The 72089-nt window shown below is 43.8% G+C and overlaps 1 protein-coding gene across 1 annotated transcript; it reads right to left on the bottom strand.

Annotated features, from left to right (window-relative positions):
• Nucleotides 1–36359: 36359 nt before the first annotated feature.
• nenf (neudesin neurotrophic factor) lies at nt 36360–70421 on the bottom strand. Its single transcript, XM_068044988.1, has 4 exons — nt 70172–70421; nt 66416–66476; nt 61139–61242; nt 36360–39008 (listed from the first exon to the last, which is right to left on the bottom strand). The coding sequence occupies exons 1-4, from the start codon at nt 70331–70333 to the stop codon at nt 38832–38834; spliced, it is 504 nt and encodes a 167-aa protein (XP_067901089.1). The 5' UTR covers nt 70334–70421; the 3' UTR covers nt 36360–38831.
• Between the last annotated feature and the right edge of the window lie 1668 nt (nt 70422–72089).

Raw genomic sequence — 72089 nt, 5'->3', positions numbered from 1 at the left:
ATGAGAAAAGAGAAGATAGTGGGACAGTTGGATAGCTCTCTCAAAGATCCAGCACACACACATTGGGCCAAATGCTTCCTTCTGTGCGGGTGTTTTTATGAATCTATGATAACTTGATTTAAATAAAAAAAACACAGGTAAGTTGAATTTTGAAAGCAAAAAGGGTTTCTTTGAAGCAAATTGATAGGAAAAGAGGGTAGGATGGGAGAAGAGAAACAGGTCTGTGGTGAGGTGCTCATTGTAAATAGTGACAGTGAGGGGGAATGAATGGAGGATTAAAAGTGAAGGGAGTGACAGTGGATTGAGGGAGAAAGGAATATAAAAAGAGTTTAAATAGTTCAAAGGGGAAGAAGTAGGGATAACAATATAAGTCAACAAGGAGAGTGAAGGGTAGATTAGAGGTGAAGTTGATAGTGAAGGGATATGATGAGAGTGATGGAATTAGGGAAGTATAAGTGATGGGGCAGGATATTGAAAACAGAAATGCTGAGGACCATATTTTGCCCCCAATCTTCACTAGAAATTACAGGCAGCAGCTGTTGCCAACTCCTTTCCCCACGATGCCACACTACTGCAGCAACCCATCTCCTATCCGAAAGGAAAGAAGGAAAAGAGAGAGAACAAAAGTGAAAGATGAGTGAGGGAGACAGAAGCACAAGAGGTGAGACAGCAACAGGAAAGCAACAAAGACAGGTGAGATGCCATATTCTGGAACTTAGCATGAGCAATGACATAGGAATTCTACTCGTTAGAAAGATATTTTGACATTTCCTCTAATCCCTTGGGGGCAAACAGGGTTGAGGACAAATGTCATATTTTATCATCTTGGAAATTTTACTATGGCTTATTTACTTCATTTTGGAGATTAACCCATGTATGAATTGTTTGTAGATTGTTGAAAGATGCAAGCTTGATGGACCAAATAACTTTTTATTTTGTTACATTTTGTTTTTTTATGATAATATAGGCAACTTGCTTTGTAAATATTGGTGACATTATGATAATAGCACTGATTGTATGCTGTCAGCAGAATATGACACGTAAAAGCGTGTTGTAAGTGCCTTGGATGTTTTATTAAGTTAAAGGTGTTATTAGTACAAATTGTAGTTGTAGCTGTAACATGAAAATATTTGCCAGAATTGCAATAGAGTCACCTGACAGTGAGGAATAAGGTGCACATTATTTACTCCAATTTCCCTTGATTGCGCCATCCATGGCCCGAGGGACAGACAGCCAGGTACAAGAGGGAGCAGTCAGTATTATCAGTTGCAAACAGCCATTCGGTACTACGCCATGATGAATTGATTTAATGCAATAGCAATATCGACAGCTGTGAGAAAAGCCATCCCTCTGTACAAGTGTCTGCAGGCCATGAGGACATGGCTCAGCCATGGCACAGCCTCCCTTCTGAAGCAGAGGTGCCAAAGACAGGCTTCCTCTGAAATACCCAGGAAGAACTGTCAGACCTAATAAATTTAGGTTTGAAGTAAGGAAATGTGTTTACATAGCTGGTGCAGTATAGTTGACCCTGTCTTTCTTGTGTTTCAGTTATTTGTGTCAGTCGTGGCTCAGTGGCATAACTCTTGCCTCTAAGTCAGTAGATTGTAGTTTCAAATCCTACTTTATAGACTTGAGCACATAATCTAGGCTAACACTGCAATGCTGTAATGAGGTAGTAATGCACTATCTGAGGTGCCATCCTTCAAATGAGACGTTAAACAAAGGTTCCCTACCTGTCCTCTCAGGTGGATGCAAAAGATCCAATGGTACTATTTGAAAAAAAGCAAAGGAGTCATCCCGGTGTCATAGACAATATTTATCCCTCAATCAATATCACTAAAAAAATTGATAATTTCTCTCTTTGGTGTTTGTGGGAGCTTGCTGTGTGCAAATTGGCAGCTGCGTTCCCTATGTAACAACAGTGACTACACTTTGAAAGTACTTCAATGACTGTAAAGTGCTTTGGGATGTTCTAAGATTATGAAAGGAACGATATAAATGCAAGTCATTCTTTTCTTCAAAAACTGCTCTTGCGCCTTCACATCTAGCTGTGCTGGCCATCTTGCTCTCTTTGCTTACTGTCACTGAACAAGCAGCTGGAAGCAAGTCAGTTGTAAGACAAGGAATTATAAACAAAAGTCTTACAATGCTAAAAATCAGGTTTAAACAGTCACAAAAAGTAATGAACAAATGAAAGTGCAAATAAAGGAATATATAAGGTAAACAAAAAGATCTAACTTTTCACCAACACATTACTGACCTTTATGAAGTCAATTCTTACAGGTCACGCCTTCCAGACAATGTTCTGCCCATTTCATACAGGTTGAGGTGAGCTCGTGGCAAGGAGGGAGCACAAAAATCACTGCAACATTAAATCTAGTATGGGATACACGCGAAGGAATTGAAGGCTTAATGAGGTGCCTGCTGGTTGGCTCTTCACTATACAGGCTTGTGAAATCACATTTTATGTGTTCAAGTCATATATTTATTCGCTTTAAAGAAGAACTGAACAAGTCCCAGGAAATTGAAACGAAAGTTAATATGAAGACCCAAATACAGGCACATATATATCAATTATCTATTTTTAAGATTCCTATGAAATTTTCAGTTTTGAGACGAGTACATCAAATCCAGCAAGAAAAATATTGTTGTCTGATAGACAATCACATCATCAATTCTAGACTCCACTCTTTCCCTCTAGCACAAGCTTCTTCATCAACAGTCTTTATCAATACACTACAGTGCTATTCTACACACTTTTCCTTCTCCCTATCTGCTCACTCTGTTGAAATTAACTCATTGCATAGGCTCCTAATCTAACTTATTTTTCCAAGACTTCAAAACTGTGGACTTGTAGCTTTTACTTCTTACAATCTTCAGTTTGTTATAATCCACATTTTGCAATTCCTAATTGATATGTTTTGATTCACCTCGACTTCTCTTTTACTCTTTTTTGTGTTGGTTGTGTTGCGCACTATGGGCCTTGGTCCTTCATATTGAGGTCTCAAACAAAAATAAGCTTAAAAAATAGATCTAGATAAAATTCTTGTGTCCAAAATCAAAGCCAATCTTCCTAAACGGAAATAAGTTTTTTTTTCTATAATAAAAGCAGAAAGTGCTGGAAATACCTAGGTCAGGCAGCATCTGTGGAGAGAGAAGCAGAATTAACATTTCAGGTCTGTGACCTTTCATCATGTTAGCTGATCTCCTATAGTATTGTATGGTGGTCAGGAGTGTGGGTTTGATGTTTAGTTGCGCAGGTGGAGCTGTGTTTAACCTAGCCTTCCTCCTTAAAAGCACTGCTGAGCTACTCCTTGTGAGGAAGTTGTTTAAATTGGCACATACCAAGGTCATTTAGAGGCTAATTGTTGTTGCTGCGAATAGTTTGTCTTGTTTGGCAGCAGCTTGTAAATCTCCAGCTCTTTTTTGGGGGAGAATGATCAAGGTCAGGAGAACAAGTAGAAAATGGTGGCTTTCTTTTTTCAAGGTTATTCAGTTGTGATCTGTTGCTATCTTAGGAATATTACTTTTGAGCCAATTAGCTGCAAAAGAGACACATATTTCGCATGAATGTCAAAGTGTGATGTACACATATTGCATGCAAGACTTTTACATACATAACTACGGTTTGTAATGTAATAATTATGAACTGAGGGATTGTACACCATTTATAAACAAATACAACTGCAGTGATGTTCTCCATCAGAAACAATGGCCAGAATTTTACATTGGAGTGGAGGACCCCGCTCCCAATGGCCAAAACGTCAGGGGCGAGCTCGCCTCCACTGGGCCTGGAAGCCACTCCGTGATTTTACGTGGCCCAGGCCCTTATTGGTCTTGGACGAGACTTCCACCCCGCCGAGGCTGGAAGTCCCACCTCCAAGAGCTGCTGGCCAATCAGTGGGCCAGCAGCTCTTCGGTCCCAGCAGCACCACCGGGAGTGGTGGCCACTGCTGGGACTGCACCCAGTGAGAGAAGCAGCAATGGAGGAGGCCCCGGAATTGAGGTAAGTGTGTGGGGCCTCGCCCGGGACAATCAGCTGGGTACTGGCGAGGCAGAGGGGCAGTCGAGAGGGCAGAGAGTGGGGGAGGTGCTCCAGCAGGGGTGGCTTGTGCCGCTGGGGGTGCCCACCCTGGGGCATAGGCCGCCCAATCAGGAGGGCTCCCATCCCCCCAGTCTTGCAAGGAGGCTGGCTGATATTACTGGGCAGCCTCCTCAGGTGCTGAAATCCCCAGCGGGAGGTGGCCTTTAAGTGGCAAGTAATTGGCCACTTCAGGGCTTTAACTGCCCTGGGGCAGGCAGGCTGTCACCTCCACCACCACTCGTAAAATTGCAACTCCCGCCTCCCATTTCTTTTCTCCAAAAATATACTTTATTCATAAAAGTCTGTAGAAAAAATACATTACACAACAGTTCCAAGTTGACATTCCAGAAAGTGCAAAAGAAATCAGTTTCCTTCAATACAGAATGTGAGTTGCCTCACAACCCTTCCATTCCGTTTTACATGCAATACACATTTGCATTACACAGCAAAACCATATTTTGGTGCATGCAGCTCAAGGGATTTTACATGGGTTCAAGTCCCTGGGTATACTATGGTGGGAGGACCTTACACAGTGGCCTTTCCCCATTGAGCCTCTGCGGCGGCTACCCCAAGCTTTAGTGCGTCCCTCAGCACGTAATCCTGGACCTTGGAATCGGCCAGTCTGCAACACTCAGTCATGGACAACTCTTTGCACTGGAAGACCAGCAAGTTTCGGGCAGACCAAAGAGCATCTTTCACCAAGTTGATGGTCCTCCAGCAGCAGTTGATGTTTATCTCAGTTTACATCCCTGGAAACAGACCGTAGAGCACAGATTCTTGTGTTACATAGCTGCTCGGGATGAACCTCGACAAAAACCACTGCATCTCTTTCCACACTTGCTTTGTAAAGGCACATTCCAGAAGGAGGTGGGCAGCAGTCTCTTCTCTACCACAGCCACCTCGAGGGCAGCATGCAGAGGCAGTGAGATTCTGGGTGTGCCGGAAGGACCTGAGGGGATGGCTCTTCTCACCACCAGCCAAGCTACGTCTTGGTGCTTGTTTGAAAGTTCTGGTGATGAGGCATTCTGCCAAATGACTTTGGCAGTCTGCTCAGGGAACCATCCGACAGGATCCACCATCTCCTTTTCTTGTAGGGCCTTGAGGACGTTCCGTGCAGACCACTGCTTGATGGATTGGTAGTCAAAAGTGTTTTTCTGCACAAACTTTTCCACGAAGGATAGGTGGTACAGCACGGTCCAACTGGATGGAGCGTTCCGCGGCGATGTGGCTAGACCCATCCTTCGCAACACCGGGGGCAGATAGAACCTCACAACGTAGTGACACTTGGTGTTTACGTACTGGGGTTCTACGCACAACTTGATGCAGCCGCACACAAAGGTGGCCATCAGGATGAGGACGACGTTGAGTCCTTTTTCTCCCCCCTTTATCTAGAGATTTGAACATCGTGACCCTCCGGACATGGTCCATTTTGGATCTCCAGATAAAGCGGAAGATAGCTCGGGTGGGGTATGGGCCAGATGTGCGCCACATACAGCAACAATGTGAGTGCCTGTGACCAGGTTCTTATCCGCAACTGAGAGAGAACGCTGCTTCCAATTGCTCAGTTTATGGTGTACCATGGCTACTCGCTTCTTCCAGGTTTTGGCACATGCCCGGCCCCTCCGAACCATATCCCCAGCACCTTCATGTAGTCTGACCAGAAGGGTAAAGGAGACAAAGGATCGGTCAGTCCAGTTCCCATTGAACATGGCCTCAGTCTTGCCGTGATTTACTTTGGCTCCCAAGACTAGTTTGAACTGATTGCAGATGCTCATCAGCCTATGAATGGTTGGCGGATCTGAGCAGAAGACGGCGACGTTGTCCATGTACAGGGAGGTTTTTACCTGAGTGCTTCCACTGCCTGGGATTGTCACTCCTCTTATGCCCACATCCTTCCTAATGGACTCAGCAAAAGGTTCGATACAGCAAACAAACAAGACAGGGGAAAGAGGACAGACCTGTCGGACTCCAGATTGGATCGGGAAACTTTCTGATTCCCACCCATTGATTGAGACTGCGCTACTGATGTTTGTGTAAAGCAATTTGATCCAATTGCGGATTCCCTCCTCAAACCTCATTTTGGAGTTGCATGTACGTGTGCAATGTTCTGTCAAAAGCCTTCTCCTTCCAAGTTGATGAGGCAGGTGTCCACTCTCCTGTCCCGTACATAGGCGATCGTATCCCTGAGTAGCGCGAGACTATCAGAGATCTTCCTGCCGGGTACAGTACAGGTCTGATCAGGGTGAATCACATCACCAACTCCTGAGCAGATCTGACCCGACTCGCGATGACTTTGGATAGAATCTTGTAGTCTACGTTAAGCAGTGAGATGGGCCGCCAATTTTTGATTTCCGCCCCCTCCTCCTTCCGCTTGTAGATGAGGGTGATGATGTCTTTCTACATGGATTCAGACATGCTGCCGGTCAGAAACATACTCTTGTACATTTACAGCAGTTTTGGGCTGATCCAGTCCCAAAGATTCGAATACAACTCAACCGGTAAGCCGTCGCTTCCAGGAGTTCTACTAGCCTCAAAGGACCTGACGGCATTTGTCAGCTCATCCAGAGTTAGTGGCTTGTCCAGTCTTTCCCTCATGCTGTCATCTAAGACCTGCGTGATAAATGACAGGAAGGACTGGGAGGCCGTGCTGTTTGTGAGCTTCACGTTGTACAGCCCAGCATAAAAGAATTTGCTAATCCTTAGTATGTCAGACTGCAATGATGTTACCAAGCCGTCCTCTTCCTTCAGGCTGCTGATCACAGAGCTCTCTCTGTGTGCCTTTTGGAAGAAGCAAACGCGAGCTCATCTCATCCTGATTGACGAAGCGGACTCTAGCCCGGAAGATGATCTTGGAGGCCTCCATGGGAAAGAGCGCGGCCTGCTGGCTCTTCACCTCTTGGTGTTCCTCCTTGACCAAGATCCCCATCGACTGCAGCCGGAGCAGATTCTGCATTCTTTTCTGGAGTCGGGACATTTCCCTCTGTCTCTCTCTCACCTTCTGAACACCTTTGAGGATAAAGAACCTCTTGATGTTCGCCTTGATCGCTTCCCACCGGTGCACCGGAGACTGAAAGAGGGATTTCACGGTTCTCCAATGTTTGTAATCTCTTTTGAGTTCTTCAATGTTCTCTGGGGTCAGCTGTGTTACACTCAGCTTCCATGTCCCCCTGCCAAACCGCTCCCCACTCAATTTTACATCCCTCCCGTCTCCAGCCCACACCTGGAGCGGGGGGGGTGGTGGGGGGTGGGCATAAAATTCCAGCCAATAGCCCTACTTTACACCCCCACATTTGGGAGGAAATAGGATAGTAACAACTTCAAAATCAGAGTGCAAAACTTATTCCCCATTGTTTCTGCATCTTTCCACCCATTGCAATTTTGATTTCTGATTTCAGAGAGATGCCCAAGTCCTCTACCAGAAACAGACAGTGGCCTCATTATATAATGCAAATTGGAGTCCAATGACATCAAAAGGATTCCGATGCCGTTTTCGAATATCAATGGATGAGTGTGCGCTGCATGTGCTCTGCCCATTGGTAGTGGATGTTCAGCAACCTATCCAGTGGTCCCCAAAGGGAGTGCTGCAGGCTCCATTATGTTTTTCAGTTGAGCAATGCAAATGGAGAGGGAAAATTTGCTTCATTTGTTCTACAGGAACAGAGCAGCACAAGCTGGGAACAAATGTCAAGAAAATTGAGCATGCAGGATGGTGTTTGTTAGAAAGGCTGTCCTGACTTTCCATCTATTTAAATGAATAGACTGGAAATCAAGTGGGCTGTGGATTGACTGAACCTCTATGCCAACATTCCGATATGTGCTCTCATTGTGCAGTGCAGTGCCAGAATCACAAAAGTGAAAAATGAATCTAATACATTTCTTGGAAGAATTCACCATGACTTCTGGTGTTCATATTTGTGTGAAAATATAAAAGATTTGCATCAAATTTGTTCAATTTTCATTAAGAAACTTTAAATAGTCTAAAGAGAAGTGTATTGGAGACTCAGAGCTTAATTTTACGCCGCCCCAGCAGGTTGGGATGGTGGCGTGGGGGCAGTGTAAAATTAAGCAGGAGACTCCGGGAAGCCTTCCTGCGCTGCTCCCGCCTCCGGCCAACTTTGTGATGGTCAGGCGGGGGGGGGGGGGGGTGGGGGGAGGGGGGGTGTGGGAGGCAACTCCCTTAATGGCCACTTAAGGACCCTCACCCGCCTCCGCCGGTATTTTACCCGTGGCAAGTGGGCTTGCTGGGGATGTGAAATGCCAGAGGGTGCCATGGGAGTCGGGCACAGGGTACCCGATTGAACGCTGCCCCCACCTCCCAACCCACCCCGGGACCTAAGACACCCCGCCCTTCACCCAAACGACTACCCTTGCCTCACCGGCACGACCGATCACCCCGCCCACCCCCCCCCCCCAACCCGGCGAGGCAAGCCCAACATACCTTCAGTCCTAGCTCCATGGCATCCTCCTCGATCGGCTGGGCTGCAGTCCCAGCAGTGGCCACTGCTCCCGGTGGTGCTGCTGGGACTAAGAGCTGCCGGCCCACTGATTGGCTGGCAGCTCACTGAGGCAGGACCTCCTCCCTCAAGCGGGTGGAGGTCCCGCCTCGGGACGAAGCCCGGCGACCCATAAAATGTGGGTCGGATCCCCAGGCTAGGCGGAAGCAGGTTTGCCACCAACTTTTACATCGGTGGCAAAGTCCCGTCTGCCTACGGTAAAATCCAGCCCTCAGATTCAGGTCGATTGTTTGCACACTGCAGCTTGGTGCTGTTTTTCTATAACATGCCAGCTGCTGAATTGATTTCTTGTTGAAATGGACTCCAATCTCCATTATCAAACTGATGAGGTAAATTTTACCCTACCTAACGAGTGGAAACCAAGTGGCTGGGCAGCTAAGTATGCACAGACTATTTAACCACTCAGAACTTTAACTTATCCTGCCATCTCATACATTAGCCTGTAAGGTTCTGCAGACAGATGAGATTCTCACCTAAAGCAGGTGGGAACTTCATGAATTTCTGCAAATTGGTGTCCTAATACATCAATAGGACCCCAATGTGATTTTAACTGTGGCGGCTTTCACACCAGGCTGAAGCAGATTGACAGCTGGTGGGAAGGATGACAAGGATGGCCCTCCAGGTCCCATAAGGACAGCCTCCCCCTGACCTTTCACCCATGAAATATGCCTGCCCTTAAAACGTCCACACTACTCACCTGGAAGCTAAAGGGTAGCCCCCGGCCACCAGACATTCCCCTCCTGGCAGCCACTCTTCTCATCTGTTCAAGCTGAAGTAAACAAATGGAGTTTAAATGAGCAGCTAAATGTACTGAGGTCTTCTGAGGTTTCCAGTGGGCGGGGAATGAATTCAGAACCGTTTCCCGCCAGAATCCCATTCTCAGTAAAAATCCACCCCTTTGTTTTAAAACAGTTGAATAATAACCAATATAAACACCGCTTGTGACGGGTTAAATGTGAAGGAAGAAGGAAAATAATCCTCAAGATCAGCTTTTTATGCAGTCCCTTCAGATTTTGCTCCAAATTTGTTGTGTGCATTCGTTTCTTCCTCCATGTCATGTGATTTCTATCTGGTTTCATCTCAAGACAAATAAACCAAAATGACGAGACCTTTCACCTTCTTTTGAGAAAAAAAAGCCTTTCAGCATCTGTTTTCCAGACTATTCCTGGGTGTGCACACTTTGCCCAAAAGCAGTGTCTGTGTGATGACAGTCTGACTCTGCAGAGTGCAGCTGCTTTCTATTCCATTGCTCTAATTGTCTCTCTGTCTTTAACAGCAGTGCAAGTTTGGTCCAATGTTTCAAGCCAAAAACACAAATCTTGATGCTTTAAGCAGACAAAGTAACAAGAAGAAGATGGCAATGTGTGATTAATGCCCCAAGTGATCTCAGAAAGCAGTCAGCAATCATGTGTTGGGGATTTCCCAACTTTACCAGACCTGACCAGTAACACCACAATCCACAGAGTTAGCTCATTAGTCATGTGATGGTAATTGCAGATTTCTTGCAAAAACACGACAGTACTTGGCTCTTATTCTCTCACTGCAGGAAAGAAACAAGACATAGACACACCAAAACATAATGTTCCCAGATGAATCTTAAATCAGTTTCTGAGCACATCCTAACCCTATGAGTATCTTGGTACAATTACTGATATGATTTTTTAAGAAACTACAATAAAGCTATCTGAATATTAATATAGATTGAATGATAACAAAACAAAAATATATTTCAAAAAAGTGCAGACAGTGAAGATGAAGATTAATTTTCTTTTTGCTTCAGTTGGCAATGTTGTTGCCCTATTTGTTCGTACCATCCCTGCCTGCAGAGGGTTAGGGGGTAACGTAAGGCAGGAAGCCCATTCTGGATTCAAGTGTTAGATATCTCCAAGAAGATTCCAGGGTGGGTGAATTCCTCTCATCTCTTGGGAGAATGACACAGTCTCTCTTTGAAACCATGGCCGTGTGGTATATGGATCTGTGTCCCGCCAGCTTTCAATACAAAGTCCTCAATCCCTGGGCTGAATTTTATGCTCCTCTGTAAGGTGAGATTTTAGTGGGGCGGGGGGGGGGGTGGAAACGCCACAGAACCCGACACTGTAATGTTGCGTTCCGATTCTGTCGGAGGCGGTGAAGTGCCCCACCGCGACAGCATTGGTATTTACAAATGTTAAACATTCTTTAGCATACATCTGAATCAAATTAATAGCAACTTTACCAGGCGCTCGCAATCTTGTGTTGGGTGTGCGGCACTCCCGTGCCTTCAGATTTGCGTCTTTAAAAAGCTGGCGGCATCGAGGAGAGAGTCTTCGGTGACTCGAAAGAGTAATTTACATTACTGCTGTTATCTGGGGGAAGTGATTGGTGGAAGAACTCAGCAACTGCATTGTCTGTGAGGGGGGATTGGAAGAATTCTGCAAGTGGTTTGGCTGTGAGGGGTGGCGGTGATTGGGAGAACTCCCAGTCATGAGCAGCAGCAGCTGACAACGCAACAAAGAGCACAGATACAGCAATGAGTATACAGAACTCGTCTGACATACCTGCAGATGTCTGTGCGGAACTGCCAGAGAAGACTGCGGCTGTCCAGAGAGGCAGTCACAGATCTCTGCGCACTGTTCAATGACGATTTGCGACCAATGGATTTTGGTGGTCACCCTATGCCTGTGGTCCTGAATATTACTGTGGCCTTAAACTGTTATGCCTCTGGATCATTCCAAGGATCCATGGGGGACATGTGTGGGGCCTCTCAGCGCACCACTGCATCAAGGAAGTGACCAATGTTCTGTTCAGGAGGGATGGCGACTATGTGCTCTACAGGACAGACCCTGAGAGTCAGGCCGAGAGGGCCATTGGATCTGAGGACATTGCGGAATTCCACAGGTCCAAGGTGTGATCGACTGCACACGTGGCCCTCAAGGCTCCCATGGACCAACCAGCCGCCTTCATCAACAGGAAAGGTTATCATTCCATTAATATACAACTTGTTTGCAGCCACAGAAGGTGCTTCCTACAAGTGTGTGACAATTCCCGGGAAGCTGCCATGACACATTCATATTTCGGCAGTCCAGGTGCCACATCTTTTCACTCCCCCGCTCACCTTCAAGGGTGGATTCTCGGGCATACCCATTGAGGACATGGCTTCTGACACCTGTAAGGAACCCCAGCAATGGTGCGGAAGAGCGTTACAATGCCTGTCACGGCTCCACCAGAGTGACCATCAAGCAGGCTATTGATATGCTGAAGATGCAGTTCCGTTGCCTCAATAGATCTGGCGGAGCCCTTCAGTATTCCCTACAGAAGGTTGAGCACATCGTTGTGTTCTGCTACATTCTACATAATATAGCACTACAGAGGGGGAAGGCCTTCCAAGTGGAAGCCATGTGGGAGTATGAGAGTTCCTCTGACAAACAGGTCAAAGAGGGCATACAAGGCCAAGCAGCCATGGAAGATCCTAGCATAGCGATGGAGGGCAGACATTTTGAGCAGTGCGCAAGGGAGGCAAAGCACAGCCTTATAATGGAGTGTTTCCACAATCCATGACTTGCAATAAAACGATTTATGACCAAAACTCACCCTCATGCATATGGTGTCATGTTTTCTGCCTCTGTACTATCTTGCCCTCCAGCATGAATGGCAACTAAAGCTTGGCATAAATGTTTTCGTGATGTCAGTCTCAACAGGGTTTGCTGAATGCTAGGGCTCAGCGGTGATATTCACTTCTTTAATATTTTACTTGCAGCCTTGGTAGTTTTCACAGCAGATTCCTTCTTAGTAACTGACTTGATCACACCTACAGCCACAGTTTGTCTCATGTCACGGACAGCAAAACGTCCAAGAGGTGGGTATTCTGAAAAGCTCTCCACACACCTGGGCTTGGTTGGAACCATCTCTACAATGGCTGCATCTCCAGACTTCAGAGCTTTGGGGCAATCTTCCAACTTCTTGCCAGAACAATCTTCTCTTTCAACTCCCTAAACTACATGTGTCTGGTTTGGGTCCAGTCAGGTCTATATTCGGTATCCAGCATTCGGGCTCACATCGGGTCGGGTTTGGGTTGCCTGTGGTCAGGTTTTGTTTTGTATTGTTTTCTTTTTAATCTACGTTGTGACGCAATTTTATTTTTCTGTATTAATTACATGTTTGATATTTTCGGGTCTGGTCAGGCATGAAAAAAATTGAAGGACTCGGGCCCAGATCGGGTTCAGGTTGGCTGTGGTCTGGTCGGGCATGGGTCGGGTTTTAATTTTATACCTGAACCAGGCTTTAATGGCAACATCCAATTCAGCCAGTGCCCATGTGACATCATTCGAGTATTGAAACAATCATGTTCATTGGCATGTTAATGATGTCAGTGGTCACTTTGCCAATGTAGTAAGGCATTTGAGGGGATTGCAGTAATTACAGTGACTCCACGGTGGAATGCAGTTTTCCATCAATGAAGACTGAGGACTTGCACCAATGATCTTTTAATTACATTAAACATGCAATCTCTGTTTCACCCGTGAATACCCATGGCATCAAGGCATCTTTTTTATAAGTTTGTGTGTGCTCCTGCGTGGTACATCCCCTGCAACAGCAGCTGGATTGGAGGCAGGCTGCTGATCATGATGGCCCTTGGCTTGGGATGACTTTGACGGGCGTCCTCTGGGTTCCTGAGGCCTGGAGGGCCCCGGCTGCCTGAAGGCTTCCTGCACTGGTCCAGGAGTGCACTCAGGCATCGCAGCTGCTGGAGTTTGGCTCACTGGCGGAGGAGATGAGGAGCCGGTGTGCATACTCGAATCGCCCTGAGGGGAGTCCCGAGATGTGGAGTGCATCCTCGGCTCCCCGTCTCAAGGCTCCTTGGAGCCTCCGTGCTCACCGGAGAAGGGCAAGGAGTTGGAACATTCTCCAGCCTCCTGGTCCTTCTCTCGCCCTGCCACTGCTGAGTGGACCTCATGGGCAAGGCAAGGGCTTGCAGGTCATGGCGCATCTGTGGAATGTGGCTCTCCAAGAGGGTTGGCAACCTCTTGATGGATGAAGCCATGCGCTCATATGCCTGTGACATGGCAGCAGTCATGACATGGATGGACACCCCACCGTCCGCTCAAGGCTACGCATGCCCTCTGGCACCTCTGCCAGATGTCGCTTTACCTCTCCCTGCAACTCCAGCATGTCCTGTGCTGCCGAAACCAGAGGCTCATCATCAGCCGGGGGCTCATCTTGGGCCTGGCCACGCAGTCCTCCGACTATTAGAGGCCTCTGCTGTCTCAGCCTCTGTCAGCTACTCGGGCGCGTGTATTGCGCTCTCACCAGATCGTGACCTTGATTGTAAAGCCAAATGGATTCCCACTGAGGTGAGCGTATCTGCGTTGGTGGAACGTGCAGAAGAGTCATGGGACACTGCATCTTCTGAGGGCTTCTTGTCCTCAGAGGTTGTCGTCAGTCTCTCGGGGTCTGTGCTCTTCTGTGAACATACAAACATACTTGGAGCAGGAGTAGGCTTTTTGGCCCTTCAAGCCTGCTCCACCATTCTATAAGATCATGGCTGATCTGTTTGTGGACTCAACTCCACTTTCTCGCCTATCCCTGATAGCCTTTGACTCCCTTGTTTGTCAAGAATCTGTCTACCTCTGCCTTAAAAACATCCAATGACCCTGCCTCCATCGCTCTCCGGGGACGAAAGTTCCACAGGCTCACAACCCTCTGAGAGAAAAAATTTCTCCTCATCTCTGTCTTAAATAGGAGACCCCTTATTTTTAAACTGTGCCCCCCCCACCCTAGTTTTAGTCGCCCACAAGGGGAAATATCCTTTCAACATCCATCCTGTCAAGTCCCCTCAGGATCTTATATGTTTCAATAAGATCACATCTCATCCTTCTAAACGCCAATGAATACAGATCCAACCTGTCCAACCTTTCTTTATAAGATAACCCTCTCATCCCAGGAATCAGTCGAGTGAACCTTCTCTGAACTGCTTCCAATGCAATTATATCCTTTCCAAAGTAAGGAGACCAAAACTGTCCACAATACTCTAGTACCTGTAAGATACAATGCAAACAACGTATGTGTGGGTTAAGCTACACATATCCCATTAAGGACAATATGCCAGAGCTATTTCACCATTTCCATTGCATTTTTATCTGATCGGCTTTAATCATTCTCTTGCACTGGGACCCCGAGTTCCACGTCTGAGATGGCGTGTCATCTTTGGCTCCTGGCTAGTTCCAGTGGCTCCTCTTTGGCTTGACTGCAAGAACACAGGTCGGGCGCTCCACCACTGGTCCTGGCTGTCTCCCTCCTGTCATGGGCCCTCTTCTCCTTAAAGAACAAAGATGCAGATATTGAATATTGCCAAACATCAACATCATGATTCTACTAACATGGGTGCTTCATCAACACCTAGGGTTGCTTTGTCTGGCATACTGATTCAACTTGTCATGGGTCTAACTTGCTCTGAGGTATTAACGAGGGAGACTTGCTTCACATATGCAGCCAGTCATCTGCCAGCAATCTGCTGTGACCTCTCCATCTCTGCAGTGGTACCCATGTGGCATACCGTGTAGTGACAACCAGATCACACCAAGCAATTTTGGAACGTGCCACTTCCCTTTTCTGAATGCAAGAGGGCATTAACCTCTTCCTACACTGAACCCAGTTTTGTCAGGTGATCCCATGGCTACTAACCTCCTCTGTGATCTCTGTCCAGGCTTGCTTGGTTAGGCGGGAGGAGTTCTTCTTGCCATCGCTGGGGAAAAGGACCTCCCGCCTTTGCCGTCCAGCCTGGAGGAGAGTCAGCAGGGAGACATCACTGAACCGTGGGGCCAACCTTGCTCGGACCTCTGACATGATCAGAATGATGCTCAGTGAGGCAGCTTGCTGAGTTTTAACTTTTTGGAACAGCACAGAAGTGCTGCTTCAGTGAGATTCTATAGAATGCAGGGAGATAGGGAAGGCGGGGCTGGCAGGCTTTTAAAGATGGCGCCAGCACCTGCTCCTACATCAGGTGATGCCGTGAACGCCATCTCCATTTCCGCCCCCGCCATGTGACTGGCCTTCGTTATGCAAAATGGCCCCCCATAGCGTAATAGCAGCGGCACGCTCAATCAAGGGACAAGGAGGCGCCGCCATTTTGCGTACCCGCTGCTGCTCCTGACAGCATGATCAGAAAATTCAGCCCCTTAACTGTCCTGAGGTAATGTAATTTTAAAAATATAGAATTTTTACTCAGCAACCTATTACCTGACATCTCAGAAAAGCAAATATATTATACTGATATCAGACAGAGGGATTCTACTGTATGTAAGCTGGCACTGAGTATTGCCTGCGTAAGAAATCAGTGGAATTCCTCTGCTTTGATAAAAAGGTGTGGAGTATAATACATAAATCCTTTATAAGGAAACTATTTTCTCAGACAATCATCTACTCCTTTAATATTCATTTATAAATCCATTTATTTTATGCATGCAAGCATCAGTTTAGCTCAGTTAGTGGCTCTTTCGCCTCTCAGTCAAAATATTATGGGCTCAAATCCTACTTCACAATTTGAATGAATAGTCTAAGCTGTACAGTCTCACAGGAATGCTGCAGTGTCAGAGTTACTGTTCTCTGGATGAGACATTAAGCCAAGGACCTAGCTGCCTCTTCAGGTAGTCATTAATGATCCACTGCCACTATCTGAAGAGAAGAAAGAGTTCTCCCAATGTCCTACATCACTCCATAAAACAGTATCAAAAAACAGATTAACTAGTCAGTTATCCCATTGTCCTTTATACACAGGAAGTGCTCAGAAACACATGATAAGGTGCTATATACATTTTCTTTCATATCATTAACTCCTGTGCAAAACATGCATTAGTCTAAAGAAAAAACCCTTTCTATTGAGATGCTTTTCAGTATCACGTGACTTCCTTTAAAAATTCTATTTTGCACTATTCACCTTCATGCCCTCGGGGAATACCTTTTTTTAGAAACTACAGAAAATTCCAAGCTATTTGCTTTACTGCTTCCTGTAGAATTCTTGGATGCAGTCCATCATTTCCCATCAAACTTCTATTTCTAAAGCTTCTTCGTGACATTTCCTTCCTTGGCATCTACATTAATTATAGGTTCTGCGAATGGTTCAAGCCACTTAACAGGGCCTGAATTTCTGTCATTGAGGACTTCTCCAAATAAATTTCAACTTCCACAAGTCTTCCAGTACATTTTCAATGTTGTGTTTACTCGATCCACTTGAAGTTGCAACTTAGACAAAACTTGACAAGGTTGCCTCCCAAAATATAATTAGAAATAAACATGCAACACCCTCTGAATAAATCTATTCATAGGTGGAACTTGACAGGATTCATACAATCTGATCAGTGCATTATACAACCCATTTGTAAAGGTGCCAAACAACCTTTACCATTTCACATTAATCATTCAATTATGGATAAACTATTTTGAGATTTGAATTAAAACTTCCATTTTGATCTCTTGATCAGAATGCTTTAGATAATTAGATCCTGTCTGATGAGCAGCAAGTAATTTTTCTCTCATGTTTGGCCTTGTCTTCTTCTTCTTCAGCTTTTGCTACCTTCCTTCTGCAGCAAAAAACAAATTTCAGTACTTCCTTTATCCAACTAGACCAAAACTGACTCCACCAGTTACTAAGAGATGCAGCAATAACAACAACGCTTCAAGTAACTAACCAAAAGGAACTGGCTCCTCTATTTGTGACTGTTCATCATTCCCCCAGTGGAGAGGACCCCTCACTAAACTAAAATTGTAATTTAGAATATCAGGCTCCAAGCACATTAGGGTCCCATTGTAGATTTCAGTACTCCGCATCCAATAATAAACTGTGTTGGGCTGTTTGCCCTTGAGGGACTTCTTTTTTTTAGTATTGTAAGTAACAACATCCCCATTTCTATTATAAAAAACCCAGCCATATTTAGGGGTTCAAAATTTAGAATGATAAGAAATGGACTCCAGTCTACACTGGAACATGAGTGTCGGAGTTCACTCCAAGGAAGTATCAAGATATTGGAGCATTCTTCCCTTTTTAAATACATTTTTTATGTTTTTGCTTGGAAAAACCAACCACAGAGGCTGATGGCTGAACTCATGTTTCATTGTAAACTGCAGGCCGTTCTTATCAAACTAAGTTTTGAACCCCTAAATTACGATGAGACTTTTACAATAAGAAAGGGGATGGTGTTACTTACAGTACTAAAGAAACAAATTCCTCAAGTGCAAACAGCCCAATTGTGTTGCTTTAGTGATTCCACCACATACAATTTTATTGGTGTTGCTTCCTCTATAAATGCCCTTTGAGCTACTTTTCAACTCCTAAGTAGCTAACTTAATTGTGCTGTATGATTATACTAAGTATATGGATACATACAGCTGACAACATACAACAAAATACAACATATAAAAAAACTCTTCTCAAAGTCAGTGATTTTTCTCCTTTGTCTTCTTATTAACACTTAAACATAGATCGCCAAGTGATTTTCAAGTGTTTAACGTGCAAAAGGTTAACAAATCATATTGCCCCTATTATGCTGGTATGAACATTGCTCATCAGTAAAGTTATATTACTTGCAAAGCCGATAGTGAAAAATTATATTTGGCGTTGTGACCTATAGACAAGCAATGTAGCTTGCAGGGAGTACCACCAATTATAACCTGTCCATAAGGTTAAATAACAGGATCGAACAATTGCAACATTTATCAGCTGTTATTTTTACTCTTACCTGGGAGATTTCAAAACCACAGTATTTGATATTATTGTACTCAATGTCGCTGATCTGTGCACTATACCCCCGCACCCCACCCCCCCCATCTCCACTACCATCAACACACTAATGTCACAAACACGTGCTGCACCGAATGATGATCTTTTAAAATCAAATAAGAAATAAACCCTGTTGCAGTTAAACAAGGAGAGGGAAAAGAGGGGAACCTTTTGACCCCTCCTCACCTGATCGTAACAGAAATTTGGGGGTTCCTCTCCATGATCAACCCAAAGACGAATGAGAAATTGGAAGCAGGAAACCAAATTGATCCCTAGCAAATATTTAAAAACTTCAATACAAGTTTTCTTGTGATTTTCAGTGCCTGAGAACTAAAATGTCCACATTTGAGGCCAGTACCTTCCTACAACAGAGTGAAGTAACTTGAGACAGTTTAAAAGCCCTATCTGTTGAAGAGTTAAGGAATGTAGCTCAGCATTTAGAGATTACTATCTGTCCAAAAGCTAGGAAAACTGAAATCCTAAAACCTGTGGCCAACCATTTTGAAATTGAAACTGAAGAACCAGAGACAGGCATAGAATCTGAAACAGACAGAATAACATTAGCCAAGATACAGCTGGAACAGCGGACACGAGAGTTAGAATTCCAAGAAAATGAAAGAGCTTTCTAGAGGGAGAAGGAGGGAAGAGAGTTAAGGAAGCTTAAGCTAACTGGGGGAAGACCCAGTGTACCCAGTGAAGGCACTGCTAAACTACCTCTAGCTCAGGATCGAGTGCTGAGCTCTTAAGTTCTCCCAATTGTTACCGAAGTTCAATGAGGGGGATGTGGAAGCATTTTTCATCTCTTTTGAAAAGCTTTCAAAACAGTTGAAGTGGCCCGCAGAGGGCTAGACCCTGCTACTGTAAAGCAGATTGACAGGAAAAGCCCATGAAGATTATTCACTGTTGCCTGATGAGAGTTCATCAGACTATGAGATGACTAAAAATGCTATCCTGAATGCATATGAGCTCGTACTGGAGGCATACCGCCAAAAATTCCAAACCCTCCAAAAGCAGCCTGAACAAACTTACAATGAGTTCGAAAGAGTTAAGCAACACTCTTTTGACCAATGGATACAGGTGCTGAAGATAGAGCCCACATATGAAAGCCTCAGAGAAGTGATCCTTCTCAAGGAGTTCAAAAACTCACTTCCCTTTTCCATTATAACCCATGTGGAGAAACAAAAGGTTCCAAGAGCCAGGCAGACAGCAGTCCTGACTGATGAATATACGCTTGTCCAGAAGCACTTGCCCCAAGGGAACCCCTTCCCGAGTCACCTCCAAAAACCTAAAAAGGATAGAAGGTGGGAGGGTGACAGGCGCCTGAACAGCCATGGGTGAGAAAGGAAAGCTGGAAACACAGGGGGAAGGCCGAAAAGAAAGGTGCTGAGAGCAGGAATGACACCCAGAAGCCTGTATGTTTCCACTGTAACAAGGCAGGTCACCTACGAGCTGACTGTTGGAAGTTATGGGGAAAAGCTGTAGGTTTAGTCAGGGTACACCAGACCAGTGCAGGAAAAGGGGCCCTGATAAAAAGCACACCCGATCAGGCTGTGGCTTTAACTGAGGCAGTAAAACTCAGTAAACCTACCGTTGAGAGTGCAGGAGCACTTAACAAAATCCCTGAGAGTTACCAGGATTTTGTTTCTAGAGGAAAAGTGACCCCATACCCCTCGAGTGAGGCAAGTAAGCCCATAGTCATATTTAGGGATACAAGGGCCACTCAATCCATTCTGCTGGGAAAAGGCATGACCTTCTCCCCAGAGAGTGCATTGAATGCTAAGGTATTAGTAAATTGTATTGGGGGGAGGTATATGCCCATACCTTATATCAGGTGCACCTGGAGTGCGACTTCGTTTCAGGAACAGTAACCCTAGGGATTGTCCCTAGTTTACCTGTGGATGAGATTGACCTGCTCCTTGGTAAGGATCTGGTGGGGGTGAAGGTGGTAGCATCCCTAATGGTTTTAGAGAGACCAAAAGGTGTCAGGGAGACAGAGCAGTTACAGGAGAAGTTCCCCAGCATTTTCCCTGACTGTGCGGCCATCCGGTTCATGGCCAAACAAGCTCCATCAGAGGAGGCTGAACTGGCACTGCAGACAGATGACCCTGCAGTCTGGTTTTTTGGGAAGTTAGAGGATCCGAAGGATGTGTTAAACAGGTCTTCCTTGGTCGAGACTCAGCAAGGTGACTCAGGGTTAAAAACGTTAGCACAGACTGCCCAAACTGAAGCTGAAGCAAAGGGAGTTCCAGAGTTTTACTATTTAAAGAATGAGGTGTTGATGAGAAAGTGGAGATGTCCTCACAGACCAGCGGACAAAGAGTGGACATGGTCCACCAGATAGTGGTGCTGCCAAGGTACAGTAAGGAAATATTGAAAATATCCCACGAACTTCCAATGGCTGGACATGTCGGTATCAGAAAAACCCAAACCCACATAAGACAGCATTTTGACAGTTCACAACTCGGCAAGGATGTGGTGGAGTTCTTGCCACACGTGCCAGGTTGTGTGGGAAGCCCCAACCTGCAATAAAACCTGCACCCCTAATTCCCATATACCGACTTTTGGGGAACCATTCAGCAGAGTGCTGGTGGATTGTGCGGGACCCCTGCCATTCTCACTATTATGGATGTGGCTACCTGATTCCCAGAGGCCATCCCCCGAAGAACTATCTCTGCCAAGGTAGTGGTGGAGTGGATAACCCAATTCTTCACCCGAGATCCAAACAGATCAGAGCATTAATTTCATGTCTGGTATCTTTCAAAAGGCCTTGGGTAATCTGGGCATAACCCAGCTAAAGTCCTCAGCCTACCACCCACAGTCACAAGGGATTTTGGAACAGTTCCACCAGACCCCAAAGGTCATCAGGGCATACTGCTATGAATACCCCCATGACTGGGACAAAGGGCTGGGATTTCTTCTGTTTGCTACCAGGGACTCACCCAATGAGTCCACTGGCTTTAGTCCCTTTGAATTATTTTATGGACATGAGGTGAGAGGTCCTCGTAAACTAATCAAGGAGAGGTTTTTGGAGCACAGGGATGAACCTTCCATGTTAGACTACATCTCCACGTTCCGGGAGCGGCTCAGGAACACCTAAAAACCTCCCAGTCACCTATGAAAAGGCAGGCAGATAAACAAGCCAAGTCCAGAACATTTTGGGCCGGAGACCATGTGTTAGTACTGCTCCCAATACAGGATTAACCACTGAAAGCCCGCTTCAGTGGCCCATAGAGAGCAGTAAAGATAAATGGCAGGGTGAATTATTTAATTGACACCCCAGACCATAGGAAAAAGCACAGGCTGTGTCACATCAATATGTTAAAGCAGTATCACAGCAGGGAAGGGGATAATCAAGCACAGGTCTGTCAGGCAGTCAGGAGAGAGGAGGGTGAAAGGGACTGTGAGGATGAGTTAGAGGGAGGCCTGGAGCATTCCCAAATAGAACTCCCTATCGTCCGGTTAGCTAACACTGAAATGTTAGGGAAATTAGGCATCGTACTCTCCTATTTAAATGCAGAACAGAGAGGAGACCTAACAAGGCTGCTCACTGCATTTAAAGAGGTCTTCAGGGACAAACCAGGGTGCACAACCCTAACCCTTCATGATGTGGATGTAGGAGAGACCCTTCCCATAAAACTAAATCCCGATCACCTAGGTCCCAGGAAACTGACCCAGGTTCGGGAGAAAATTCAGTATATGCTGAGCACAAGCTGATTGAGCCCAGCCAGAACAACTGGAGTTCCCCAGTTGTGCTGTGCCCAAGCCTGATGGCTCAACAAGGCTCTGCATTGATTACAAAAAGGTTAATGCAGTGGCCAGAGCTGACTCCTACCCAATTCCCTGCCTGGAAGACTGTATTGATAGAGTAGGAAATGCCACCTACATAACCAAGGTAGACTTGTTAAAAGGATACTGGCAAGTTCCCTTAATACCCCGAGCTAAAGAGATCTAGACTTTTGTCACCCCAGACAGCTTATTCCAGTGCCGAGTGATGCCCTTTGGATTAAGAAATGCCCCAGTCACCTTCCAAAGGCTGATGTACCAGGTAGTGGCTGGCCTACCCAACTGTGTAGTGGACCTGGATGATCTGTTAGTGTACAGTGACACCTGGGAGGACCATCTAGACCTAGTTAGACACTCTCTTCCAAAGATTACAGTCAGCTGACCTCGTGGTAAATCTTTCAAAGAGCAAGTTCGTTAAATCTTAAGTAATATACCTAGGGCATGTTGTGGGTCAGGGGTGAGTGCTGTACAGGCACTGATGGCTTTTCCCATCCCCATGACCAAACAGGAAATAATGCAATTTTTATTTATTTAGAGATACAGCACTGAAACAGATCCTTTGGTCCACCAAGTCTGTGCCGACCAACAAGCACCCATTTATACTAATCCTACATTAACCCCATATTCCCTACCACCTACCTACACTAGGGGCAATTTACAATGGCCAATTTACCTATCAACCTGCAAGTCTTTTGCTGTGGGAGGAAACCGGAGCACCTAGCAGAAACCCACACAGTCACAGGGAGAACTTGCAAACTCCACATGGGCAGTACCCAGAACTGAACCCGGGTCACTGGAGCTGTGAGGCTGCAGTGCTAAGCACTGTGCCACTTTTGGGGATGTGTGGCTTTTACCAGAAGTTTGTCCCAAACTTCAGCACTATAGCCGCCCCACTGACAGACATAGTACAGAAAAGAGCAAAGGTAATGTGGTCAGAGAGGTGCCAAACAGCTTTCGAGAGGCTGAAAGCTATCTTAACCAATGAACCAGTACTGGCAGCTCCAAACTTTGATAAACCATTTAAAATGGCAGTTGATTCTAGTGACCAAGGGGTAGGTGCCGTCCTGCTCCAAGATGATGAATCAGGCATTGAAAGACCAGTTGGATACTTATCCAAAAAAATTAAACCAATACCAAAAGAGATACTCCACTGTGGAAAAGGAAACGTAGGGACTGTTGCTGGCTCTCATTCACTTTGAGGTCTATGTCCATAATGGATATAGGGAGACCATAATCTATACCAACTGCAATCCTTTAACATTTGTGAAGAAATTCAAAATACAGAATGCAAGGCTATTTTAATAGAGCCTGCTTTTGCAACTGTACCACTTAAAAATTACCACATTGCAGGAAAAAAAACGTGATAGCTAATGCTTTATCCAGAGTCTAACTCAATGCAGAATCATCCCAGATGAAAACTAAACCAGAGCATAGTTATGGCAGTGTGAGATTGATAAGTGAGTGCCTGAGGATGAATGTGTATGCACAGTTTTTTTTTTATTTACGACCTTATAATGAAATGCTCCTGTCATCACATTTCATTCCACTTGGTGTTGAGGTGTCACGAGCACGTGCTACACTGAATGATGGTTTTTATTTAATCCATCAGCTGGAAATCTGAATGAAATGTTAAAAAATGGTGACTTCTGGCAGCTAAAATAGCCACCGAATTTGCATGAAAATCCCTTGCGTTCCATTGCATTGAGAGGGAATCGAATTATCTGGCTAGTCCCCTCCAGACATTTGGAGTGCCTTACCTGGCCAGTCTCCATTAACAAGACATTAAAGGCAATCTTGGGACATCAAACTGGTGGAGATGGACCACTCAAAGGTAATCACTTGAACAATGGGACCCTAGTGGAGAGAAGGGAAGTCCTAGACATGATCTAATTAAGTTGCAAGAGAAAATACACATGGAGCCATCATGTGACAGGCCCACCATCTATGTATTTTAAGCTAGCTTTTTTTTCTCACTGCAGCAGACAAGCAACTGATACTGATCAGAAGAGACCTAAGTGGGGGTCCCTCTTTCTCTCCACAGCCCACCTGGCAAGTTTCGAACCCTGCCTGCTGGCCGTAACCACCTAAACATCACTGTGGCAGACAGAGAGCCCGTGAAGGAACTCATCCGCATTGCTGTTTTCCAGGAGGACTACCGAATCTGCTGGCCATATCTACAAGCTGGAAGCCTCAGGACCACCGAGTTCAGCCGGAGGACAACTGAGTCACCAAACTCCAAAGACTCCAAATACCTCTTTTTATTGCTCCAGACTCTAATCCAACAAATCTATCCTTCCCCACTCTGTAACCTATTTGTGCGTGTGTGTGTGTGAATGTTGGAGCGTAGTCTATTATTTTACTTAGATTGGTTTAGGTACGATAAAGCTAACCTCTTTCTTTGTTAAAATCAAGAAAACCTGTCTGATTGGTTCTTTTATGATCATAGCACGTAAATAGCGAAACACTCACTGAATTGGCAAGTACATTCACTTTTTAAAAATAAATAAACCTTATTGCGGTCAAACAAGGAGAGGGAAAAGAAGGGAGCCCTTCGACCCCCTCCTCACCTGATCGTAACACCGTTGCACAAAAGAATAGTTTTTACAAGGCATTGAACATTTCCCTGGAAGAGGACATTAGAATTTAAAGCTGGAATTTTACTTGGCAGGAGTTATTGTACTGTAATTGGAAAGAGGATTTTCTTGACAAAGAATAAAAGCATTTTGAAATAAAATGGATCTTGTATAAATCAGGGTCTCAAACTAATTTTGGTGAAGGGGCATGCACTCAAAATTTGTTGAAAAATATCAGGGATATAGAAACCAATTGGGTTAATTTTCCAACTTCATGCTGCTGGCAGGTAGCCCCACTCATCAGTAGCAGAGATCAGAAATCCAAGCCCACATTACATGCATTCTGCCAACCATTACTCTAAGTGGTTGAAAATCCTGTTCTGCACCCCGCAAAATCTCTGATATGTGCTACCGGTGGGTCAGACTCCTGTTGGTGGAGGGAAGCAGAAAATGTCCTCTGTTATTTACTTGTTTTTAAAGCTGGATTCTTTGTCCTCACCCATATGACCTCATGATTACTCACCATGTCCTTTCACACTCAGCTTTCCTGCTTCTCTCTTTCTCATATTACCCTGGGTTTTGCTGACTCATGCAGGACTGATTATCTTTCATTTGGTGCTGAGTCTCCTGTCCTGCATTTCCATTGTGATTTATTTTGTGAATTAATTTTTCCATAGATCAATCCTAATAATTCTTTAGGTTTTGGCAGCTTACTTCTGAATTCTACTCTCAACCAGCACATTTTCCCATCAGATCTGATTATACTGCAACGATCCTGATTCCCAATTAAAAACAACTTAAATGCAAGAGTATACCCTCCTTTCAAATTCTGTATCCTTTCACATTCCCTTTTGGTCTTCCCTGCTATTGAATGTTTCTGTTTCACATTCATCTTGACTTGATTTTGTTTTCGGATTTCTTTTTCAAACAACTTTATTTTGTAATCACTGAGTTATGCAAGAATTTGCACACTTTCTCAGGAAATAATAGAAAACTGAGCAACAGTGTATATGTTGCTTGTAGGTTGAACAAAACATGCAAATATACACACAGGGAGTTCTGTACAGATACACAAATCTTCACACCTAGACTGTTTTGCAACCATAGGCATGAAATTCTGTATTGGTTGGATACTCATCCATCATAACCAGTGGTAGCAACTGTGGAAAAGTCACACAAACAGCAATGACACCAATTTGCCAGAGTTTCCACAATTCTTCTGCTGAAGTTATGGTGGATGAGCAGGAACTCCTGTGGAAATTCACTTTCTCGTTCTTTACCAGAGATTTTAGGTAACATCAGGGTGTTAGGTCGTCTTGCTGAGTACCAGATCCAAATTGTTCTGAAGGTACTGCTGAGCTCTGATGAAAGGTCATCAACTTGAAATGTTGGGCAGGATTTTATTGCGGGCTATATGTCCCTGATGTCAAGATGAAATGGGGGCCCTGAGACTGCACTTGCTAGCAGTGGGACTGGCTCAGCAATATTAGCGGAGGTGACCTCCTAATTGGCCACCTCTGGGCTCATTGTCCAATTAAGGATGGTGGGTGGGCTCCCGATGCTGCCGGCCCTATCAGGGAGCTGGCAGCTCCAGAGCCTCAGCAGCCCTAGGGGAGAGGTGGGCACTATGGAGGCAGCTCAGGAATCAAGAGGGCAGAGAGGTAGAGGCCTGCCCCTCCGGGTGGCCCATTGGGGCCGCAAGTGCTACTTTCACTGCACATGGCTCCTTCTTTGGAGCATGGAGTCTCCAGCTCCAATGGCCCCTTAGACAACTGCAGAGAGGCTGCCACCATGAAGCTGGCAGCCTCCCCACAGTGTGGGGTGTTGGGGTGCCACTCTACTGCCAGTAAATCGCTAGCGGGCCCAAGGAATCGACCCTAGTAGGGTTCTAAAATATTTAAATTGGCTGCCCACCAAAAGGAGGTGGGCAGCCGCTCCCTCCCTGGTGGCAGGACTGCATTGGGGAGCCATCCCAATGTAGCTACCTGCTATTTTCCCAGCCACAATGCCTCCAAGCACCCCACTGTGCAATAAGTCATGGTTACTCCAAATTCACTAACACTTGCTGCTCCTCATTCATGTGCTGTGCTTCATAAGTGTCCCTTCCTGGAATTCACTGACTGACTCCCATGGATTGAATGTTGGTGCTTGCCATAGGAAACATGGGTAACAAAGGAGGTACTTTCTTGAAGCTGGATTTTTGAACTTAATAATCTTCCCCTCTTCTCATCACCTGAAATAATGTATTTTAAAACATTACCTGTGAAAATAGAGCTTACATAACAAGGCCTTGTACTTTGTTATGCTGCAGCACTGTAATATATATAGTCTATATGTGAGAAAGTGAAGAAGTGCGAAATGTGAGCTTGGAAGAGACTTCTGACCTCACCATTCCCTTGATTTCCCACAACTCCAGAATTTTGAAGACTTTCTCCTCTTTGGCAAAGGTCTTAGGTGTGCTGGAGCCCCTCTGGTTGTATAAGCCATTGCCTGAAATATGTGTCATATTCCAGAAAGCTAGTTGAAGGGTTGTACTGGAGCTATTCTTTATTCAGTCTAACATTTATTTTGAGAGTGAAACTTTACAAGCATACACCTCCTAACTCAATCACACCACAATTTCGGTAAGTGTCTTTTCATATGTGTTCATGAAACCCCAATTAAAACCCTCCACCTGCATATAATTAAACACAATTGATATACAATTAACAATACGTGGCTTTATTCTGCAAGTAAGGGACATATGTTGTAATGAGGAAGATGTTGCGCGAATGCTCTCTCCACAGACACTCTGCTGAAAATTTCCAGCATTTTCTGTTTTTATTTCAGACTTCTAGCATCTGTAGTACTTTGCTGTCGTAATTTGATCCTGTCTGCTGTAGTATGATTCAAGATATCTGCAATGTGTAATTTGATGCAGTCATTGTCAGGCAGGCTCCAGAGTTCAGAGCACTGCTGTGATTGTACAGTGTGACTGAGGAAGGTACAAATCATGTAAGAACAGTAATATGGTAGAAAGCATGGTGGAGCTGTGGTTACTTTTGTAAAGATCCTCTTTTATCTAGTGTTCTGCAATTGTAATTATAGTTGTCCTTGCCTGGTAAAATAAAATACTTTATACTTGAATTAGTGGATTAGTTACTTCTATGGAGTTTTATGGGTTTTTCCCAACCAGAAGTGATAAAAATTCTTTAAGTCAGAAGGAAGGGACCAAAGTCAAGGTTACAACATTACGGCAGAAGCATTCATTAAAATAGGAAATGGAAAACAAGAAGTGCAAACACTCAATGACCTCTGGATCTTGGTGCTGCTATAGCATGAAGCTAGGATTTGTCAGTCAATAATTGAGTACTTAAAAGGCATATCAGTCCTTCTGCACATGCTCACACGTATGGGAGAGCCTGAAGACCACATGGGAGCCTGAAAGCCATTTTGGGACTGCGCATACGCACTCGATTGGCCATGCCCCTGTATGGGCCTAGACGCGGAGAGTCCACTGGAGAGGAAACTGGAAGTGGCGTCCACTGAAGCACATTGACGTGCTGAACCTGGAGCTTGAAGCTGCTTTGCCTTACCTGGAGCTTGAAACGTGGGGAGGCTGAAGGTGTTTGCTGCCTGTCTGCCATGCCTGGGAGCCTGGAACATGTGGAGCCTGAAGGCACAAGGAAACCATTCCTCCCGCAACACCCTGGTGCACTTTCAATCATCCACAACACCCACTCCCTATCCCATGCACGTTTCCATGCAAAAGCAGGATATTCAAAACCTGCCCTTTAACCTCCTCCCTTCCCTTTAACCTCCTCCCTTCCCACTGTCCAGGGCCCCAAATATGTCTTCCAGGTGAAATGACACTTGTTCTTCTTTCAGTTTAGTATATTGTATTCACTTCTTATGATGCAGTCTCCTCTACACTGGGGAGATCAGACACAAATTGGGTGATCGCTTTGCAGAATATATCTGTTCAATCCACAAACATGACTCTGAGCTTCCGGTCGCCTGGCACTGTGGGCTGAGTTTTTCTAGCCCTTTAGGGACAGCCTGGGAGGCAGTGGTGGGCAGGGGGGGGGGGTGGGGGGGGAGACCATAAAATGGTGAGGGAAGGCAGGGGGTGGAGTGCCCCTCACCTACCCGACACCATGCAATTTTATCAGTGATAGGGTAGGTGGAGGACCTTAAGCAGCTCTTCCCACCGCCACTGGCATTTTACCAGCAGCTGGTGGGCCCCACACCACATGGGCAGACTGCTTAGTAAAACCTGGTGGCTTCCCTGGGGGCTGGGGGGGGGGCCTCCTGATTGGGCAGTCTGTGGAACATGGAGGGCATGTGTCCAAGCTTGACAGCGTGGACACATGCCCACCAGGCATCAGATTTTCTTCCAGAGGGTTGCAGATGTCTAACAGCAAGTGACATGACATCCTGAGCCTCCTGAGACATGACTGTTCAGACAAGTCAAGGAAACCGAGTTTCTGCCTGTAGACGCTTTTTATGGGAGTGCGTCCTCTAAGCTGCAGGTCTCTGCTGGTCACCTGTTGGCTGGTCCTCTCTCTTTGCTGGTTCCCTCTGCTATGGAGCTGCAGGTCTGTAAGCAGCAGGCTCTTGCAGGGGCTATTGCTGGTCACCTTGGTTCTCACCTGAGCTTCAATCTAAGGCAGCATTAGCGATGCCCATCGTCATGTGATTGAGCAAACATCCAAAGTGTAGAAAGTAACCTCTGAATTATACAAAGTAATTTCTTAGCTAAAGCACCGTGAACAATGCTTTTCCTAATAGCAGGTAAGAAAGCAATCCTGAGTATTTATTGGCATCTTTGCCTGAGATTGCTTCAGCCCCTCAACTGCTGATGTGTACTCACCTGGCTTTCACTGGTGAGCTTAGGGAAGCCCATGAACCTGGCCTTAGTGAAAACAGTGTGTCAATATCTTTCCAATTGAGCCATTAGCATTTGGAAATTGACACCTGCTTCTCCCGACGGGGATTGCGTGCATGCAGCCTATTGCTCTCCAATCAAATGTGGAATTTGACAGGTTGGAGCCTGCTTCTTAACGTGTTAACAAGGTGTCCGGTTTTAACCCCCACTGCATCCAAACCCACACGTTCTTCCATGTTAAACTTCTGCCCAATGATTAGACATCAGTTTTGATTCCAAAATGTTTAGTCCCTTTAATTTATGCTGTTAGGTTTTACAAATCCAGCATCGAACATCCCATATTTTGTTGTGGATGTAAAATTGATCCTAGATTTGGTTATTTGCCAATCAGGTGTACATCTCAGCTCATCAAGCTGCCCTATTTATTGCAGCAAAAGGATGTCAAATTCATTTAGTGAGTCAAATTTAATGTCCATTTGAAATAATAAACTTTCCAAAACTCAGCAACATGGCCCTGTCCCACCTTTGATCAGATGCCTGGTGAATCCTGATCATTATACACCATCTGGGATTCAGCCCCTGTCTGCATACATTTACTAACTCCAATAGAACCCTCCATCAGCTTTGAGAGCCAAAGGTGCTGAGAGACCATTTCATTTGTAATTTACTTGTGTAATTTATTTCTCTTGAATCAGAAGTATTTTAGTGACCAATGTTACAGACAGGTTAGCAAAGATAGGGGTGGTGTCCCTCCTCACCTCTCAACTGACTGAAGTCAGTGTGTTTTTATTAGAAATAAAAACAAGAAATGTTGAAAATACTCAGCAGGTCTGGCAGCATCTGTGGAGAGAGAAGCAGAGTTAACGTTTCAGGTCAGTGACCCTTCTTCAGAACTGGCAAATGTTAGAAATGTAAAAGGTTATAAGCAAGTAAAGCGGGAGTGGGGCAAGAGATAACAAAGGAGAAGGTGTAAATAGGACAAGGTCACAGAATAGCTGACCAGAAGGTCGTGGAGCATAGGCAAACAATATGTTAACGGTGTGTTGAAAGACAAAGCATTAGTACAGATAGGGTGTTAACGGACTGAAAATTGAACAGCCGCAAGAAAAAAAAAATGGGTAAGCAAACTGAGGAAACTATTTCTTGTTTTTATTTCAAATTTCCAGCATCTGCAGTATTTTGCTTTTATTTTAGTGTTTTATTAGAACTGTGTTTTAACCCTTGAGCATTTTAATAGTCAATAAACAGACAAAGAACAGGTTTTTCCAAAGGTTTAAACAAAAATGTTTATTAAACAATACCTGAAAATATTCCCAACTTCACCCGTTCACACACGCACACACAAGAATAGAGATTAAAAGATAGCATGCATTTAGGTCTGGTATTTCTCAAAATAATTCATTGTGAAACCTTGTTTTTTTTCCCGTGAGGAAAATTTATATAGTGCAGATTCTCTCCTTGGTTCACTAAAGTCAAACATGAAAAGTTTCAGGTGGAAGGCTGCTTTGCTGCAGACTTCTTTGGTTAAATCTCAGCCACACTCTGATGGCCAAAAAATCCTGTTACAATCTCTCAGGTAGGGAGTTTTCAAAGGTCACCTTTTGTTTCTGTCTTGGTAATTTTTAAAATGGTATTCAGGCAGGATCTTTTTCTTTGCTGAACTAGATCTCTCTCAGCTTCCTGGCTTCTGGCTTTCTGGTTCACCTCTTTATCAGAGTGTTGGTTTCTGTCAGGTAACCAAGCTTTCTCCCGTATTGGGCTAGATTTTAAGGTGCCCTCGACATCGGGATCCGTGGGGTGGGGGGAGGAGGCGGGGAGAGGCCTGAAGATTGCCCCGGATGAGGCCCGCCACGGGCCTCAATGCTGACAGGGCCCAGCCCGATATTACCAGTGGTGGCGAGGCCTCATGGCGGCCCCCCACTACTCGGCGACGGGACCATAATTTGAATATTTAAATCAATTAAAATAATTAATTTGAATAAACTTCCATTGCCACCCCAAGTCCTGCTGTGATCTTCAGCCCAGCGGCCGGCACTCTCACACCTTGGGATCCCCTACTGGGGAAACGAGGCGCAACACTGATGGGGAGGGGGGAGGAGGCAAGTTTCTCAGTGCGACAGGTGGGGGTGGGGGGAAACGGGGTCAAATTAATGTCATGGGTGTAGGGGATGGTGGGTTGTAGTTTAAAGATTGTGCAGTTGAGGGGGTTGGGTAGGTCAGATGGTAAAAGTAAGTTTTTATTTTGGGGGGGGAAGGGCAAATAATTAATTTAATTGTTGTTGGGGGTGTGGGGGAGGGGCAAAAGAGATGTATTTATTGAATTTCATTAAATGTTTCTTTAAATATGCAGGTGGGGCTCACAGCCCTTTAAACATGGCGGCAGCGCCTGCGCCCAGGCAGCTGACGCCATTGCTAGGGACGAACATGCCGCCCCTCCCCGTGATCGGTGGGGGGGGGGGAACCCACGGCCCATCTCGGCTATTTAAATGAGCCGCCGCACTTGGAATTGTGGCGGCTCTTTGGCATGCGGCCCACACAGGCCGGCCGCCATTCTTATTCATCCGCCACCGATTTCGGTAGCAGGCTTATAAAATTCAGCCCATTGTGTTTTCATAATGGCGTGACCATTGTTAGACAATGGATTTGGGTGTTGCTCATCTCTATGCCATCTTGATATAGTGGTGTTTCTTCACTACCTATTATCCTGAGTTCGAGTCTGGAGACTCATCTGCAAAGTCATTGTTAGTCCAACTGATTGAAAAAGTTAGCCATTAACATGGAATGGGCCATTAGCATTTCTAATGTTTTCTCCAACACTTGACCAGACATGACGTCTAGTTCAGAATCCCAGCAGTTACCAAGTGTATTTGCAGGACAGATGAGATAACCAACCTCTTACTCCATTTTGTCTTGCAGCAAAAGTGTCTATTTTGGAGTTCAATTCCTCAGTTCATTTTATATTTCATAATTGCTCCTTGTGTGAATGTGACACCAAAAAGGAATCAAAGCGCCAATTTTATTTCGATCAGCTTCATGTATCCCTTTGCCACCTAAGTAAACAGACTTATAAAAATTGTTTACATTAGTTAGTTCATTTTCAAATGTAACAATGTTTCAAGCAACATTCTTTCTTTTGGGCCTCCTTATCTTGAGAGACAATAGATACGCGCCTGGAGGTGGTCAGTGGTTTGTGAAGCAGCGCCTGGAGTGGCTATAAAGGCCAATTCTAGAGTGACAGGCTCTTCCACAGGTGCTGCAGAGAAATTTGTTTGTCGGGGCTGTTGCACAGTTGGCTCTCCCCTTGCGCCTCTGTCTTTTTTCCAGCCAACTACGAAGTCTCTTCGACTCGCCACATTTTAGCCCCGTCTTTATGGCTGCCCGCCAGCTCTGGCGAACGCTGGCAACTGACTCCCACGACTTGTGATCAATGTCACAGGATTTCATGTTGCGTTTGCAGACATCTTTAAAGCGGAGACGTGGACGGCCGGTGGGTCTGATTCCAGTGGCGAGCTCGCTGTACAATGCGTCTTTGGGGATCCTGCCATCTTCCATGCGGCTCACATGGCCAAGCCATCTCAAGCGCCGCTGACTCAGTAGAGTGTACAAGCTGGGGATGTTGGCCGCCTCGAGGACATCTGTGTTGGAGATATGATCCTGCCACCTGATGCCAAGTATTCTCCGGAGGCAGCGAAGATGGAATGAATTGAGACGTCGCTCTTGGCTGGCATACGTTGTCCAGGCCTCGATGCCATAGAGCAAGGTACTGAGGACACAGGCCTGATACACTCGGACTGTTGTGTTCCGTGTCAGTGCACCATTTTCCCACACTCTCTTGGCCAGTCTGGACATAGCAGCGGAAGCCTTACCCATGCGCTTGTTGATTTCTGCATCTAGAGACAGGTTACTGGTGATAGTTGAGCCTAGGTAGGTGAACTCTTGAACCACTTCCAGAGCGTGGTCGCCAATATTGATGGATGGAGCATTACTGACGTCCTGCCCCATGATGTTCGTTTTCTTGAGGCTGATGGTTAGGCCAAATTCATTGCAGGCAGCTGCAAACCTGTCGATGAGACTCTGCAGACACTCTTCAGTGTGAGATGTTAAAGCAGCATCGTCAGCAAAGAGGAGTTCCCTGATGAGGACTTTCCATACTTTGGACTTCGCTCTTAGACGGGCAAGGTTGAACAACCTGCCCCCTGATCTTGTGTGGAGGAAAATTCCTTCTTCAGAGGACTTGAACGCATGTGAAAGCAGCAGGGAGAAGAAAATCATTAGTACAGAATTAACACTTCCAATTGCAGTGTAGTAGTGATGGAGCATTGCAATGTTGGAGTAAGCATACTTTGGATGAGACATTAAAGAAAGGCCAATGCAGTTAGTGTAAAATGTCTTCTGGCACTACTGTAAAGAGCTCTCTTAATGACCCGGTAAACATTCCTCCTTCCCAACAAACAAAACTACCAAAAATATTAACTGTTTATTCATCCCAATTGATATTTGTGGGGTTTGACTTTGTGCAATTACTGCCACATTTTCCACCCTAACAAAAATAACTGCATTTCAAACGGCCGTAAAATGTGTTGGGACCGCAGGAAAATGTCATAAGATGTTGTGTAAAAGCAAGTTCCTTTCTCCTTTCAAATGTATTTGTAATGTGGGCCTAAGGCATTATTAATGAGAAGAAATAGCGGAGGCTCTGACCATTTTCCAATCCCCGCTGGCTGCAGGAATGGTACCAGAGTACTGAAGGACTGCTAACATTGTACCATTGTTGAAAAAGGGAGAAAGGGATAGACCACGTAATTACAGGCCAGTCAGCCTAACCTCGGTGGTGGGAAAATTATTGGGAAAAATTCTGAAGAACAGGATAAATCTTTATTTAGAAAGACACGGATTAATCAAAGATAGTCAGGAGGGATTTGTTAAGGAAAGCTCGTGTCCGACTAACATGATTGAATTTCTTGAGGAGGTAACAAGAAGGATCGATGAAGGTTGTGCTTTTGATGTAATCTATATGGATTTTAGCAAGGCTTTTGATAAGGTTTCAAATGGCAGACTGGTCACAAAAGTAAAAGCCCATAGGACCCAAGACAAAGTGGCAAGTTGCATCCAAAGTTAGTTCAGAGGCAGGAAGCAAAAGGTAATGGTCAATGGGTGTTTTTATGACTGGAAGGCTGTTTCCAGTGAGGTTCCGCAGGGTTCAGTACCAGGTCTCTTGCTTTTTGTTGTATATATCAATGATTTAGACTTGAATGTAGGAGGTACGATTGAGAAGTTTGCAGATGATACAAAAATTGGCCATGTGGTTGCTAACACAGGAAGATATCAATGGACTAATCAGGTGGGCGGAACAGTTGTAAATAGAATTCAAACCTGAGAATTATGAGATAATGCATTTGGGGAAGGCTAACAAGGCAAGGGAATACACAATAAATGGTAGGCTGCTGAGAAGCGTAGAGGAACAATGGGACCTTGGAGAGCATGTCCACAGATCCCTGAAAGTTGCTGAATGGGTAGATAAGATGGTCAAGAACGCATATGGGATATTTGCTTTCATTAGCCGAGGCAAAGATTATAAGTGCAGGGAGGTTATGCTGGAACTGTATAAAACCCTAATTATACCACAGCTGGAGTACTGCATGCAGTTCTGGTCACCACACTATAGAAAAGATGCAATTACACTAGACAGGGTACAGAGGAGATTTATGAGGATGTTGTCTGGACTAGAGAATTTTAGTTATGAGGAAAGATGGGCTGGCTAGGGTTGTTTTCTTTGGAACAGAGCAGACTGAGGGGAGACCTAACTGAGGTGTATAAAATTATGAGGGGTCTAGACAGAGTGGATAGGAAGGCCCTATTGCCTTTGGTTGAGGGGTTCATAACTGAGGTGGGGGGAGGGCACATATTTAGGGTAGGAGGGTTACAGGGGATTCAAGGGGAGTTTTGTTCATCCAGAGGATGGTGGGGATCTGGAACTCATTGCTGGAAAGGATGGTAGAGGCTAAAACCCTCATGACATTTAAAAAGTACTTGACTATGCACTTGAAAAGGCAAAACCTACAAGGCTACAGACCAAGAGCTGGAAAGTGGGATTAGACTGGATGGCTCCTTGTAAGTCAGTGTGGACATGATGGGCCAAATGGCCTCCTTCCTTGCTGTAAATTTCTAGATGCATTGCTCAGAGCCTGCGCTTGAATTGAATGTAATGTTCATCAAGTGCCTATTATGCAAATAAGGCAGCCACCCATTAAGTCTCTGGAGCTCCTGATTATCCTTCTCCCAATTGGCATTCAAGAGAATTTTAAGCAGGATGGGTCTCTCCTTTCAAGGGCCAGTCTTTCTAATTTTTCCATTTTTTTGGGAGGGAAGGGGTGTTCTTTAAAGGTCAAACCTAGCTGCAAAGAGTTTCACATTATGAACTGATATGCACAATGTTATTTTGTTGTAAAAGTAGCATGAGAACTCCATTTCTTTAAATTAAAAAATCTTTTAAATATTGGAATGCTTAGATACTACTGAAACCTGGAAATTCTGGCAGATACAGATGTTTCTTCAGCTCATAACTGGCACAAGTAAGCTAGCAGAAGCTGCGATTGACACACACTAGTTATGCTCACAAAGATTAATAAACACCAAAAAACTAAAGTACACTCTTCATAAGTCTAGTAATTAGCCAATATGGCATTTGCTTTCTACCTTCATGGTCCCAAGATTTCGTTAACAGTGCGTAATGTAATCTGGAAATCAAATGTATGACGTGTGGCCCATTCTCTAGGCTGCAGACAGATTATATGGGAATGTCTTTATTCATGATAAAAGTTTGGGTGGAACAAGGTTTTGACTTCGCGACAGCGTTCCTGCCTTTGACTCAGAGATGCTGCTCCAGACAGTCCTGGCCAGCCGAGACCCATGTTATAGAGTCATAGAGTTATACAGCACATAAACAGGCCCTTTGGCCCATCGTGTCTGTGCCGGCCATCAAGCACCTAACTATTTTAGTCCCATTTTCCAGCACTTGGCCCGTAGCCTTGTATGCTCTGGCGTTTCAAGTGCTCATCTAAGTACTCCTTAAATGTAGTGAGTGTTCCTGCCTCTACCACCTCTTCAGGCAGTGCGTTCCAGATTCCAACCACCCTTTGGGTGAAAACATTTTGTTGCATCTCTTAATTCTGGATTGGCAGCCAACAGGATGCTGATGTCTGGTGGGTGTGGGGTGACCCTGTAACTCCCCACCCACACTTCAAAGGAGCCCATAAACCACCGCCCACCCACCGTATAGAATTAACCACTCTATTGGCTGGTATAAAGAAGGTTATGGCCATGGAAGGAGTGTTCAGAGCATGGCCTGTTAAAATTTATAATCAACATGCAAATCCTTCCACTAGTTCACACTATTCTCCAAGGGAAGAGCATGAAAATATAAAAGGTACATATGGCACTCACAGATTTACAAGCCTGGTGAAGGATTTTACAGGATGAAAAAAATCTCAGGTTTTGTCAATAGCTGATTGCATATACAGAAGGGAAAAAAAAATCTGGTGCTGAGAAACTGTCAGCTGTAGCTGTCAAAGGAACAGGACTGAAAAAAGCATGTGAATACCACTGACTTTTTTGGTGATCAGAACGCCTGCATATCACAAATGCCTGTGTAAATCAAACTTTGGACATCACTCTTATTTGCATAGAACATTTTTGCGGCACACAAATATTTTATTCATAAAAACAAATCTGAATTGGAAAAGTAGAGAATATAAATGAAATAAAATAAAATGTGAGGTAAGTGACTAGAAAACTAATAAAAACAGAAAATTGAGCAAGACAATGCACAAAAAAAGAAATCAGTTGGGTGGCACAGTGGTTAGCACCACAGCCTCACAGCTCCAGTAACCCGGGTTCAGTTCTGGGTACTGCCTGTGTGGAGTCTGCAAGTTCTCCCTGTGACCGTGTGGGTTTCCTCCGGGTGCTCTGGTTTCCTCCCACAGCCAAAGACTTGCAGGTTGATAGGTAAATTGGCCATTGTAAATTGCCCCTAGTGTAGGTAGGAGAATGGTGGGGATGTGGTAAGGAATATGGGATTAATGTAGGACTAGCATAAATGGGTGGTTGTTGGTCGGCACAGACTCGGTGGGCTGAAGGGCCTGTTTCAGTGCTGTATCTTTCTATGACTTCTATGAAAGGTGAATTAATCACAACAAACATTTTTGAAAATCACTTCACCCATCTTCTCCACCTTCTGTATTAAGTTGAGCACTTACTACTGGAAATCAGATTTCCAAAAGAATTTTAAAAAATGGTAATACATAAATAACACCATGCCACACCCAATAGCAAGCAATACAGCTGGACAATACACCCCATCTAGGTGCACACATAAAACATAGCCCCAGGTACTTTGGACAAGTGGCCATCAGTAGCTGTGGGACCGTATCCATCAAGTCATTCCTTATTTGGGGAGTGGGGTGGGGATGTGGGACTGCAACCCCAGCAACAGGCAGTCCTTGAGGGGTTGGGGTGCTGGAAAGAGACGCAAAGAAAAAAAATGGAAGTTTCAGGTGTGCGATTATACGGTACTAATGATTATGCAAGCCCACAGACACGTTGAATGATCTCCAGAAAACAGGTAATTAAAAAAAACACAACTTAATTGCAAAACAAATACATTTTATTAAATGTAATGAGAAAAAATTTGATTTTAAATATAATGGGAATTATTGATATGAATTTCCTTCCTAGTTTTGAAAAGGTATAGTCGATCCCTAATTATATACTCACTATACACTTGTATTCAATATGGCGGGCAGCCATAAAGACGGGGCTAAAATGTGGCGAGTCGAAGAGACTTAGTAGTTGGCAGGAAAAAAGACAGGCGCAAGGGGAGAGCCAACTATGCAACAGCCCCGACAAACAAATTTCTCTGCAGCACCTGTGGAAGAGCCTGTCACTCTAGAATTGGCCTTTATAGCCACTCCAGGCGCTGCTTCACAAACCACTGACCACTTCCATGCACGTATCCATTGTCTCTCGAGATAAGGAGGCCAAAGAATACACTTGTATTCAATATCAAAGTTTAAAAGCCACTGTACTTAGCTTTGTAGGTAAAACATTCTGTTAAAAGTCACTTCTCAAATGTGGACGTTCACAGGAAAACTGTTCTTATTCTCTTACAGTATAAAAAAACATTGTGCAAAGTAGTGTATAAACTATCAATACTATATTTCCAATACAGAAACATCAAACACACATTTTAATCCAGAAGAGGTCAAAACTCATCGTTAATGCTAAAGTGGGGCTGATCTTCAGGTTTAAAATCTTTGTTGGGGCTGCCGTCTTCATTAAGAATTTGGCGTGCTGTGTAGCCAACAATAGGATACTTAGTCTTGTACAAATCGTTGAATACATCATCAAGAGACTTCAGTTCATCTTCAGTGAGACCAATCTGTAAAACAATGGAAAGGGGAAGGAAACATAGATAAATGTAAAAGAATGTAAAAGCTGTATTGCATGGACTATAAATTTGCTTTCGAACAGAGAGATCCACCATTGACATGCTGTTCTCCCTTCGACAGCTACAGGAGAAATGCCGTAAACAACAGATGCCCCTCTACGTTGCTTTCATTGATCTCACCAAAGCCTTTGACCTCGTCAGCAGACGTGGTCTCTTCAGACTACTAGAAAAGATCGGATGTCCACCAAAGCAACTAAGTATCATCACCTCATTCCATGACAATATGAAAGGCACAATTCAGCATAGCGGTGCCTCATCAGACCCCTTTCCTATCCTGAGTGGCGTGAAACAGGGATGTGTTCTCGCACCTACACTGTTTGGGATCTTCTTCTCCCTGCTGCTCTCACATGCGTTCAAGTCTTCAGAAGAAGGAATTTTCCTCCACACAAGATCAGGTGGCAGGTTGTTCAACCTTGCCCATCTAAGAGCGAAGACCAAAGTTCGGAAAGTCCTCATCAGGGAACTCCTCTTTGCTGACGATGCTGCATTAACATCTCACACTGAAGAGTGTCTGCAGAGACTCATCGACAGGATTGCGGCTGCCTGCACTGAATTTGGCCTAACCATCAGCCTCAAGAAAACGAACATCATGGGACAGGATGTCAGAAATGCCCCATTCATAAATATCGGCAACCACACTCTGGAAATGGTTCAAGAGTTCACCTAGCTAGGCTCAACTATCACCAGTAGCCTGTCTCTCGATGCAGAATTCAACAAGCGCATGGCGAAGGCTTCCTCTGCTATGTCCAGACTGGCCAAGAGAGTGTGTGAAAATGGCGCACTGACACAGAACACAAAAGTCCAAGTGTGTCAAGCCTGTGTCCTCAGTACCTTGCCCTACGACAGCGAGGCCTGGACAACGTACGTCAGCCAAGAGCGACGTCTCAATTCATTCCATCTTCGCTGCCTCTGGAGAATCCTTGGCATCAGGTGGCAGGACAGTATCTCCAACACTGAAGTCCTCGAGGCGGCCAACATCCCCAGCATATACACCCTACTAAGCCAGCGGCGCCTGAGGTGGCTTGGCCATGTGAGCCGCATAGAAGATGGCAGGATCCCCAAGGACACATTGTACAGCAAACACGTCACTGGTATCAGACCCACCGGCCGTCCTTGTCTCCGCTTTAAAGACGTCTGCAAATGCGACATGAAGTCCTGTGACATTGATCACTAGTCGTGGGAGTGAGTTGCCAGCGATCGCCAGAGCTGGCGGGCAACCATAAAGGCGGGGCTAAAGTGTGGCGAGTCGAAGAGACTTAGCAGTTGGCAGGAAAAAAGACAGAAGAGCAAGGAGAGAGCCAACTGTGTAACAGCCCCGACAACCAATTTTATCTGCAGCACCTGTGGAAGAGTCTGTCACTCTAGAATTGGCCTTTATAGCCACTCCAGGCGCTGCTTCACAAACCACTGACCACCTCCAGGCGCTTACCCATTGTCTCTCGAGACAAGGAGGCCAAAGAGAGATAAATTTATAGGGTGTGGAACACAAATCAAACATACATAACTGAGGTGGAGTTTTACTACTCTGGTCAATATGAGATCCTTGTTTAAAAGGAAATAATAGTTCCTGGAAATATTAGGGCAGAGATTCCATTCCAGTTCTGCTGGAATTGAAAGATATCAGTACAAAGTCAGAAATGCTAATAATAAAGTTTCTCTCCTTGTCCTTCTCGACTTGTCTACAGTATTTGATACGGTTGACCATGCCCTCCTCCTCCAATGCCTCTCCACTGTGGTCCAGCTGAATGGGACTGCTCTCACCTGGTTCCATTCTTATCTAAGTAGCCAGAGAATCACTTGCAATGGCTTCTCTTCCTGCTCCTGCACTATTACCTCTGGTGTCCCCCAAGAATCTATCCTTGGCCCCCTCCTATTTCTCATCTACATGTTGCCCCTTGGCATCATCTGAAAGCACAGCGTTAGTTTTCACATGTACGCTGACAACAGTCAGCTCTACCTCACCAGCATTTCTCTCAACTGCACCACTGTTATCAGACTGCTTATCTGACATCCAGTTGTGGATGAGTAGAAATTTCCTCCAAATATTGGGAAGACTGAAGCCATTGTTTTTGGTCCCCACTCCAAACTCCATTTCTTAATTACCCACTCCATCCCTCTCCCTGGCAACAGTCTGAGATTAAGCCAGTTTGTTTGCAAACTGGGTGCCACATTTGACCCCAAGTTGAACTTCTGACCTCATATTTGTGCCATCACTAAGACAGCCTATTTCCACCTCAGTAACATCGTTCATCATCCAACTTGGATGTTCATCATCCGTCTCAGCTCATCTGCTGCTGAAATCCCCATTCATGCCTTAGTTACCTCTAGACTTGATTATTCCAACAGACTCCTGGATGGTCTCCCATATTCTACTCTCTGTAAACTTGAGGTCATCCAAAACTCTGCTGCCCATGTCTGAACTTGTACCAAGTCCCATCCCCCATCACCCCTGTGCTCGCTGCCCTACTTTGGCTTCCAGTCAAGCAATGTCTTTATTTTAAAATTCTCATCGTTGTTTTCAAATCCCTCCATGGTCTCACCCTCCAGATCTCTATAATTTCCTCCAGCCCCAAAACCCTCCAAGATATCTGCGCTCCTCTAATTTTTACCTCTTGAGCATCCCTGATTTTAATTCCTCCACCATTGGTTCCAATGCCTTCAGTTGCCTAGGCCCCAAGCTCTGGAATTCCCTCGCTGCACCTCTCCGCCTCATTTTCCTCCTTTAAGACACTCAAGACCTAACTCTTTGACCAAGCATTTGGTCATCTGACCTAATATCTCCTTTAGTGGCTCGGCGTCATACTCTGTTTTCTAATGCTCTTGTAAAGTGCCTAGGAACGTTTTATGTAAAGACGCTATATAAATATAAATTGTTGTTGTGTCATACTCCATCACAAAGGCTGAAATTAAGACGACATCTTTTCATTCGGTATACATTGTATCCCAAATCACAGGAGAAAATTATTGGCAAAGGAAACACAGTTCACAAGTCTAAGTGAAAACTCCCACATTGAGAGCAGAGATTATTGAGAGACTGGCTGATCAAAACTGAAATTGAGGAGCGACTGTTAGAACTAGGTCCTTTTGCACCATTTTCTCTTCTTCCATACAAGGGGCTGAATTTTACCAGCCCCTCGACACCTCGAGTCACGGTGCAGGGGCCGGTAAAATTCTGCGGGGAGAGGCCCGCCTCCAACAGCGACATTGAGAAGGGCCCGTCGCATATTACTGGCAGCGGGGGGACCTCGGTGCGGTCTCCCCCTCGGTGGCAGCACCCCAATTAGAACATGTAAAACACTACTTAACTCTACAGATTATGCATCCCGCCACCTCTCGATCCCCATTTCCACATTTTATGTAGAACGGGTGGCCGTCATGTACCATCCCGTTCACGAACAGAAATCCAGACGGGACAGCAGAAGCAGGAGCACTGGACAGTGAAGGTAAGTCCAGATATACAGAGGTCTCAGCTCTGCATTCTGGAAGAGAGGAGGGGCGATTACAGGGGTCTCAGCTCTGCATTCTGGAAGAGAGGAGGGGGGGGCCACCCTAGAGTTAACTTCTGGCTGCAAGGTTTGTTGTGCACATGTTTGAAAACCAATGCAGGACTAGTGAGGGAATCTGTGCTGTCGTCATGGTTTTTCATCTATTACACATTGGCAAATATTCACGAACACTTTGCTTCTGCAGCAGCAAATCATAATTATTGGTGTATTATTTTTAGTCGGCAAAGCAGCTAGAATGTGAACATATTTTCCTGTTTTTTTTTTACAAAGATCGTTTAATTGCAGTTACATGTCTTTTCACATAACAGTTAGCAGAGAAATGAATACATTTTCCAAATGCATATTAGTCTGCAGCCATAGTATAAAGGTCCATGGTATGTAAATATTCTTCAATTGTGGTTTTATTTCTGTTGTGTATTTGCATTTTAATGATACTGTGTACTTGGTCACAGACCTGAAAGTTAACTCTGCTTCTCTCTCCGTAGTTGCTGCCTGACCTGCTGAGTTTCTCCAGCACTTACTGCTTTGTGGCCAGAGTGACAGTAGCCCCACTCTTCAACAGTAAAGTAAGTATTTCTTTAGCAGCTGTCAGGAAGCAGGTGCTGGGGCGCTTTAAATAGGGCCCCAGCACTTGCTACACAGCTGTCAAAAGGATCCTCACTGTGCCGGATGTCCCACTTCTCCCCACGTAATATTGGGGGGGGGGGGGGGGGGCGGCAGCGCGTCGCAATTATGCTAATGAGCCTCCATACGTAATATCGTGGGGGCTCAGCAGCGGCCGCTGAATGCGGACACACCGCCGAATTCAGAGTGCGGCGCGCCAATAAAATTCAGGCCAAGATTTGAGCACATAATCCAGGCGCAGACTTCAAGCAGCACTGAGAAAATGGTGCTTAGTTAGAGGAGTCATCTTTTGGATGAGACGTTATACTGAAGGCTTAATTGCCTGCTCTAGCAGGCATAAAAATATTTCAGGGCAATAGTTTCTAGAAAATTAAGAACCTGCTGGTGTCCTGGTTAACAATCTTTTTCCAACCGCCACCACCAAAAAAGAGAAACTAGTTTTTCATCTTGTTTACTGTTGTGGGCCTGTGTGTAAACTAACTGTTGTATTTACCCATATATTAGTGATTGCACTTCAAAAATGTAGCTCATTCATTGCAACGGTCCAATTTTACACCACTGCTTCAGGAGATCGTGTTTATGAGGAAACAGGAAGAGTTAGAAAAATAAAAACAAGAAATGCTGGAACCACTCAGCAGGTCTGGCAGCATCTGTGAAAAGAGAAGCAGAGTTAACGTTTCGGGTCAGTGACCCTTCTTCGGAACCGAAGGGTCACTGACCTGAAACGTTAACTCCGCTTCTCTTTTCACAGATGCTGCCAGACCTGCTGAGTGGTTCCAGCATTTCTTGTTTTTATTTCAGATTTCCAGCATCCGCAGTATTTTGCTTTTATTTTAGAGTTAGAAAAATGCCCGTCTCAACTTAGGGTGCACAGGTAAGGATTCTATTCAGGTTCACAAGTAAGGGAACTGTGGAGTTGAAGAATAGACTATTCAACAATATGGGTATTAACAAAATGGGATGAGGAAAGTATTGAGAAGGAAGTGTGACTCACAAGAAGTTTGAGCTATATATGCAAAACTTCTTACATACACAAAATGGAAACTCAATATAGAAATGAATCACCATGACCTTGCTCATAGTTAGTCTGAGGAAATGACAGGTCTTTTAGCTATGCTAGTTACAGAGCCATCACTGGAGCATGTCTGCTGTACAGTCCATGTTTCCGATGCATACAGGAGGGCAGGTAACACTGCGACCCTGTAGAACACGAGCTTGGTGCCAGATTTGAGGTCTTTGTCATCAAACACTTTTCCTCAGATGACCGAAGGCTGCACTGGTACCCTGGAGGCAATACTGATACCTCCAGTGCCTGCTTATTTAATAGCAATATCAGAACACTCTTTACATGCAGCACTTTCATATTGAGTTTTGTATTTCTAATTTAGATGAGGTGGGGTCCATGATTACTACGCACGCTACAGCCTGCCAGACTGAACATTGCGTTCAATAACTTCAAAGCATGACAGGCCCCCCTTTTTATTTTCAACTATGTTTAATTTTTTATTTATTTTATTTCATTTTGTTTCATCATTTTTTTTACCATGTGCCTAACCACTGCTTTTTTGTCATGTTTGTGCTTTGGGCCAGGTTGTTCTATTCTTCTGTCAATTAACACCCTCTCTGCACTAACGCTTTGTCTTTCACCACACCATTAACATACCATTTGCCTTTGCTCCATGACCTACTGGTCAGTTATTCTCAGTGATTTTGTCCTATCGACACCTCTTTGGTTATCTCTTGCCCCACCCCGCTTTATTTGCTTAAAACCTATTATATTTCTAGCGTCTGCCAGTTCTGAAGAAGGGTCACTGACCTGAAACATTAACTCTGCTTCTCTTGCCACAGATGCTGCCAGACCTGCTGAGCATTTCCAGCATTTCTTTTTATTTCAGATTTCCAGCATCTGCAGTATTTTGCTTTTATTTATCCATGATTACTAATTCATTTGAAAAGGAGTCCTTCACCAAAAAGTTTGAGAAATATTGTAATAGATGTAGGTATAAATGTTAGTGGATTAAACAAAAGGATGAAGGAAAGGTTACTGGTGGCAAGCTGGTGGTAAAAGCTGAACAGTAATTAGTGGTGAACTGTTTCTGAAAGAAAGGAGGAGGCTTTTGAGACAGGTTATACCAAAAGGCTTTAGCAAAGATATTAAAAGGAGTCAAAGGCAAGTAAGGGGTAAACTTAATCATGTTATTGTGAAAGATATCATTTGAATTTTTTTGTGATGTAAAGATGATATGGCACCATCTAGAGGCAGGACAGACAATAGCAATATGTCCAGGTTGGCATTTAACATTGGAATTCCCATTAGTACCACCCAGTGGTGTGATACGTAATTACAAGAAAATGCAAAAAGTGTTGACATTTCAATGATGAAAGGTCATCAACCTGAAACGTTATCTGTCTCTCTCTCCACAGTTGCTGCCTAACCTAAAGCCTAAACTACATGTATCTGGTTCGGGTCGAGACGGGTCTGTATTCTGCATCCAGCATTCGGGCTCGGGTCGGGTCAAGCTGGACTGGACTGTTTTGTATTGTATTGTTTTCGTTTTAAACTACGATTTTTATATATTTCAATAATATGTTTGTTATTTTCGGGTCGGGTATTTAAGAAAAAAGGACACGGGCCAGGTCACATTTTAATTTTATACCCGAACCAGGCTTTAGCCTGACCTGCTGAGTATTTCCGAAGAAGGGTCACTGACCCGAAACGTAAACTCTGCTTCTCTTTCGACAGATGCTGCCAGACCTGCTGAGTGGTTCCAGCATTTCTTGTTTTTATTTCAGATTTCCAGCATCCGCAGTATTTTGCTTTTATTATACTGCTGAGTATTTCCATCTTTTTCACTTTTTATTTGTGTTGATGTTTCAATATTAGCATTCCCAATGGAAATACAAAGAAGCAAAGACATAGGTATATAAAATATATGTACGCACCAGTACCACATTAGGCTGACCCAATTGGCCAGTATCATGTTTCAGGATCTTTTTAATAGTATGCTCTGAAAAATCTTGATTCAGAATCGGACAGTTGGGACAAATTTACAAAGGAACATCTGGAAAAATGTTAAAATGCGCGTATTTGCATGTTTATCCATATGCTTTAAGAACTAGTTTGAGGCATTGCTCTCATACACATTGGTACTGAAATGATGCTGTGTGACATCACATAAATGCCTGTTCGTATAACAAAGAACAGTACAGCACAGGAACAGGCCATTCAGCCCTCCAAGCCCAAGCCAGTCTTGATGCCTGTCTAAACTAAAACCTTCTGTACTTCTGGGGTCCGTATCCCTCTATTCTCATCCTATTCATGTATTTGTCAAGATGCCTCAAACGTCGCTATCATACCTGCTTCCACCACCTCCCCCGGCAGCAAGTTCAAGGCACTCACCACCCTTTGTGTAAAAAAAACTTGCCTCACACATCCCCTCACACCTTAAACCTATGTTCCTTAGTAACTGACTCTTCCACCCTGGGAAACAGCTTCTGACTATCCACTCTGTCCATGCCGCTCATAACTTTGTAAACCTCCATCATGTCACCCCTCCACCTCCGTCGTTCCAGTGAAAACAATCCGAATTTATCCAACCTCTCCTCATAGCTAATACCCTCCAGACCAGGCAACATCCTGGTAAACCTCTTCTCTACCCTCTCCAAAGCCTCCACATCCTTCTGGTAGTGTGGCGACCAGAATTGCACGCAATATTCCAAGTGTGGCCTAACTAAGGTTCTGTACAGCTGCAGCATGACTTGCCAATTTTTATACTCTATGCCCCGTGCTGTATGCCTTCTTGACTACCTTATCCACCTGCGTTGCCACTTTCAGTGATCTGTGGACCTGTACGCTCAGATCTCTCTGCCTGTCAATACTCCTAAGGGTTCTGCCATTTATTGTATACTTCCCACCTGTACTAGACCTTCCAAAATGCATTATTTCACATTTGTCCGGATTAAACTCCATCTGCCATTTCTCCGCCCAAGTCTCCAACCATTCTATATCCTGCTGTATCCCCTGAATCCTCATCACTATCCGCAACTCCATCAACCTTTGTGTCGTCCGCAAACTTACTAATCAGACCATTTTCCTCCAAATCATTTATATATACTACAAACAGCAAAGGTCCCAGCACAGATCCCTGCAGAACACAGTGGTGCAGTGGTTAGCACCGCAGCCTCACAGCTCCAGGGACCCGGGTTCGATTCTGGGTACTGCCTGTGCGGAGTTTGCAAGTTCTCCCTGTGTCTGCATGGGTTTTCGCCGGGTGCTCCGGTTTCCTCCCACATCCAAAAGACTTGCAGGTGATAGGTAAATTGGCCATTGTAAATTGCCCCTAGTGTAGGGAGGTGATAGGGAATATGGGATTACTGTAGGGTTAGTATAAATGGGTGGTTGTTGGTCGGCACAGACTCGGTGGGCTGAAGGGCCAGTTTCAGTGCTGTATCTCTAAATAAAAAAATTTAAAAAATAAATAACACCACTAGTCACAGCCTTCCATTCAGAAAAGCACCCTTCCACTGCTACCCTCTGTCTTCTATGACCAAGCCAGTTCTGTATCCATCTTGCTAGCTCACCTCTGATCCCGCGTGACTTCACCTTTTGTACCAGTCTGCCATGAGGGACCTTGTCAAAGGCTTTACTGAAGTCCATGTAGACAACATCCACTGCTCTTCCTTCATCAATCATCTTCGTTCATTCCTCTGAGTATCTTTTTGGCAGTGTTAGTCTAAATGAGTTACTGCTTTCTTGAAATAAGAGAGGGGAAATTCAGAGTATGTTGTATGTCACAGCATAAAATTTTATAGCCAATGGTTTATGTAGTACTTTTTCATAAACCTCAATAAGGATGCAGTTTGGTCACAAACTGGAAAACTTATTTTCAATGGAATTTTGTGCACAGCAGGTTATTGTGATCACTTGCTGTGTGTGGCTCCATCCCATTGAAGAACAGGTATGCTTTTGTGAACACCAAACTTTTCTCTGTTGGGTTGATAAATTCAGGCTAAATTAGGGAATTAACTAATTTAACTTATACACTTACTGATGTGCCTGCAAGTCAAACAGACAAGGTTTTGACAGAAGTTGGAAGCAATATGGGATTGATATTACTCAATAAAAGTTAATTTGTTTTGAACAGAACAAGTATCTGTTGCTCAAAGTTTGAAGCTGCTTTCTTGCATATTGACCAGCCATTCGAGAGAAAATCATTCAATACAAAATTTAACTTGTAATTAAAGCCTCCAGAATTTGGCAGTACCTCAAGGCTAAGTTCTGCAGTAAGCCCAATCAAATTCAGTGGCACAAAAATATTGATTCTGCCACAGTTCATGTGATATCTCAAACAATTAATTGTTAAAACACAACATAAAAAAAGTGTTTTTGTTTAGGAAAAGATATTTTAAGCTGTACACAGCCAGTGATGCAGGTTCAGATACTCAGTGTTGGGGGCCATTTAACATAGGACTATCTCATCTGTTCATCTGCCTTTTCACCAGCTAAAGGAGTGGTAGCTAGGTTTGAAGTGGCAGCCACCTAAACTGAGTTTTTTGCCAAATATTCTATCTCCTAATATGGTGCCCAGACAGGAAGCATTAAAAATGCTGTTCAAACGGAGGTTTGCCACTTCAAACTTAGCACGTTTAAAATTACAAGATTGTTATCCTCAGAGTGCTGGCTGGTTCAGCAATTATTGATGTAGCACAGTAATTAGCTGGTATTACATTCAATATAGGTGTAGCTCACGAGCACAACATACGCAATTTTAAATAGGAAAATTTAGACGTTGAGACTGTATTCACAACACTAGGAGATACGGCTTTGTAAATATTGGCAGTTTAAACATTTAAAACAGAAGCTGGGCAGAGTAGCACCTTAGGATATAGAGGCTTCCAGGAAGTCAGCTGATTAAGGAGCTGTGGTCAATAGAAAATGGAGCAGCCTGCTCAGAAGGTCAAGTATGAAGTGTGAAAATGCAAAGACATTAAATGAACTTCAAAAATCAGTGGAGTTAGAAGATCAGGGTCATAAAATCATATGGTGGAATTTTAAAGGGGACTTTGGGGACAGGCTGAGAGGCAGGGAGCAGACAAAATGGTGTGGGGTGGTGTGCCTAATGTTATCCTGCCCCAATGCCATTTTAGCTGCAGATGGTGGGAAGTCCAATTAAGCCACTTAAGTGGCACATTAAGGGCCATTTGAGGATTGCCTCTCACCTCCACTGGCATTTAGCCAAAGTCTGAGTGTAAGGGCCTCACCGCCAAGTGGAGATGCCATCAGGTGAAACCTAGAAGCCTTGGGGGTGGGCCCTTCTACTCGGCCACTCTGTGGCCCACGGAGGGGCCCTCAGCAGCAATGCCCGCCCCATAGCGCAAGCCCCCCTGCCCTCACCAACACCACTCCAGCCCCCTCCCCCATCCCAGTCACCTGCCCGATTGGCCCCAGCAAGCCCCGACCCCACTCACATTGTGGTGGTCAGCATCCATCATTACACGCAGTGGCGCTGCTGGGACTGAGGAGCTACCAGCCCCCTGATTGGCCAACAGCTCTTGGAGGCAGGCTGCCATCCTTAAAGGGGATAGCAGCCCTGACGGCAGGGCTGCCTGCTGTTGAATGCAGCTGAGGGTCCGACAAATGACTGAAGAAGGGTCAACCCCGCCCCCCCCCCACCACCGTCCTCCTCCCCCACAAGCCCGCCCGCTTTCTGGCCCATTGCCGGGACTACCGCTGCCAGAATAAAATCCAGTCCATAAAGTCAGAGTCATTATGGCACAGAAGGAGGCCTTCCGGCCCATCGAGTCCATGCTGGCTTTTTGTACAGCAATCCAGTCAGTCCCATTCCCCCACCTCTATCCCTGCAGCCCTGCAAATTTATTTCACTCAGTGCCCATCCAATTTCCTGTTTTTGTACTCAATACCTTTGTCATGTCAACTTGCTTTGTTGAATGATTAATTTTAATCCACTGACTGGAGATCTGAATTTATATATTTAAAAAAAAGAAATTTTAAAAGAACAGATAAAAGATAATTTTGCTAGCAGCTTAAGATGGCCACCTAAATTGCAACACTGTATCCTACATTGCAAGGCCTGTGAGGAGGGAGATGAAATGTCAGCTCATCCCAGCGAGAACCAAGACCCAGGAGGTTTACAGGAACTGCTTGTTCTTTTTCATTTAGCAAGAAGAAATACTGCTACTATGCCTGAATCACTGAGTGACTGTCATGTGACAAGCCCCTCCCCATCTGTGGTTTTAAGCTTATGTTTCTTTGCTGCAGCAAAAAGCATCTGGACTCTGACACGTGCAGACCCAAGTGGGGGTCGCTCTTTCTCATTATCTCTTCATTCCAGCTTGCAAGCTTCAAATTCAGCCTATTGACTGACCAATTCTGCATACTCTGGCTACAATCAGAAACTGCACAGGAGGAAATCATCCACATCACTGTGTTCAAGAGACCCACTGAAGCAGTCATCTACTCTTCAAACTAAAAACCTCAGGACCATTGAATTCAGCTAAATCACCGAACTTCACAGACTGTATTCTATGGACTAACTCAACCAATCTACCCTTCCCCACTCTGTAACCTATTTGTGTGTGTGTAAACTGGGAGGGTGAGGGAGGGTGAAACTTGGTGCGTTGTTTATCAGTTCGGTTTAGGTACAATAAAGTTAAGCTCTTTTTTTGTTATGAACTTAGAAAGTAAGTAATCAAACACCTACTGAATTGCCCAGTACATAGACTTTAAGAAAGAATTAAACCTGTTGTGCTCAAAGAAGAGGGAAAAGAGGGAAGCCCTTCGACCCCTGTCACTTGACCATAACACCTCTGTTTCTGAAGCCTAAGATCCCATATGCTTTGCTAACCATTCTCTCAATATGTCTTGCTACCTTCAAAGATCTATGCAGATGAACCCAGGTCCCACTGTCCCTACATACTCTTTAGAACTGTGTATTTAGTCTACATTGCTTCTCCCTATCATTTCTGCCAAATTGCATCACTTCATATTTCTCTCACTTAAATGCCATTCTGCCAGCCTATGTCCTGTTGCAGTCAATTGGCATCATTTGCCACACCTCCAAATTTCATCAGCAAATGTTGAAATGTTATTCTGTATTCCAATATCCAAGTCATTTATATACATCAAAAAAAGCAGTGGTCCTAGCACTGACCCTTCAGGAACACCACTGGCTACCATTCTCCTGTCTGAAAAAACATCTACTGCTGGGGAGGCCGTGGCATAGTGGTAGTGTCACTGGACTAGTAATCATGGTCGCCATTAGACTAGATCTGGAATTAAAAGCTAGTCTAATGGCGACCATGAAACCATTGTTGATCGTTTTAAAAACCCATCTGGTTCACTAATGCCCTTCAGGGAAGGAAATCTGCCGTCCTCACCTGGTCTAACCTACATGTGACCCCAGATCCACACCAATGTGGTTGACTCTTAAATGTCCTCTGAAATGGCCTAGCATGCCAATCAGTTCAAGGGTAATTAGGGATGGGCAACAAATGCTGGCCTGGGGGAAAAAAAAACTTTGTTTACTATTTTAAAGCCAATTTTTTTATCCAAGCCGACACTGACTCTCCTATTCCATTCACGGCCATGAAAAATGGTCATGGCTGGCGCCGGCACGGTGGACCGAAGGGCCTGTTTCTATGCTGTATAACTTTATGACTCTATGACCATGAAATCTCGGGTCCTCCTTAAAATCGGCCATTTTGCAAACTTCGCATATTTTACTGATTGACACAAGGCTGAACTCACTGGTCGGTAGATGAGAGAGTGTTCCCAGTGCAGTTTTGAGCATAGCAGTCATAGTTGTTAGAAGACAAGTGTGAAACACAGCCATAACCATCACTGCAGCACATCGAGTGAAAGAATTTGGAAGTCAAATTCTGCATGCCAATGGTGGAAGACTGCTTTGCACAAGCTACAATGTTTCATTGGATCACACACAGCAGGCCACGGTTCAGCGCCACTTACAGTCCAAAAGCCAGGGCAGCAGAAAGAGAGCATCCAACCTCGCACTGCTGGTAAATGAGCACGCAAAAAAAAAAAAGATTTCCTCTCTTTTTCAGAGGTCAGAGAGCTCATAAATAGTCAGTTGGTTACAATGGAACTTGTGGATGCTTTTACAAGCACCAACATACCATTGGAAAAACTTGATCAACCATAGCTGCGGGTATTCATTCAACATAATGTGAAAATGGTGGTTTTGTAAGGTATTTGGATATCTCTTGTATTTTTGTTATGTTGTAAGGCATTTTTAAATATCTTGCATTGCTGTTTATAAGTAAAATGTAACCAGTTGTGGTATGGACCAGCTTGTGGGGCTCGTCAGGTGGGGTAATAGCATGGAGGCAGAGGACATCAGGATGAAGGGAGAAGAATTCTGACTGCAGATATCAGAGTTGGGATTCATATTGGAATTTTTAAAATTAAAGTCAGTGTAACTGAACGAGGACCTACACATACACACAGGCAGACAAGTCAGGACATGCCATTAATGTGCTAGTCCTGGGCTATTACAACATCAGATAGTCTGTCTACAACTACTCTCATGGACATTGGCCTCTTGGAATATGTGTGAATGGTTTCCTTCTTGCCTTGTCAAGATACAGATATCACATCCATTGTGGGTATGCACCTAAGACTCCCCCTGCTGAGAGCAGGACATGCGGGTGGTCCTGCATAGCCAGAATGGGATTGATAAGGCACTGAAACCCAATCAGATGACCCAATTCGAGACATTACCTTATATGTCGACGCACCAGGGTCAGAAAGGGGTATAAAGCCACAGCTCACAAGGACATTGTTGCTGTAGCTGGGAAGCGTGACTTGGTCAGTCACATGAAGCCGTGCAGAAGAAATCGTTCAGCAGATCTGTCCACCCGGGAACGAGCTTCTGTACGGGCGCCTGCTAAGCAACTAATGTTGTAAGTATATACCACTGCTTGGTGGGTTAAGAATGGTGTTTCCACATAAAGTGGAAATTGTATCCAAAGTTTGTTTTGTGCAATTGATACTCAGGATGGGGTCAGGACCTTAAAGGGAAGTGAGACCTCCTTTTGAAGAGTCTTACAGTTGCTTACCAAGTGAAAATAAACTACAACAGGGCTATCTTCAGAAGGTTTATGCTACACGTTGAGGAGATGAACTCTGTGGAATACAGAATCCCCCACCTTGCAAGACTAGCATGGCACAGTGACAAATCCAACAAACTCTGTGGATGTGGCAAGAGTTATGTCTAAACACAGACAGGTGTTAAAAGGACAGAGACTGGGAATGAAGAAAGAAGACAGTTGCAGATTACTCCATGCTCACCTTCAGTGACCGACTTCAGTGACTAAAGAATATGACCTGTTTATAGTCAGCTTTTTACAATAGTTTTTCAGTATACAATAAATGCCATTTGAAACCAGAAACCTCCTTTGTCTTTTTTGTTTTAATTAGATAATTTTCATGGTTTGTTGCGACACCATGAAATTTACAATTTAAATATGTGAAATTCACTATTCTTAAAATGCCATGACTGAAATTTGTAAAATTTGACCATGAATTTGGTTGGATCCTATCCATGAGCATTTTTTTTAAACCAGCCTTTCATGTAGTATTTTGTCAAATGCTTTCTTAAAATCCATAAAGGAGAACATCCATTGCATTCAGTTTAGCAACCTCCTCTGTTACTTGATCAAAAATTTCAATTAGATCAGTCAAGTATGAACTGCCTTTTACAAATCCCTGCTGGCTCTCCTTAATTAACTCAAACCTCTCCAAGTGCCTGTTGATTTTTTTTTTCCCCCAGATTATTGTTTCAAAAACCTTACCCACCACTGATGTTAAACTCACTGGCTTGTAGTTACTGGGACTGTCCTTACTCCCTTCCTTGAATAAGAGCATCACATTTTCCACTCTCCAATCCTCTAGTACCTCCCCCGTATATAGGGAAGATTGGAAAATTTAACTACCTGGAACACAAGCCATCTGGACGAGGCAACTTGTCCAATCTGTGCATAGCTAGGCTTTTCAGTACATACTGCCCATCAATTTTCTACCATCTCCGCTTCGACTGATATTTTGTCAACATCCTCTTGATTAGTAAACACTGATACAAAGTACTATTAATTTTAATTAATGCTTCTAAATCTGCTCAGTGCTAATACTCGTACTATTAATTCACTTTGTTATACTTGCCCAGATTGAATTTTAAAATTTTCCAGCTCCTAGTTTAAACAAATGCCCTAGTTTAGAGAGAGGAAAAGAGAAATACCAACCACTTACCTACTTTCCTGCGGCATCACACTTTGATTTCTATCTCTGCTCCCGCTTTTTTTCAATCTCAATTGACAGAATTAAGATTTGGAAAACCATGCATTCATTCCTACACAATTACCATTGAGAAACCAGTTTGGGGGACAGTGGGGAAAATTGGCAAGGGTGAAATTCTAGTTGGGGACATATTCATCAGTGGATTCTGGTCTACACTTATTGTTGGCAGTTACTATTTGACAAATCATTAGTTTCCAATTGAAAACGGGTTCACAATTGTGCACCATTCAATATGGACTGCATATAAAGCATTTCGTGTGATTACAACTGAGCTCACTAATTTGCATTTATAACAGGAAAATGGGAATTGCAGAATGATAGCCTGATAGCCCCAAAAATCTGGGAATCCTATGCAATAATAAATTATTCACACCAATAAACTACTAGCCAAACTGTCAATGGACAGAATCCAATCACCAAAGCACTGATTCATAAAAACTCTCAAGATCATACATAATTGAATATAAAGTCAAATTCTACCACCATAACCCAGTGGGTCTGGTTATAATATCTCTAAACCTCACACTTGTTGGGATCTTCATGATCAAGGGTCATCTGCAGGAAGATCAAAAAAAAACCTGCACTCGTAAACCAAGCTGGTGCTAAACTCCTGCAGATTATTGTAATTGTTGGTACCCGACAGTCACCCCAACATAAATTAATCCTTCAGTGGATTTTGTTATAAGATTGAAAGAAAAAAATTCAGATTTAGTTTCACACAGTAACACCAGATAATCTTCAATAATTAAAAAAGTGAGGCCCGCACCGGGGACGTTATAAACAGCGAGGCCGGGAACAGAGCGGCGGTCTCTCTCTCTCACACACACACACACACACACACACAGACAGCCTGTGAATGGAAGTGCAGTGACTGACATCACAGCACAAGGCGGCATGCAGGGGTAAGTGTAAAGATAAATATTTAATTAACATATACAGTAAGCTAGATCATTAATATAAAAATCAAAAGGAAGCCAATTCGCCAAAATACATAAAATTTAACTTGTATTTTACACATTGTTTATTGGATAATTTATCATATAATTAGGATCAGTGATAAATTAATCAAATCTAAGAGGATAAAGTTAAAATTAAATAAAGTGGGGTAATAACATTAAAGGGCTCCTAATCTTTCATTGAATTAAAATCTGAGACATATAGATAATAACCGTTAGGTAAAAATTTATATTTTTTAGGTAGGTTAACTTAAAGTGGCGTCAGCACAAGGGAAGCAGGTGATTGGTGAGTGGCTTGTGAGTATTTACTTAAGCCTTAAGTTTATTTCTCTTAACTTAATAAATAGAAGCATGGCAGGGCACCTCAGTCCTGTGAAATGCGCATCTGTGCCATGTGGAACTCCAGGATGCTTCTCGTGTCCTGGACAAACACGTGCGCAGGAATCATCATCAGCTGGAGGAGCTCAAACTCTGGGTTTCGATGTCTGAGCAACAGCTGCAGTCTCTGTGGTGCACCGCAAGACTCAGAATTTCGTAGACATGTTTCTGGACGTGGTTATCCCACTGCTTAAGGGTGTGAAGTCAGAGAGGGAATGGGGGATTGCCAGGCAGTCAAGGAGGAACAGGCAGGTAGTGCAGGACTCCCCAGAGTGTATGTCACTCTCCAACTGGCATTCAGTTCTGAATACTGGCGAGAGTGATGGTTCATCTAGAAAGTGCAGCTACAGCCAAGTTCACAACACCACAGGTGGCTCAGCTGTGCATGAGGGGTGTAGGGGGTGGAGGCGGAAGTTTGGGAAAGCAATAGTGATAGGGGATTCTACAGTGAGGGCAACAGCCAGGTGTTTCAGCGGCCGCAGACATGATTCCAGGAAGATATGCTGCCTCTCTTGTGCCAGGGTCAAGGCTATCACTGAGTGGCTAAGGAACATCTGAGGTGGGGGTTAAAAAAAAGGGGTGGGAATGGGGAAGTGAACAGCCTGAGGTTGTGGCTCATATCAGTACCAACAACATAGATAGAAAGAGAGATGAGGACCTGCAGGAGATTTAAGGGAACTGGGAAAGAGACTAGGACTTCAAAAGTCTCTGAATTACTCCCAGTGTCACATGCGAGTGAGTATAGAAATAGGAGGACAAAGCAGATGAATGCGTGGCTGGAGAGAGCTTTAGATTCCTGGGATATTGGGGCTGGTTCTGAGGAAGGTGGGTCCTATACAGGCTGGATGGGCTGTACCTCAATAGGGCTGGGACCAATGCCCTCGTGGGGAAGTTTGCTAGTGCTGTGGGAGAGGGTTTAAGCTAACTCGACAGGAGTATGGAAACCAGGATGTAGCATTAGAAAGGAGAAACAAGGTGCCCAAATGATTGGGAGACACAGATAGCACTAGAGTAAGAAATAGTAAGTTATTACACGGGGTCAAACTAAGAGGGAATACAGTAAGGTCTAATTCAGGTTTAAGTGCACATATGTAAATGCACAAAGTGTGGTAATAAGGTTGGTGAGTTGCAGGCACAAATAGGCACATGGGAAAATGATGTTGTGGCAATAATGGAGACTTGGCTTAAAAAAGGGCTGAACTGGGTGCTAGAGATATTCCAGTGGTGGTAGTATTAATTAAGGAGGTCATTATAGTGTTAGAGAGAGGGAGGATGTCCTGAAGCAGCCAAGTACAGAATCTATTTGGTTAGAGTTAAGAAACAACAGAGGTGCCATTATACTAATGGGTGTATTCTATAGGCCACCAACTAGTGGGAAAGATATAGAGGAGCAAATTTGCAGGGAAATTACAGAGAGGTGCAAAAACTATAGCCTAGTGATAATAAGGGATGTTATCCTAATTATAGACTAGGATAATCCTGTAAAGGGCAGAGATATAGAAGAGTTTCTGAAATGCGTGCAGGAGAATTTATTTGACCAGTACGTTTCCAACCCATGAGAAAGAAGCCATTCCTGGATCTGGTTCTAAGGAATAAGATAGGTCAAGTGGATCAAGTGTCAGTCGGGGAACATTTAGGGAACTGTGATCATAGCATCATAAGGTTTAGGTCAGCTATGGAAAAGTTGAAGGAACAATCCAGAGTAATTGGAGGAGGGCTAATTTCAGTGGGTTGAGGACAGACCTGTCCAGGGTAAATTGGAATCAAAGATTTGCAGGCAAAACTGTAACAGAACAATGGGCAGCCTTTAAAGAGGAGATGGTTCGGATACAGCCAAAGTACATTCCCATGAGGACGAAAGGGAGGGCAAAACAAAGCCAGAGCTCCTGGATTGAAGAAAGAAATAGAGAGTAAGATGAACCAGAAAAAAAAAGCACGTATCACAGATGTCAAGTTGATAATACAAATGAGAATCAGGCTGAATATAGACAATTCAGAGGGGAAGTGAAAAAGGAAATAAGAGGGGCAAAGAGAGAGCATGAAAAGAGAATTGCAGCGAACATAAAAAGGAATCCAAAAGTCTTCTATAGGCATATAAATAGTAAAAGGGTAGTAAGAGAAGGAGTGAGGCCAAAATGTGGATTGACACATAGAGGCAGAGGGCATGGCTAAGGTACTCTGCATCTGTCCTTACCAAGAAAGAAGATGTTGTTGGAGTCATGGTAATTGAGGAGATAATTGAGATACTGGATGGGCTATAAAATAATAAATTGGAGGTATTAGAAAGGCTGGTAGTACTTAAAGTTGATAAGTCACCAAGACCAGATAGGATGCATCCAAAGATGCTGAGGGAAATAAGGGTGGAAATTGCAGAGGTACTGGCCATAATCTTCCAATCCTCCTTAGACAAGGGGATGGTGCCAAAGGACTGGAGAATTGAAAATGTTATTCCCTTGTTGAAAAAAAGGGTAAACCCACAAATACAGGCCAATCAGTTTAACCTTGGTGGTGAGAAAGCTTTTAGAAATAATAATCCATAACAAAATTAACAGTTGACTTCAACAGAGAACTTCGACAAGTGTAAATTAATTAAGGAAAGCTAGCATGGATTTCTTAAAGACAATGGCGTTCAACTAACTTGAATTTTTTGATGTGGTAAGAGAGAGAGTTGATGAGGGTAATGTGGTCTACATGGAGTTCCAAAAGGTGTTTGATAAAGTGCCATATAATAGGCATGTTAGCAGAGTTTGAAGCCCATGGAATAAAAGGGACAGTGGCAGTATGGATGTGAAGTTGGCTGAGTGACAAGAAACAGAGAGTAGTGCTGAATGATTGTTTTTCAGACTGAAGGACAGTGCATAGCAGAGTTTCCCAGGGGTTGGTACGAGGCTCACTACTTTTCTCGGCATATATTAATGACTTAGATTTGGGTGTGCAGGGCACAATTTCAAAATTTGCAGATGATACAAAACTTGGAAGTATTGTAAATTGTGAGGAGGATAGCAATAGACTTCAAGAGGATATAGATAGGTTGATGCAAGGGGAAGACAAGTGGCAGATGAAATTTAATGCAGAGAAGTGTGAAGTGATTCATTCTTCCTACCAAAATGCGAGAGGTAGTATAAACTCAAGGATACAATTCTAAAAGGGGTGCAGGAAAAAAAGAACCTTTATAAAACACTAATTCGGCCTCAACTGGAGTATTGTGTCCAATTCTGGGTATCGCACTTCAGAAGGATGTGAAGGCTTTAGAGAGAGTGCAAAAAAGATTTACGAGAACAGTTTGAGGAATGAGGGACTTCAGTTACATTGATAAATTGGAGAAGCAGGGATCGACAGGAGATTTGATAGAGGAAATCAAAATAATGAGGCATCTGGACAGAGCAGATGGAAGCTGTTCCTATTGGCAGAAGGATCGAGAATCAGAGGTCACAGAATTAAGATGAAAGGAAAAAGAACCAAAAAAAGAAAACATGAGGAAAAGGTTTTTCACGCAGCGAGTGGTTAGAATTTGGAATGGGCTTCTTGAGAAGGCGGTGGAGGTAATTTCAATTATGACCTTCAAAAGGGAATCGAATAAGCGCCTGAAGAGAAAACATTTGCAGGGCTACAGAAAAAGGGCAGGGGAGTGGGACTAGCTTAACTGCTCTTGCAGAGAGCCGGCACAGATGCGATGGGCTGAACGGCCTTCTGTGCACTAACCATTCTATAACTCCATGAATTCATTTCCTATTTCAGCCTCAGTGGTATCCTCTTCACTGATGCACAGTAGGAGGACTTAAGTACCTTAAGCATTGCTGCTTTGACGAACTGAAGAGTGCTCAAAAAAATTAATATAATTCTGGACTGATTATCATTTCCTCATACAGGATTAATGAAGGGTCTCCTTCAGAGGGACAGTGAAAGAAAAATTAATTTAATATGCAAGTTACAGAAGAGGGATTTAATAATTTTTTAAAATATAGGTCATAGTATTTCCCTTTTCTTTCCCAAAACAGTTGAAATGTTTCAGGACATTAGTTTCATCAGTAGAAGTAAAACAGTAAATATAAACTCTATCATAATGGGTTTAAATCTACATAATCAGCCCTCACTTTTCAAACCTAGAGCCTTCAGACACTATTGATTCCTCTTTTGTGATATTACAGCTTTTTAAAAAAAAACTATGGATTACAAAATCATACCATGTTTTAATAGTTTCATTGAATAGGACATCAAAAATATAATTTAATAACCTTAAGGGTGAATAAATATTGCCCTGTATAACTTATGGTGAAATAATGTGAAAGTGATAAATAACTGGAATAATCACATTTCACTTGAGGAAATGGCTCTCTGATTTTTGTTAATATATATTCTTTCATGGGGTGTGGGCGTTGTTGTCAGGAAGGGAGTTCCAAGATTTTGACCCAACAACAGTGAAGGAACAGCAATATAGCTCCAAGTCAAGATGGTGTGTGGCTTGGAGGGGAACTTGCAGGTGATGGTGTTCCCATGCATCTGCTGCCCTTGACCTTCTAGGTGGTAGAGGTCTCTGGTTTGGAAGGTGCTGTCGAAGGAGCCTAGGTGAATTGCTGCAGTCTATTTTGTAGATGGTACACACTGCTGCCACTGTGCATCAGTGGTGGAAGGAGTGAAAGTTTAAGGTGGTGGATGGGGTGCCAATCAAGCGGGCTGCTTTGTCCTGAATGGTGTTGAGCCTCTTGAGTGTTGTTGGAGTTGCACTCATCCAGGCAAGTGGAGAGTATTCCATCACACTCCTGACTTGAGTCTTGTAGATGGTGGAAAGGCATTGGGGAGTCAGGAGGTGAATTACTCGCCGCAGAATTCCCAGCCTCTGACCTGCTCTTGTAGCCACAGTACTTATATAGCTGGTTCAGTTCAGTTTCTGGTTAATGGTAACCCCCAGGATGCTGATGGTGCGGGATTCAGCAATGGTAATGTGACCGAATATCGAGGAGAAATTGTTGGATTCTCTTTTGTTGGAGTTGGTCATTGCCTGGCACTTGTGTGACGTGAATGTAACTTACACCCACATTTAATATGGATAATTCCACTAATTGGATAACTCAGTTTAAAAAGTCACTTGATAGCCTCTTAAAACAAGGACACACCATAATTTAATCAATACTGTTATATGTGTATATTATATACTACACATCTAAACAGGATCCATCCATTGTAACAAATGGTCAGAATGAGCACAGGTGAAGGATCAAGAGAAAAACATTTCACTGATTCAGAGATTCAGGAAGGAAAGCTTACGGTGTCATGAGTGAGATCTTCGGATTCCAAAGACATCTTTGCTACAGCTCGAGTGGAGTCTCTCCCCACCAGTGCATTGTATGGGCCACCTTTGCCATAAAATTCTAAAAAGATAACATAGACTTTAACATATAATGTTATTTTTCTCTTCACCAGCAGCAAACTTAAAAGCAGTACACCCTCCTTACAAATGTGATGCTCGCCCCCTCCCAGGTAACTTTCCCATGGCAGTCTGGATGGATGGTGATTATTCTTGAATATTGTATATAAAATAGTGTATTCTGGTGAGTTTTAGCACACATTTATTGACAAAACCTTCTTTAAACCTTAAAATTTCAGTTTATTGGAAACTGGTCACAGCAGTATTTCAGATTCAGATATTTAGAGTTAAGGCAGTCAAAGGCAAACTATAAGAACAAGACTACAAAAATCAAGTGTGACAATTTGATGTCTATTTAACTGGTGTAAAATTCACTCATGCAACGGAAAAAATACTCAACACTGGCAACCTTTAACTGAATCACAATTAGGTCTTTTTAAATCATTTAATTGGTTAACTGAGGAGCTTATTGTTCCTGACATGAGAAAACCATGCCATCCATCAACAAGAAAGATGATAAATCTTGAACAGACACACGAGAAAGAAATATGTTGTTCAGAACAGGATAGGAGTAGAAACTGGGACCATCTTAACATGGGTATATTTTTCCATTTTAACTGGGAACAATCTGACAGAAACCAGATTCTGGTTCATGCCTGTAACTCATGTCACACCCTAAGCTCTCTCTCTCTCTGAGTTTTGTTTTCCCATAGAATTTCAGAAAGCCTTTGAGAAGGCACCACACAGATGAGATAGTATGAAATTAAAGAGGGGCAGCAAATTGGATTTAAAAATATTTGGGAGTGAGCAAAGAGAAAGTAATAGTTAAAAGGTAGTTTCGCAGAGTGGTTGGAAATGGGTAGCATAGCCCCAGAGTTGCAATCTGGGCTGCTTCTGTTTACAACGTACAATCATTTGAATATCGAGCTGGAGAGAATGGTGTATGAATTTGCAAAATTCTATGCACGAAAGGAAACTGCAAGGGGATATTGATAATATGGCAGAATGGGAAAAGATATGGCAGATTGACACTGACTTCCATAAAGGAAAGGTGGTGTATTTTGGTGGAAAAGTGTATTTCTGAAAGGGGGAAAAGCTAGGTGATCTGGAAGAGCAGAGATTTTGAAGCTCAAGTTCATAAAGACATTAAATGCAGTTTTCAAGCGGTTAAGACCATCAAAAAAACTAAATGCTGAAGTACACCATATGAAGGTTCAGATGTAATGGTGAATCTATTAAAAATATTTTAATAAGCAAAGAGCTGGAGTACTGTGTGCAATTTTAGGCTCCACATTATAGGAAGCACGCTGAGGCAATAGAGGGGGAATGCTGCCTTGACAAATTTGAAAAATTGGGCCCATTTTCATAAGGACACTGGAGATTAGAGCGTGATTTTTGTAAAGGTGTTTAAAATTATAAAATGGATAGAAACAACAACTTGCATTTATATAGCATCTTGCATGTAGTAAAACATCTCAAGATGCTTCACAGGAATATTAAACAAAATTTGATGTTGAGCCACATAAGGAAACATTAGGACAGGTGACCAAAAGCTTGATTGAAGAGGTAGGCTTTAAGGAGCATCTTAAAATGGAGGAAAGGTAGAGAGGCGGATTTATTTAGTGAAGAATTCCAGAGCTTGCGGCCTAGGCAGCTGAAGGCACAGTGCCAATGGTGGAGCAATCTGCAACAGATTACTTCAAGTGGTTGAAGAATCTAGAGCAAGAGGGCAGAGATATAAACTAAATACAAGATATTTTAGGGCAGGAAACTTCCTTCTTTAAACACAATGGGTTATGAGACAATGTGAATTTTTAAAGGATAAATTAGACAGGGGGTTGACCAAAGAGGTATAAATGGATATGGGATTAGCGCTACTGCTCTCAGGGAGAATAAGCACCAACACAGTTGGGTAGAATGGCCTGTTAATCATGTTTTAATTCTTAAGTAATTATATATAATTCCCACAACAGAAAAATACACTTTGTGCTCTCCACAGTCTGACTACACCACCCCGCACCCCCCGTCTGAATGGCACCTTGTCTCCAAACTTCTCCCACAAGGTCAAGAATGTTTAGATTGGGAAGAGTTAAAAAAAAATCTTGATACTGAATACCACGTTATTACTGGTAAAAATATTGATGTCAAGGATCCAAGGACTAATGGTCATGGCAGGAGTTGGTCTAAGTTATGAAGACTGGATTCATGAGACTTGAAGCGATGTCAAGCTTCTCTAGCATATTTGTACTAAAGGCTGAGGAACCTGTAACACTGCAACCAAGCAATCCACATGGAATTGACTCAAGCTTGTCCAGCACGAACGCACTATACAAGCTGCTTTATTCCAGAGCCCTAAATGGAACCAGCTCAGTATATACATTGCACACACTGGTTTGTGACTGCAGTCCACACCATTAGCAAGTGCAAACATTGGCTGGCTCATTAGTAGTTTGCACTACAACAACTGATTTGCCACCCCAGAGTTAAAAAAGGGAAGACATCGGTGTATAATACATTATCTTTACCCATGTCAATGCTATCCGGCCCCCAATGAACCAGCTGCATCCTATCTCCATTGGCTGGGAAATAGAAAGTTCTAGAGTATAGTTTTCCTCTTTCCACTTCCAACAAAAGATGAGCAACTATGGAAATCTATGCAACTCACTCAATGCTTTGCTGAGTGACTTGGTAGAGAACAGAAGACACTCATTTCAATTATAGGAAGCAAATCTGATTGACAGTGAACTCTAGGATTTGAACTGATAAGAAAGTAGTACAGTACAGATTGTTATACTTTTACAAAATAACTACACCGTGTAGACACTGCCGCATTTCCCCTCAAGAGTGGACTTTCTCCAGCTTGGATAATTTATTTGGGGCAGTGCAAGGGAAAAAGGAGACACAAGCAACAGAGAAGGACAAAAAGATATGAAAACAATAAATTGTTAAGAAGGATCTAACCATTTCATTCTACGACCAGTTAAGGAAAGTCAACCCAGATCATAGCCCAGAGGATACATAAAAATGTCTTCATGGCAAACATTTCCTCCCATGAGTTCAGCTACGGGTCTATAATAAAGGAGGCAGTGAAACAGAAATGGTGGGGTGCGGGGGGGGGGGGGGGGGGGGGGAGTATATTGAAATGAATACTTAAAATTGGGTACTTAAGCAATTAGTAAAATGATTAATGTGTAAGAGATGGATAATGATTTTTGCTGATGAACACAATTTGAATTTCATCACTACTCAAGATGTCTTTGTAAAAGGTTTGTTGTATACAGCACACTGCCATTAGAAACAACTCCCTCCTGTCCAATGCATTGGAAAACTATATATTTTTTTTTTACAGTAGACAGTAATTCCGTCCACCATATTCACAATTATAGCAATATCACAATCATTTGTAAAACATACTATTGACTTTCTGGACCTGAAGTTTTGCCACAAAAATAATAGAAATATTGTAGTGGCAAAATACATGCCACTCAACTTATGTCAGTATCGAGAATAAAAATGGAAAGTGTTTTCAATCATACAAAAAGGGGTGAGAAAGGCGATCAAGCTTGGCCTGTCCAGAAAAACAACAAAAACAAACACAGAGAGTAGTTTGCAAGGATAGAAGGGAAAAGGGTGAGTTTTTGAGGAAGGTTTTGAAAGCCAGATGGGCAGTGTTCAAGGAGGGGGATTCCTTTACATCAGCTAGGTTGGGGGCCAGGAAGGAACGTTGGATGCTCCACAGTTTCGTGGGAATAGGGTCACGAGAGCAGCAGGTGGGTTTCACGGACAAGATGAGCTCAAAAAGAGTATGTGGGGAGATAGAAGGGAAACTGGAGAAAGATACAGCTTCAGGCCTAGACATGGGGAGGGGGGGGGGGGGGGGGGGTGGGGAGAGACTTAGGGAAAGCATGGCTTGGTGGAAAAGGGAAAGGGCAGGTATGCAAAAGCAGCTGAATGGATGGTCTCAATTTTATTGACAAACAATTCCATGAAGCCCTCACAATTACTGGAGTCAAGGGTGGAGAAGGACAGAAATGTATAAGTTTCTGAGGAGCCTTGACAGGGTGGATGCTGAGAGCATGTTTCCCCTCGTGAGGGAATCTGGAACGACGGGGCACAGTTTCAAAATAAGGGGTCGCCCATTTAAGACAGAGATAAGGAGGAATTTCTTCTCTCAAAGGGTCATTAATCTTTGGAATTCTCTTACCCAGAGGAGTGGAGGCTGGGTCATTGAATATATTCAAGGTCGAGTTAGACAGATTTTCGATCTACAAGGGAGTCAAAGGTTATGGGGGTCAGGCAGGAAAGTGGATTTAAGGCCACAATCAGATCAGCCACAATCTTACTGAATGGTAGAGCAGACCTGAGGGGCGGAACAGACTTGAGGGGCCAAATGGCCTACTCCTGTTCCTATGTAGGAGCTCAAGGAGACAGTGAATAGTGGAGAAAAGAAGCTGGGGTCATCCTGGCACTCCATTAGGGCGCAGTTTTAACAGAAAAGGGAAAGTTCCAATTGATTGATTTGGCAACGAATGACTCAAATCAGTTGTGAGCCAAATGCATTCTAGTCTGCGACCCTTCAGGAAGTAAAGGGCCATGCCAGAGGGAATGGCCGGGGGCACCAAAAGCTAGGGTGAGGTAGTGATTGAGCAGCTCGACATCTGCAGAAGACATGTAACCTCAAGTATTGTCCTCACAGGCCCCTAATAATGCCATCATCTGGGAAGGGAAAAACCTCCGAGAATGGTATCTGCAGCTAAATATGGGAAATTTTATCCAGTTCACTAAGACAGTGAAGCAAAAGCTTCCTGATTTAGTCACTGTAGAAAATAAACAGTTGACAGGTAGAGAAGGTCTCAAAATGTTAAATGGACAGGTGCACTGGCAACAAGCTTTCTGGAGGCTCCCGTAAGCATTGACAACTTTACACATTCTCTAGAACATTTATACTAAGTGTACAAAATTTAAAAGGTCGCAGGTAATGTTAGCCAGAATGAAGAGTGTTATTTATTGAACCCATAATAATACTCTGGACAATTACAAAAATTTGATCAACAAAAAAAAAATTACCATCACAGATTTACGATCAGGTTCCAGTTGCAGATTTAACAACACACAAAGTTTAACTTCAAGTGCAAAACTAAGAAAGAGGAGATCACCATATGCAAAATAACATTGACCTTTTCCCGACGTGACATCAAACACGACACCCTTAATTGCCATGTAGATGGGCTGACCTTCCTAAGAACAGCAAAAGAATGAATTAATAGCAGATTCAAAATTTATCAGAGAGATTTTGGACATATTTTTAAATTCATTCACTGGATGTTGGGCAATATATGCTGGCCTTGCCAGCAATGCCATCTCCAATTACCCTGGAGAAGGTGATGGTGAGCTGCCTTCTTGAACCACTGCAGTCCATGTAGTGTAGGTACACCCACAGTGTCCCGGATGGTGTTGAGCTTCTTGAATGCTGTTGGAGCAGCATCCATTCAGGCAAGCGGGGAGCATCCCATCACACTCCTAACTTGTGCATTTTAGACAGTGGACAAGCTTTGGGGAGTCAGGAGGAGAGTTCCTCGCCACAGAATAGACTTGGATCAGCTCTAATAGCCACAGTATTTATATGACTGGTCCAGTTAAGCTTCTAGTCAATGATAATCCCCAGGATGTTGATGGTGGAGGATTCAGCTATGGGAATGCCGTTGAACATCAAGGGGAGAGGGTTAGATTCTCTCTTGTTGGAGATGGCCATTGCCTGGCACGAATGTTACTCGCCACTTATCAGCCCAAGCCTGAATGTTGTCCAGGTCTTGCTGCATGCAGGCATAGACTGCTTCATTCCCAGATGAGCTGCATTTGGAACTGAACATCATGCAATCATCAGTGAACATCCCCATTCTGACCTTATGATTGAGGGAAGGTCATTGAAGAAGCAGCTTAAGATGGTTGGGAATAGGACACTGCCCTGAGGATATCATGGGGCTGAGATGATTGGCCACCCACAACCATCTTCCTTTGTGCTAGGTATGACTCTAACCAGTGGAAAGTTTTCCCCCCGATTTCCATCGACTTCAATTTTACTAGGGATCTTTGATGGCACAGTTGGTCAAATGCTGCCTTAATGTGAAGGGCAGTCACTCTCACCTCACCTCTGGAATTCAGCTCGTTGGTCCATGTTTGGACCAAGGCTGTCATGAAGTCTGGAGCGGATTGTCCCTGGCTATGCCCAAACTGAGCATTGGTGAGCAGGTTATTGCTGAATAAGTGCCATTTGACAGCACCGTCGACAACACCTTCCATTACTTGTCTGATGGAAGAGAATAAACTGATGGGGCGCTAATTAGCTGGATTAATTTGTCTTGCTTTTAGGACACGTGTGGACAATTTTCCATGTTATCAGATCGATGTCAGTGTTGTTACCATACAGGAACAGTTGGCTGAGGGCACAGTTATTCGAGGAGCAGAAGTCTTCAGCACTACAGCCAGGTGTTGTTGAGGACTGGAGCCTTTGCTGTATCCAGTGCGCTCAGCTGTTTCTTAATATGACATGGAGTGAATCGAATTGGCTGAAAAACTGGCATCTGAGATGCTGGGGACCTCAGGAGAAAGCAGAGATGGATCATCCACTCAGCACTTCTGGCCGACAATGCACTTACACATTCCTCCAAAAAATTTGGGAAAGATTCAAAAAAATTTGGTCAAAAGTTAATTAATGAAAATGAAGGCCAGGAGCTAAACACGTAGCAGAGAATAGGCTTCTTAAATTGAGTCTGAGACTTGTGGAAGCCAAGAGCATCTTTCTTAGCATACTACAGAGTTCCACTTCCATAACATTGCCTACTTCTGCTATAAGCTCAGCCTATCTGCTGCTGTAACCCTTATCTATGATTCAGTGACCAGGAAACTCAACTATTCCAATGCCATCCTGGCCGACCCACATCCTCCACCTAAATATCAGCTCATCCAAAACTCTGGTGGGCATGTCCTATCCTGCTTACCAATCACCCTATCCTCATTGATCTACAATGGCTCCCTGTTGTTCAATGCTTCAGATTTAAAATTCTCAATCGACCCCATAAATTCTGTTCCTCTGACATTGACCTCATGTTCACACTCCCTCTTTGCCTCACGTGGGGCAGTTGCACCTTCAGCCATCTAGTCCTCACTCTCAGACTCTCTCCCTAAACACCTGTCTCTCCACCTTCCTCTCCTCCTTTCAGACCCTCTTTAAAAGCCACCTCTTTGATTAAGTTTTGTCACATCACCTACTATTTCCTGCTTTGGTTTTGCATGCATTTCCTTGCATCTTTATGAAACACCTTAGTTTTTTTTTATTACACATCGTAACAACAATTTGTGTTTGTGTAAATATCTGTTTTATTCCTGAGAGAACACAACAGTCCAGTGACTAAGGATTCAGAATTAAGCTTGGCACAGCAGCGTAACAGCTGTATCATATTTTGCTACAGTATGATAACTGAAACTAGGTAAAAAAGATTTTGCCCAAGATAATTGGTAAATAATGAAGGTAATGTAACCAATATGATCTATTAGTTTTTGTTTTATTCATTTATGGGATGTGGGCGTTGCTGGCTCGGCCAGTATTTATTCCACATCCCTAATTGCCCTTGAGAAGAGGGTGGTGAGCTGCCTTCTTGAACTGCTGTAGTCTTTGGGGTGTAGAACACCCCACACTGCTCTTAGGAAGGGAGTTCCAGGATTTTGATCCAGCAACAGTGAAGGAACGATGACATAGTTCCAAGTCGAGATGGTGTGCGGCTTGGAGGGGAACTTGCAGGTGGTGATATTCCTATGCTTCTGCTGCCCTTGTCCTTCTAGGTGGTAGAGGTTGCGGGTTTGGAAGGTGCTGTCAAAGGAGCATTGATGCGTTGCTGCAGTGCATCTTGTAGATGGTACACACTCGTGCCACTGTGCGTCGGTGGTGGAGGGAGTGAATGTTTGTGGATGGGGCACTAATCAAGCCGGCTGCTTTGTCCTGGTGTCAAGCTTCCCGAGTATAGTTGAAGCTGCACCCATTTAGGCAAGTGGAGAGTATTCCATCACACTCCTGACTTGTGCTTTGTAGATGGTGGACAGGCATTGGGGAGTCAGGAGGTGAGTTACTCGCCACAGAATTCCAAGCCTCTGACCTGCTCTTGTAGCCATAGTATTTATGTGGTTGCTTCAGTTCAGGTTCTGGTCAATGGTAACCCCCAGAATGTTGATAGTGGGGAATTCAGCGATCGTAATGCCGTTGAATGTCATGGGAGATGGTTAGATTCTCTCTTGTTTGAGATGGTTACTGCCTGACACTTGTATGGCGTGAATATTACTTGCCACTTATCAGCCCAAGCTGGATGTTGTCCAGGTCTTGCTGCATCTGGACACGGCCTACTTCAGTATCTGGGGAGTCGCAAACGGTACTGAACATTGCGCAATCAGCAAACATCCCCACTTCTGACCTTATGATGGAGGGAAAGTCATTGATGAAGTAGCTGAAGGTGGTAGTAAACAGTTAAACAAATGGGAGGAGTACAAAATGTTTCCAGTAAGATTTACACAATCTGGTTGCTCAGGACAACTTGGATGGCCAACATAAGCATTGTTACAATCATATTTTTTAAAATGTCAAGTAATTACAAAGTTCACAGCAAAGTTGTATTACAATTAGGGACTTGCAAAATAGAAAGTTTTCAACTCATAATAGACATAATCTATTATAGATAACAATTAAGTGATAATGAACAATTAATTATTGGGAAATATTAGGGTGGGTATAGACCACAGAAAACTACACTCGCAACTTAATGGAATGATACAGCAGTTCATCCGCACCTCACAAAATATTAATGAAAACACTGAACAAATGTACACCACAAAGCGAGAAAAATGTAACAGCATAAAATAGTCACTTTTACAAACACTTTGTTCACCTCTTCTCCGTTGTATTTGGCCAATTCTATGTCTGTAAAGAGGCGGACAGCTGTCGACGGAGATGAATGTTTCAATTTAACTTTTTCCGCCCGCAACACGTTTAAACTGAGCACACTAATCAAAACAAACCGGATACATCTCCCTACACCAGGAACCGACATATTCCCCTTCGTCAAACCGCCCAATTCTGACAGACCAGGAAATAGTTGCCAGAAAACAGACACAATTCCAGCTCGAGTACATCGGCTGTCATTCAGTAAAACCAACCAATAACCAGCCTCTTACCAGACAAATTAACCAATAAACAGCCTCCTTTACCACCAATCATCATTCCCACCTATCATTGCATGAACACTGCAGACAGCCAATAATAACCAGACTGCATCAGCCAACAGCCAATAATAACCAGACTGCATTTGAAAACAACCAATAATAACCAACCCCCACCTCACTTGTTTATAATCTGTGACTTTTCTAATATTTGTCAGTTCCGAAGAAGGGTCACTGACCCGAAACGTTAACTCTGCTTCTCTTTTCACAGATGCTGCCAGACCTGCTGAGTGAATCCAGCATTTCTTGTTTTTGTTTCAGATTTCCAGCATCCGCAGTATTTTGCTTTTATTACAATAATAACCAGACTCTACAGCAGGCCCCAAACACTCTTTTCGGGTGAAGCAGTGATTTACTTGTACTTCTTTCGATTTAGAATACTGAATTCACTGCTCACAATGTGGTCTCCTCTACATTATGGAGACCAAACGCAGACTGGGTGACCGCTTTGCGGAACACCTCCGCTCAGACCGAGAGCGTAACCCCGAGCTTCCGGTTGCTGGCCATTTCAACACTCCCCCTGCTCTCATGCCCAGATCTCTGTCCTGGGATTGCTGCAGTGTTCCAGTGAACATCAACGCAAGCTCGAGGAGCAGCACTTCATTTACTGATTAGGCACGCTACAGCTTGCCGGACCAAACATTGAGTTCAAAAATTTCAAAGCATGACAGGCCCCCCTTTTTATTTTTCGTTATTTTTTATTTTTTATGTGTTTATTTTATTTTAGTTTGTTTTTACTGTGCCTACCCACTGTTTTTTTTTCATGTTTGTGCTTGGGGCCAGGCCGTTCAGTTTTCTGTCAATTAACACCCTCTCTGTACTAACGCTTTGTCTTTCACCACACCATTAACATATCATTTCCCTTTGCTCCATGACCTTCTGGTCAGTTATTCTCTGTGACCTTGTCCTATCAACACCTTTTATTAGTTATCTCTTGCCCCCCCCCCATTTACTTGCTTAAAACCTATTACATTTCTAGCCTATGCCAGTTCCGATGAAGGGTCACTGATCTGAAACGTTAACTCTGCTTCTCTCTCCACAGATGCTGCCAGACCTGCTGAGTATTTCCAGCATTTCTTGTTTTTATGCCAATAATAACCAGCCTGCTACAGCAAACAGCCAATAATAACCAGACTGCAACTGAAAACAACCAATAATAACAAGCCTGCTACTGTAAACAGCCAATAATAATATATTGATCTCTGTCTTGAATATACACAATGACTGTGCCTCCACAGCCAACTGGGATAGAGAATTCCAAAGATTCACCACCTTCTGTGTGAAGAAATTCCTCCTCATCTCATTCTTAAATGGCCTACCTCTCATTCTGAGACTGTGGTCCCCAGGGGAAACATCCTTCCTGTATTAACCCTGTCGAGCTCTGTAAGAATTTTGTATGCTTCAATGAGCTCACCTCTCATTCTTCTAAACTTTAGAGAATACAGGCACAGTCTCCTCAATCTCTCCTCATAAGATAATCTCGTCATCCCAGGAATCAGTCTGGTGAACCTTTTTTGTACTCCCTCAAGTATATCCATCCTTAGATAAGGAGAGCAAAACTGTACACAATACTCCAGATGCAATCTC

This window comes from Heterodontus francisci, chromosome 13, assembly GCF_036365525.1.
Source record: "Heterodontus francisci isolate sHetFra1 chromosome 13, sHetFra1.hap1, whole genome shotgun sequence".
In the NCBI taxonomy this organism is placed as follows: domain Eukaryota; kingdom Metazoa; phylum Chordata; class Chondrichthyes; order Heterodontiformes; family Heterodontidae; genus Heterodontus; species Heterodontus francisci.
Note: the sequence above shows the minus strand (reverse complement) of the source record. Positions and strands in the feature narration are given on the sequence as shown.

Excerpts from the sequence above, each read along its gene's own strand:
- nenf (XM_068044988.1), bottom strand. The coding sequence starts at position 70,333 with ATGTCGGTTCCTGGTGTAGGGAGATGTATCCGGTTTGTTTTGATTAGT. Across the intron at positions 61,243-66,415 it reads TGATGTCACGTCGGGAAAAG|AATTTTATGGCAAAGGTGGC; the intron begins GTCAATGTTATT and ends TTATCTTTTTAG. Across the intron at positions 39,009-61,138 it reads AAGATCTCACTCATGACACC|ATTGGTCTCACTGAAGATGA; the intron begins GTAAGCTTTCCT and ends ATTGTTTTACAG.